The sequence below is a fragment of the Rhinopithecus roxellana genome, chromosome 3, assembly GCF_007565055.1.
Source record: "Rhinopithecus roxellana isolate Shanxi Qingling chromosome 3, ASM756505v1, whole genome shotgun sequence".
Classification (NCBI taxonomy): Eukaryota; Metazoa; Chordata; class Mammalia; order Primates; family Cercopithecidae; genus Rhinopithecus; species Rhinopithecus roxellana.
Genome location: NC_044551.1, coordinates 128,434,784 through 128,506,872, shown reverse-complemented (window position 1 = coordinate 128,506,872; position 72,089 = coordinate 128,434,784).

Here is a 72,089-nt window from a genome sequence, read left to right as displayed (position 1 = left end):
CTGTTTACACCATAGTCGTCAATGCGCTCTGAAATATCACTTTGCAGATTCCACAAAAACACTGTTACCAAACTGCTAGAAAAAGGGAAAGGTGAATGTCATTGTGACGAATTCACAAATCACAAAGAAGTTTTGCAGAAAGCTTCTTTCTAGATTTTATCAGAGGATATTTTCGTTTTCACCATGTGCCTCCATCTGCTCCCAAATATCACTTTGCAGATTCCACGACAACAGTGTTAGCAAACTGCTTCATGTAGACAAAGTTGTAACTTGGTGAGATGAATTCACATATCACAAAGAAGTTTTTCAGATAGCGACTTTCTAGTTTTTATTTGAGGATATTTCCTTTGTCCCCGTATGTTTCATTGCGCTAAGAAATATCCCAATGCAGATTTCTAGAAAAGAGTGTTAGCAAACGGATCAATGAAAAGGAAAGTTTAACTATGTGAGTTGTACTCACAGGTCACAACGCAGTTTCTCAGAACGCTTCTTCCAGTTTTTATTCGAGGAGATTTCCTTTTTCACCATAACCCTCACTGGGCTCCAAAATATCGCTTTGCAAATTCCATGAGAATAATCTCAGCGAATGGCTTCATGAGGAGAAAGGTGTAACTCTGTGAGATGAATTCACAGATCACAGTGAAGTTTCTCAGAAATCTTCTTTCTTATTTTTAATGGAGGATATTTCCTTTGGCCCTATAGTTTTCAAAGGGATCCGAAATATCAGTTCTCAGATTCCACAAAAACTGGGCGAGCCAAAGGCTCCACGAAATACAGGAGTAACTCAGTGAGTTGAATTCACACATCACAGAGCAGTTTCTCAGAAAGCTTCTTTCTTGTTTGAGATGAGGTTATTTGTGGTTTTGGGGCGCCACCGTGTGTCTTATTGCAGTTTCTTTGAAAACACTGTTAGGAAGCTCCTGAAAGAAAACAGTCATCTAACCCTGTGAGCTGAATTCACCCACAGCAGAGAATTTTCTGAGAAGGCTTCTCTGCAGATTTGTCTGAAGATATTTCATTATTCACCATGGGATTGAACGACATCCAAGACATCACTTCTGAGCTTCCACAAAGTCAGTATTAGCAGACTCCTCCGTGAAACAGTGGCGTAACACTTTGAAATGAATTCACACATCACAAAGCAGTTTCTCAGAAAGCTTCATTCTGGTTTTTCTCCGAGGATATTTTCTTTTTCACCATAGCCCTCAATGAGCTCCCAAATATCACCTTGCAGATTCCACGACAACAGTGTTAGCAAACTGTTTCCTGAAGTCAAAGTTGTAACTCGGTGACAGGAATTCACATGTCACAAAAAAGTTTCTCAGAAAGCTACTTTTTAGTTTTTCATTGAGGATATTTCCTTTCTCACCGTCACCTTCATTGTGCTAAGAGATATCCCAATGCAGATTGCAAGAAAACAATCTTAGCAACGGATAATGAAAAGGAAAGTGTAACTCCGTGAGTTGCATCCACATGTCACGATGCAGTTTCTCAGAATGCTTCTTTCCAGTTTTTATCTGAGGATATTTCCTTTTTCACCATAGTGCTCAAGGAGCTCCCAAATATCACTTTGCAGATTCCATGACAGCAGTGTTAGCAAACTACTTCGTGAAGACAAAGTTGTAACTCAGTGACATGAATTCACATGTCACAAAGAAGTTTCTCAGAAAGCTACTCTCTAGTTTTTCTTTGAGGATATTTCCTTTGTCACCATCAGCTTCATTGTGCTAAGAGATATCCCAATGGAGATTGTAAGAAAAGAGTCTTAGCAGCGGATCAATGAAAAGGAAAGTGTAACTCTGTGAGTTGCATCCACATGTCACAAAGCAGTTTCTAAGAACGCTTCTTTTCAGTTTTTGTCTGAGGATATTTCCTTTTTCACCATAGCCCTCAATGATCTCCCAAATATCACTTGGCAGAATCCACTATAACAGTGTTAGGAACCCAATGCAAGAAGGGAAAAGTGAATCTCTGTGTTATGAATTCACATATTAGAAAGCATCTTCTGAGAAAACTTCTTTCTAGTTATTATCTGAGGATATTTTCGTTTTCACCATAGGACTCAATGTGCTCCCAAATATCACTTTGCAGATTCCACAAAAACACTGTTAGCAAACTGCTTCATGAAGACTAAGTTGTTACGCTATGAGATGAATTCACATATCTTAAAGAAGTTTGTCACAAACCTTCTTTCACGTTTTTAATTGAGGATATTTCCTATAACAGCGTAGGCCTCAATGCAATCCAAGGTAGCACTTCTCAGGTTCCACAAAGACAGTGTTAATCGACTGCTCCATGAAACGTAAGTGTAACTCTGTGAGATGAATTGACACATCACAAAGAAGTTTCTAGGAAAGCTTCTTTGTAGTTTTTGTCTGAAGATATTTCCTTTGTCACCGTAAGCCTCTTTGCTCTCAGAAGTATCCAATTGCAGATTTCAAGAAAACTGTGTTAGCAAACTGATCTCTGAAGAGAAAATTGTTACTCTGAGTTGCATTCACACATCATAATGCACTTTCTCAGAATGCTTCTTTCCAGTTTTTATCTGAGTATATTTCCTCTTTCACCATGGCCCTCAAGGAGTTCCCAAATATCATTTTGCAGATTCCACGACAACAGTGTTAGCAAACTGCTTCGTGAAGAGAAAGTTGTAACTCGGTGAGATGAATTCACATGTCACAAAGAAGTTTCTCAGAAAGCGACTTTCTAGTTTTTAATCTGAGGATATTTCCTTTCTCACCGTCAGCTTCATTGCACTAAGAAATATCCCAATGCAGATACCAAGAAAAGAGTGTTAGCAAACGGGTCAATGAAAAGTAAAGTGTAACTCTGTGAGTTGTATTCACAGGTCACAGGGTAGTTTCCCTGAATGCTTCCTTCCAGTTTTTATCTGAGGCGATTTCCTTTTTCACCATAAACCTCACTGGGCTCCCAAATATCACTTTGAAAATTCCACGAGAACAGTCTCGGCAAATGACTTTATGAGGAGAAAGGTGCAACTCTATGAGAGGAATTCACAGATCACGTTGAAGTTTCTCAGAATGCATCTTTCTCATTTTTAACGGAGGATATTTCCTATGGCCCTATAGTCTTCAAAGGGATCCGAAATATCTGTTCTCAGATTCCACAAAAACCGGGCTAGCCAACGGCTCCACGAAATACAGGAGTAACTCAGTGAGTTGAATTCACACATCACAGAGCAGTTTCTCAGAAAGCTTCTTTCTTGTTTCAGCTAAGGTTATTTGTGGTCTCCGAGCGCCACCGTGTGTCTTATTGCAGTTTCTGCGAAAACACTGTTAGCAAGCTCCTGAATGAAAAGAGTCATCTAACCCTGTGAGCTGAATTCACCCACATCAGAGAATTTTCTGAGAAGGCTTCTCTGCAGATTTCTCTGAAGATATTTCATTATTCACCATGGGATTCAACGATATCCAAGGCATCACTTCTGACCTTCCACAAAGTCAGTATTAGCAGACTCCTCCGTGAAACAGTGGTGTAACACTTGAAATGAATTCACACATCACAAAGCAGTTTCTCAGAAAGATTCATTCCGGTTTTTCTAGGAGGATATTTCCTTTTTCACCATAGCCCTCAATGAGCTCCCAAATATCACTTTGCAGATTCCACGACAACAGTGTTAGCAAACTGCTTCCTGAAGAGAAAGTTGTAACTCGGTGAGATGAATTCACATGTCACAAAAAAAGTTTCTCAGAAAGCTACTTTCTAGTTTTTCTTTGAGGATATTTCCGTTCTCACCGTCAGCTTCATTGCACTTAGAGATATCCCAATGCAGATTGTAAGAAAAGAATCTTAGCAACAAATCAATGAAAAGGAAAGTGTAACTCTGTGAGTTGCATCCACATGTCAAGAGGTAGTTTCTAATAACGCATATTTCGGTTTTTATCTGAGGATATTTCCTTTTTCACCATAGCCCTCAATGATCTCCCAAATATCACTTGGCAGAATCCACGACAACAGTGTTAGGAACCTGCTGCAAGAAGGGAATAGTGAATCTCTGTGTTATGAATTCACACATCAGAAAGGAACTTCTGAGAAACTTCTTTCTAGTTATTATCTGAGGATATTTCTGTTTTCACCACAGGCCTCAAAGCGCTCCCAAATATCACTTTGCAGATTCCACGAAAACACTGTTAGCAAACTGCTTCATGAAGACTAAGTTGTTATTCTGTGAGATGAATTCACATATCACAAAGAAGTTTGTCACAAAGCTTCTTTCACGTTTTTAATTGAGGATATTTCCTGTAACAGCGTAGGCCTCAATGCGATCCAAGGTAGCACTTCTCAGGATCCTCAAAGACAGTGTTAATCGACTGCTCCATGAAACGTAAGTGTAACTCTGTGAGATGAATTGACACATCACAAAGAAATTTCTAAGAAAGCTTCTTTCTAGTTATTATCTGAGGATATTTCTGTTTTCACCATAGGCCTCAATGCACTCCCAAATATCACTTTGCAGATTCCACGAAAACACTGGTAGCAAACTGCTTCATGAAGACTAAGTTGTTACTCTGTGAGATGAATTCACATATCACAAAGAAGTTTGTCACAAAGCTTCTTTCACGTTTTTAATTGAGGATATTTCCTGTAACAGCTTAGGCCTCAATGCGATCTAAGGTAGCACTTCTCAGGATCCTCAAAGACAGTGTTAATCGACTGCTCCATGAAACGTAAGTGTAACTCTGTGAGATGAATTGACACATCAAAAAGAAATTTCTAAGAAAGCTTCTTTCTAGTTATTATCTGAGGATATTTCCATTTTCACGATAGGCCTCAATGTGCTCCCAAATATCACTTTGCAATTTCCACGAAAACACTGTTAGCACACTGCTACAAGAAGGGAAAGGTGAATGTCTTTGTGATGAATTCACAAATCACAAAGCAATATCTCAGAAACCTTCTTTCTAGATTGTATCTGAGGATATTTCCGTTTTCACCATGGGCCTCCATGCGCTCCCAAATATCACATTGAAGTTTCCACGACAACAGTGTTAGCAAACTGCTTTGTGAAGACAAAGTTGTAACTCGGTGAGATGAATTCACATGTCACAAAGAAGTTTCTCAGAAAACGACTTTCTAGTTTTTATTTGAGGATATTTCCTTTGTCTCTGTCAGCTTCATTGCGCTAAGAAATATCCCAATGCATATTTCAAGAAAAGAGTGTTAGCAAATGGATCAACGAAAAGGAAAGTGTAACTCTGTGAGTTGTATTCACATGTCACAATGCAGTTTCTCAGAATGCTTCCTTCCAGTTTTTATCTGAGGAGATTTCCTTTGTCACCATAAACCTCACTGGGCTCCCAAATATCACTTGGCAGAATCCACGACAACAGTGTTAGGAACCTGCTGCAAGAAAGGAAAAGTGAATCTCTGTGTTATGAATTCACACATCAGAAAGCAACTTCTGAGAAAGCTTCTTTCTGGTTTTTATCTCAGGATATTTCTGTTTTCACCATAGGCCTCAATGCCAAATATCACTTTGCAGATTCCACGAAAACACTGGGAGCAAACTGCTTCATGATGACTAAGTTGTTACTCTGTGAGTTGAATTCACATATCACAAAGAAGTTTGTCACAAACCTTCTTTCACGTTTTTAATTGAGGATATTTCCTGTAACAGCACAGGCCTCAATGCGATCCAATGTAGCACTTCTCAGGTTCCTCAAAGACAGGGTTAATTGATTGCTCCATGAAACGTAAGTGTAACTCTGTGAGATGAATTGACACATCACAAAGAAGTTTCTAAGAAAGCTTCTTTGTAGTTTTTGTCTGAGGATATTTCCTTTGTCACCATAAGCCTCAGTGTGCTCAGAAGTATCCAAATGCAGATTTCAAGAAAACTGTGTTAGCAAACTGATCTCTGAAGAGAAAAGTGTAACTCTGTGAGTTTCATTCACACATCATAATGCAGTTTCTCAGAACGCTTCTTTCCAGTTTTAATGTGAGGATATTTCCTTTTTCACCATAACCCTCTTTGAGCTCCCAAATATCAGATTGCAGATTCCACGACAACAGGTGGCAAACTGTTTCATGAAGACAAAGGTGTAACTCGGTGTGATGAATTCACATGTCACAAAGAAGTTTCTCAGAAAGCTATTTTCTAGTTTTTATCTCAGGATATCTCCTTTGTCACCGTCAGCTTCTTTGTGCTAAGAAATATCCAAAAGCAGATTTCAAGAAAAGACTTTTATCAAAGGTATGAATGAAAAGGAAAGTGTAACTCTGTGAGTTGCATCCACATGTCACGATGCAGTTTCTCAGAACGCTTCTTTCCAGTTTTTATCTGAGGATATTTCCTTTTTCACCACAGCTCTCAATGAGCTCCCAAATATCAGTTGGCAGGATCCACGACAACAGTGTTAGGAAACTGCTGGAAGAAGGGAAAGTGAATCCCTGTGTTATATGTTCACACAGCCGAAAGCAACTTCTGTGAAAGCTTCTTTCTAGTTATTATCTGAGGATATTTCCGTTTTCACCATAGGCCTCCATTCACTCCCATATATCACTTTGCATATTCCACGAAAACACTGTTAGCAAACTGCTACAAGAAGGGAAAGGTGAATGTCATTGTGATGAATTCACAAATCACAAAGCAATTTATCGGAAAGCTTCTCTCTAGATTTTATCTGAGGGTATTTCCGTATTCACCCTGGACCTCCATACGATCCCAAATATCTCTTTGCAGATTCCACGACAACAGTGTTAGCAAACTGCTTCATGAAGAGAAAGTTGTAACTCGGTAAGATGAATTCACATGTCACAAAGAAGTTTCTCAGAAAGCTACTTTCTAGTTTTTTTTTTTTTTTTGAGGATATTTCCTTTGTCTCTGTCAGCTTCATTGTGCTAAGAAATATCCCAAAGCAGATTTCAAGAAAAGAGTGTTAGCAAACGGATCAATGAAACGGAAAGTGTAACTCTGTGAGTTGTATTCACAGGTCACAACGCAGTTTCTCAGAATGCTTCCTTCCAGTTTTTATGTGAGGAGATTTCCTTTTTCAACATAACCCTCACTGGGCTCCCAAATATCATCTTGTAAATTCCACAAGAACATTCTCAGCGAACGGCTTCATGAGGAGAAAGGTATAACTCTGTGAGGTGAGTTCACAGATCACACTGAAGTGTCTCAGAAAGCTTCTTTCTCATTTTTAATGGAGGATATTTCCTTTGGCCCTATAGTCTTCAAAGGGATTCGAAATATCTGTTCTCAGATTCCACAAAAACAGGGCTAGGCAACGGCTCCACGAAACACAGGAGTAACTCAGTGAGTTGAATTCACACATCACAGAGCAGTTTCTCAGAAAGCTTCTTTCTTGTTTGAGCTGAGGTTATTTGTGGTCTCGAAGAGCCACTGTGTGTCTTATTGCAGTTTCTGCGATAACTCTGTTAACAAGCTTTTGAATGAAAACAATCATCTAACACTGTGAGCTGAATTCACCCACAACAGAGAAGTTTCTGAGAAGGCTTCTCTGCAGATTTGTCTAAAGATATTTCATTATTCACCATGGGATTCAACGATATCCAAGACATCACTTCTGAGCTTCCACAAAGTCAGTGCTAGCAGACTCCTCCATGAAAGAGTGGTGTAACACTTTGAAATGAATTCACACATCAGAAAGCAGTTTCTCAGAAAGCTTTATTCCGGTTCTCTGAGGATATTTCCCTTTTCACCATAGCCCTCAATGAGCTCCCAAATATCACTTTACAGAATCCATGAAAACAGTGTTAGCACACAGCTACAAGAAGAGAAAGGTGAATCTCCATGTGATGAATTCACATATCAGAAGGCAATTTCTCAGGAAACTTCTTTCTAGTTTTCACCTGAGGATATTTCCGTTTTCACCATGGTCCTCACTGCGTTCCCAAATATTACTTTAGATTCCACCACAATAGTGTTAGCAAACTACTTCTTGAAGACTAAGTTGTAACTCGGTGAGATGAATTCCCAGGTCACAAAGAAGTTTCTCAGAAAGCTACTTTCTAGTTTTGATTTGTGGAAATTTCCTTTGTCACCGTCAGCTTCATTGTGCTAAGAAATATCCCAACGCAGATTTCAAGAAAAGAGTGTCAGCAAACGGATCAATGAAAAGGAAAGTGTAACTCTGTGAGTTGCATCCACATGTCACAATGCAGTTTCTCAGAACGCTTCATTCCAGTTTTTATCTGAGGATATTTCCTTTTTCACCATAACCCTTAATGAGATCCCAAATATCACTTTGCACATTCCACAAGAAGAGTTTCAGCAAACTGCTGCAAGAAGGCAACGGTGAATCTTTTTGTGATTAACTCACACATCAGAAAGCAATTTCTCAGAAAGATTTTTTCTTGTTTTTATCTGAGAATACTTCCGTTTTCACCATGGGCCTCAATGCACCCCTAAATATCACTTTGCAGATTCCACGACAACAGTGTTAGCAAACTGCTTCGTGAAGACAAAGTTGTAACTCAGTGAGATGAATTCACATAACACAAAGAAGTTTCTCAGAAAGATACTTTCTAGTTTTTATTCGATGAAATTTCCTATGTCCCATCAGCTTCATTGCGCTAAGAAATATGCCAATGCAGATTTCAAGAAAAGAGTGCTAGCAAACGGATCAATGAAAAGGGAAGTGTAACTCTGTGAGTTGCATACACAGGTCACAGTGCAGTTTCACCATAGGCCCGAATGTGATCCCTTATATCCCTTCCCGGATCCAGCCACAAGGGACTTTCAAACCACGTAATGTAAAGGAAGCTTCCAATATGTGAGTTGAATGAATATAGGAAAATGCAGATTCACAGAAAGCTTGTTTCGAGTGTTTATCTGAAGATATTTCCTTTTTCACCATAGTCCTGAATGTGCTCCTGAAGGTGCCTTCGTGGATCCGTCCATCACAGAAAACTGCTGAATGAAAAGGGAGACATAACTGAGGGAGAAGAATTAAGATGACACAGAGCAGTTTCACAGAAAGCTTCCTTCTGGATTTTACCTGAAAATATTTCTTTCTCCATATTCTAAGTATCGTTCCCAAATTTTCTTCCTCAGATTCCACAAAAACAGTGATTTCAAGCTGCTCAATCCAAAGGTTTAACTCTATGAGACGAATACACACATCGCAAAGCAGTTGCTCAGAAAGTTTCTCTGCAGGTTTCATCGGAAGACGTTTCCTTGCTCACCACAACCCTCTGGCTGTCACTAAATATCCCTTCACAGATTCTTCAAACACAGATTTTCGAAACTGGGCTACATAGAGTCACCATTAACGCTGTGAAGTGAATGCACATATCAGAGAGCAGATTTTTGAAACGCTTCTTAGTCGATTTCATTTCAGTATATTTCACTATTCGCCATAGTCCTCAATGCACCCTGAAATATCACATTTTTGGTTTCACAGGAACAGTGTTCAAAAACTGCCTTGTGAGAAAAGAGCTATAACTCCCTGAGTGGAATGCATACATCACAGAGTAGTTTCTCAGAAAGCTTCTATCCAGTTTTTATCTGAAGATATCTCCTCTTTCACCATAGGCCTGAATGTGCTCCCGAATGTCGCGTCATGGATCCGTGCATGATGGAGTTTCCAAACTGTGTAATATATAGAAAGTTTTAACTATACGAGATGAATAAATATATTTAACACAAAGTAGTTTCACAAAAATCTCTTTCCAAGTTTTGTCTGAGAATATTTCCTCTTTCACCATAGCCGTCCCTATACTCCCGAATGTCTCTTGGTACCTTTTTCTCCAAAAGGGATTCAGGAATCCCCTTTGAGTAAAAAGCTATATTTCTGTGTGTGGAATGCAGACTTCACAAAGCAGCTCCTCAGAAAGCTACGCTCCAGTTTCTATCTGAAGACATTTCCTTTTTCACCGTAAGCCTCAAAGCATTGCTGAAAATCTCTTCGCAGACTAAGCAAAAACATTCTTATGATACTGATCAATGAAAAGAGAAGTTTAACTTTGTGAGCGGAATTCGCGTGACAAAGAGCAGTTTCACAGAAAGCTTCCTTCTGGTTTCTCTCTGAGGTTATTTCTTTTTCAGGATATTCTAAAGAGCGTTTCCAAATGTCCTGTCTCAGATTCCACAGTAACAGTGATTTCAAACTGCTCAATCCAAAGAATGATTTAACTCTATGAGATGAATACTAACATCACAAAAGAGTTGCGCAGAATGCTTCTCTCCAATTTTCGATGAAAGACATTTCCTTTTTTGACACAGACCTTCGGTTGCCACTTATTATCCCTTCGCAGGACCCTCAAAGATGGACTTTCAACCTGGGAAATTTAGAGTAAGCTTTAACCCCGTCAAAAGAATGGACATGTCAGAGAGCAGTTTCTTTGAGTGCGTCCTTCTGTTTTTTATTGGACGACAATTCACTTTATGCCATAGTCTTCAATGTACTCCGAATATCACTCTTTTGGTTTTACAGAAACAGTGTTCAAACTGTGCCTTATGAGAAGAATGTTACAACTCCCTGTGTGGAATGTACACATCACCATGTAGTTTCTCAGAAAGCTTCTCTCCAGTTTTTATCTGACTATATTTCCTATTTCACCATAGGCCCGAATGTGATCCCAAATATCCCTTCACAGATCCATCCACGAGGGACTGTCCAAGCTGCGTAATGTAAAGGAAGCTTCATCTATGTGAGATGAACAAACATAGCAAAAAGCAGATTCACAGAAAGCTTCTTTCCAGTTTTTATCTGAAGATATTTCCTTTTTCACCATAGTCCTGAATGTGCTCCCAAAGGTCCCTTCTTGGATCCGTCCTTGACAGTTTCCAAGTTGTGCAATGTAAGGAAAGCTTTATCTATGTGAGATGATTACACATATCACAGAGTAGTTTAAAAGAAAGCTTCTTTTCAGTTTTTGTCTGAGGCTCTTTCCCTTTTCACCATTGGCATCAACATGCTCCTGCATATCATTTAGTAACTCTTTCTCCAAAAAGGTTTCCACGACGCTGTATGAAAAGAGAGTTATAGCACTGTGAGTGGAATGCACACGTCACATAGCAGTTCCTCAGAAAGGTTCTCCCCAGTTTCGGTCTGAACATATTTCCTTTTTCACCGTAAGCCTCAAAGTGCTCCCGAATATCCCATCACACGCTAAACATACACAGGGTTAGAAAACTGCTCAATGAAAAGAAAGGCTTAACTGAGGGAGAGGAATTAAACGACACAGAGCAGTTTCACAGAAAGTTCTTTCTGGATTTTACCTGAGGATATTTCTTTGACCATATTCTAAGGATCGTTTCCAAATGTCCTTCCTCAGATTTCACAAAAACAGTGATTTCAATCTGCAGAATCCAAAGATCGGTTTTACTCTATGAGACAAATACACACATCACAAAGCAGTTGCTCAGAACGTTTCTCTGCAAATTTCATCGGAAGACATTTCCCTGCTCTCCACAAGCCTCCAGGGATCACTAAATATCCCTTCACAGATTCTTCAATGACAGAAACTGGGCAACAAAGACTAAGCATTAACTCTGTGAAGTGAATGCACATACCAGAGAGCAGTTCTTGGAACCCTTCTTCCTCTATTTTATTTCAGTATATTTCACTATTTGCCATAGTCCTCAATGCGTTCCGAAATATCACTTTTTCGTTTTCACAGGAACAGTGTTCAAACACTGGTTGTGGGAAAAGAGGTATAACTCCCTGAGTGGAATACATACATCACAAAGTAGTTTCTCAGAAAGCTTCTATCCAGTTTTTATGTGAAGATATCTCCTCTTTCACCATAGGCCTGAATATGTTTCAGAATGTCCCTTCGCAGATCCGTGTATGACGGAGTTTCCAAACTGCGTAATATAAGAAAAGTTTTAACTATGTGAGATGAATAAATATACCTAAAGCAAAGCAGTTTGCCAGAAAGCTTCTTTCCAGTTTTTTTCTAAGGATATTTCCTTTTTCACCATAGCTGTCCCTATACTCCTGAATGATTCATGGTAGCTTTTTCTCCAGAAGGGATCCTGGAATCCTCTATAAGAATAAAGGTATATTTCTGTGGGTGGAATGCGCACGTCAAGAAGCAGCTCCTCAGAAAGCTTCTATCCAGTTTCTGTCTAAACACGTTTCCTTTCTCTCCGTAAGCCTCAAACTACTTCAGAATATCCCTTCGTAGACTAAACAAAAACAGTGTTATGATACTCCTCTATGAAAAGAGAAGCTTACCTGTGTGAGTGGAATTCACGTGACACAGAGCAGTTTCACAGAAAGCTTCCTTCTGGTTTCTCTCTGCAGTTATTTCTTTTCCAGGATATTCAAAAGAGCGTTTCCAAATGTCCTTTCTCAGATTCCACAGAAACAGTGATGTAAAACTTCTCAATCCAAAGAATGTTTTAACTCTATGAGATGAATACAAATATCACAAAAGAATTGCAGAGAAAGATTCTCTCCAGTATTCGATGGAAGACATTTCCTTGCTCGACACAGGCCTCACTCAGGTCGCCACTAACTACCCCTTCACAGAACCCTCAAAGACCGACTTTCAAACTGGGAAATGTAAAGGAAGCTTTAACACTGTGAAAAGAATGGGCATGTCAGAGAGCAGTTTCTTCCAGTGCTTCTTTCTGTTTTTTAATGGATGACATTTCACTTTTTTCCATAGTCTTCAATGTGCTCCGAATATCACTCTTTTGGATTTACAGAAATACTGTTCTAACTGTGTCTTATGAGAAGAAACTTATACCTCCCTGAGTGGAATGCACACGTCACCAAGCAGTTGCTCAGAAAGCTTCTCTCCATTTTTTATCTGACTATATTTCCTTTCTCCATAGGCCTGAATGTGATCCCAAATATTCCTTCGCAGATCCTTGCAGGAGGGAGTTTCCAAACTCTGTAATGTAAAGTAAGCTTCATCTAAGTGGGATGAATAAACATAGCAAAAAGCAGATTCACAGAAGGCTTCTTTCCAGTTTTTATCTGAAGATATTTCCTTTTTGATCATAGTTCTCAATGTGCTCCCAAAGCTCCCTTCTTGGATCCATCTGTGACAGTGTCAAGCTGCATAATGTAAACAAAGCTTTATCTATGTGAGATGATGACACATATCACAGAGTAGTTTCGTAGAAAACTTCTTTCCAGTTTTTGTCTGAGGCTGTTTCCGTTTTCACCATCGGCATCAACATGCTCCTGAATATCACTTGGTACATGTTTCTCCAAAAGGGTTTCCCTGACCATGTATGAGAAGAGAGCTTTAACACTGAGTGGAATGCACACATCACAAAGCCATTCCTCGGAAACCTTCTCTACATTTTCGGTCTGAATACATTTCGTTTTTCAACGGAAGCCTCAAAGTGCTCTCGAATATCCCATCACACGCTAAACATACACAGGGTTAGAAAACTGCTAAATGAAAAGAGAGGCTTAACTGAGCCAGAGGAATTACGAAGACACAGAGCAGTTTCACAGAAAGCTTCCTACTGGATTTTATCTGAGGACATTTCTTTCTCCGTATTCTAATGATTGTTCCCAAATGTCCTTCCTCAGATTCCACAAAAACAGTAATTTCAAGCTGCTCAATCCAAAGAATTGTTTAACACTATGAGACAAATACACACATCGCAAATCAGTTGCTCAGAACGTTTCTCTGCCGCTTTCATCGGAAGACGTTTCCTTGCTCACCACAACCCTCCGGGCGTCACTAAATATCCCTTCACAGATCCTCCAATGTCAGATTTTCAAAACTGGGCAACATGGAGTAAGCATTAACTCTTTGAAGTGAATGCACGTGTCAGAGAGCAGATTCTTGGAACGCTTGTTCCTCGATTTTATTTCAGTATATTTCACTATTCAAAATAGTCCTCAATGCATACCAAACTATCACTTTTTCTTTTTCACAGTAACAGTGTTCAAATGCTGCCATGTGAGAAAAGAGGTATAACTCCCTGAGTGGAATGCACACATCACAAAGTAGTTTCTCAGAAGCTTCTATCCAGTTTTAATCTGATGATATCTGCCCTTTCTCCATAGGCGTGAATGTGCTCCCTTACGTCTCTTCATGGATACATGCATGACGGAGTTTCCAAACTGTGTAATATGAGAAAAGTTTTAACTATGCGAGATGAAAAAATATATTTAATACAAAGCAGTTTCACAGAAATCTTCTTTCCAGTTATTGTCTGAGGATATCTCCTTTTTCATCATATCCGTCCCTATACTCCCGAATGTCTCTTCGTAGCTTTTTCTCCAAAAGGGATTCCAGAATACTCTATGAGAAGAAAGGTATATTTCTGTGAGTGAAAAGCAACGCCAAAAGCAGCTTCTCATAAAGCTTCTCTCCAGCTTCTATCTGAAGACGTTTCCTTTCTCACTGTAAGCCTCAAAGCGATCCTGAATATCCCTTCGTAGAGTAAACAAAAACATTGTTATGATACTGCTCAATGAAAAGAGAAGCTAAGCTGTGTGAGCCAAATCCAAGTGACACATAGCAGTTTCACAGAAAGCTTCCTTTTGGTTTCTCTCTGAGGTTATTTCTTTCTCAGGATATTATAAAGAGCATTTCCAAATGTCCTTTCTCAGATTCCACAGAAACAGTGATTTCAAACTACTCGAATCAAAGAATGGTTTAACTCTCTGAGATGCATACAAACATCACTAAAGAGTTGTGCAGAAAACTTCTCCCAATTTTCGATGAAAGACATTTCCTTGCCTCACACAGGCCTCCGGTCGCCACTTGCGATGCCTTCGCAGAAGCCTCAAAGACCGACTTTCACACTGGAAAATGTAGAGTAAGCTTTAACCCTGTGAAAAGAATGGACGTGTCAGAGAGCCGTTTCTTCAAGTGCTTCTTTCTTTTTTTTATTGGACAACATTTCACTATTTGCCATAATCATCAAAGTGCTCCAAATATCACTCTTATGGTTTAACAGGACAGCGTTGAAACTGTGACTTATGAGAAGAAAGTTATAACTCCCTGAGTGGAATGCACACATTACCAAGCGGTTTCTCAGAAAGCTTCTCTCCAGTTTTTATCTGACTCTATTTCCTATTTCACCATAGGACCGAATGTGATTCCAACTATCCCTTCGTGGATCCATCCACGAGGGAGTTTCCAAGCTGCATATTGTGAAGAAAGCTTCATCTATGCGAGATGAATAAACATAGCAAAATGAAGTTTCGTATAAAGTTTCTTTCCAGTGTTTATCTGAAGATATTTCCTTTTTCACCAGCATCCAGAATGTGCTCCCGAAGGTCCCTTCATGGATCCTTCCATGAAAGTTTCTGAGCTGCGTAATTTAAATACAGTTTTATCTATGTAAGATGATTACAGATATCACTGAGTAGTTTCCTAGAAAGCTTCTTTCCAGTTTTTGTCTGAGGCTCTTTCCCTTTTCACCAATGGCATCAACACGCTCCTGAATGTCACTTCGTATCTGTTTCTCCAAAGGGATTCCCTGACGCTGTATGAGAAGAGAGGTGTAACACGGTGACTGGAATGCACACGTCACAAAGCAGTTCCTTGGAAAGCTTCTCTCCAGTTTCGGTCTGAACATATTTCCTTTTTCACCGTTAGCCTCAAAGTACTCCCGAATATCCATTACATGCATAACATACACAGGGTTAGAAAACTGCTCAATGAAAAGAGAGGCTAATTTGATTGAGAGGAATTAAGATGACACAGAGCAGTTTCATAAAAAGCTTCCTTCTGGATTTTACCTGAGGATATTTAATTCTCCATATTCCTAGGATCGTTCCCAAATGTCCTTTATCCTATTCCAGAAAAACAGTGATATCAAGCTGCTCAATCTAAAGAATGGTTTAACTCTATGAGACAAAAACACACATTGCAAAGCAGTAGCTCAGTACTTTTCTCTGCAGGTTTCATCGGAAGACGTTGCTTCGCTCATCACAAACCTCTGGGCGTCACTAAATATCCCTTCACAGATTCTTCAAAGACAGAGTTCCGAAACTGGGCAACATAGAGTAAGCATTAACTCTGTGAAGAGAATGCACATATCAGAGAGCAGTTTCTTGGAACGCTTCTTCCTTGATTTTATTTCAGTATATTTCACTACTTGCCATAGTTTTCAAGGCGTTCCAAAATATCACTTTTTCAGTTTCACAGGAACAGTGTTCAAACACTGCCTTGTGAGAAAAGAGGTATAACTCTCTGAGTGGAATGCATACATCACAAAGTAGTTTCTGAGAAAGCTTCTATCCAGTTTTTATCTGAAGATATCTCTTCTTTCACCATAGGCCTGAATGTGGTCCCGAATGTCCCTTCATGGATCTGTGCATTACGGAGTTTCCAAACTGCTAAATATAATTAAAGTTTCAAGTATGTGAGATGAATAAACATGTCTAACACAAAGCAGTTTCACAGAAATCTACTTTCCAGTTTTTGTCTGAGGATATTTTCTTTTTCACCATAGTCATCGCTATACTCCTGAATATCTTTTGGTAGCTTTTTCTCCAAAAGGGATTCCAGAATCCTCTAGGAGAAGAAAGGTATATTTCTGTGAGTGGAATGCACACGTCACAAAGCAGCTCCTCAGAAAGCTTCTCTCCAGTTTCTATCTGAAGACGTTTCCTTTCTCACCATAAGCCTAAAGCCCTCCAGAATATTCCTTCGTGGACTAAGCAAAAACAGTTTTATGATATAGCTCAATGAAAAGAGAAGCTTAAAGGCATGAGTGGAATTCACGTGACACAAAGCAGTTTCACACAAAGCTTCTTTCTGGTTTCTCTGTCAGGTTATTTTTTTTTTTCAGGATATTCTAAAGAACGTTTCCAAATGTCCTTTCTCATATTCCAGAGAAATAGTGATTTGAAACTGCTCAATCCAAACAATGATTTGACTCTATGAGATGAATACAAACATCACAAAAGAGTTGCGAAGAAAGCTTCTACCCAATTTTCGATTTAAGACATTTCCTCGCCTCACACAGGTGTCCGGTCAACACTTGCTATCCCTTCGCAGAACCCTCAAAGACCGACTTTCAAACTGGGAAATGTAGAGTAAGCTTTAACCCTGTGAAAGGAATCGACATGTCAGAGAGAAGTTTCTTTGAGTGCTTCTTTCTGTTTTTTATTGGGCAACATTTCACTTTCTGCCATAGTCTTCAATGAGCTCCGAATATCACTCTTTTGGTTTTACAGGAACAGTGGTGAAACTGTGCCTTATGAGAAGAAAGTTATAACTCCCTGAATCGAAAGCACACATCACCAAGGAGTTTCTCAGAAAGCTTCTCTCCAGTTTTTATCTGACTATATTTCCTCTTTCACCATAGGCCCAAATGTGATCCCAAATATCCCTTCGCGGATTCATCTACGAGGGAGTTTCCAAGCTGCATAATGTGAAGAAAGCTTCATCTATGTGAGAAGAATAAACATAGCAAAAAGCAGATTCACGAAATCTTCTTTCGAGTTTTTATCTGAAGATATTTCCTTCTTCACCATAGTCCTGAACGGTTTAAATCTATGAGACAAATACACACATCGCAAAGCAGTTTCTCAGAATGTTACTCTGCAGGTTTCATCGGAAGATGTTTCCTTGCTCGCCACAAGCCTCCTGGCATCACTAAATATCCCTTCACAGATTCTTCAAAGACAGAAATTGGAAACTGGGCAACATAGAGTAAGCATAAATGCTGTGAAGTGAATGCACATATCAGAGAGCAGATTCTTGGAACGCCTCTTTCTCAATATTATTTTAGTATATCTCACTATTTGCCATAGTCCTCAATGCACTCTGAAATATCACTTTTTCAGTTACTCAGGAACAGTGTTTAAACACTGCCTTGTGAGAAAAGAGGAATAACTCATTGAGCGGAATGCATACATCACAAGTAGTTTCTCAGAAAGCTTCTATCCGGTTTTTATCTGAAGATATCTCATCTTTCACCGTAGGCCTGAATGTGCTCCCGAATGTCCCTTCACGGATTCGTGCATGACGAAGTTTCCAAACTGCATAATATAAGAAAGCTTTCAACTATGTGAGATGAATAGATATATCTAACACGAAGCAGTTTCACAGAAATATTCTTTCCAGTTTTTCACCATAGCCGTCCCTATACTCCCGAATGTCTCTTGGTAGCTTTTTCTCCACAAGGGAAGAAAGATATATTTCTGTGAGTGGAATGCACACGTCACAAAGCAGTTCCTTGGAAAGCTTCTCTCCAGTTTCGGTCTGTACATATTTCCTTTTTCACCATAACCCTCAAAGTGCTCCCGAATGTCCCATTACATGCTAAACATACACAGGGTTATAAAACTACTCAACATAAAGAGAAGCTTAGCTAAGCGAGAGGAATTAAGACGACACAGAGTAGTTTCACAGAAAGCTTCCTCTGGGTTTTACCTGAGGATATTTTTCTCTCCATGTTTGAGGATCGTTCCCAAATGTCCTTCCTCAGATTCCACAAAAACAGTGATTTCCATCTGCTCAATCCAAAGAACAGTTTAAATCACTGAGACGAATAAATACATCTTAAAGCAGTTGCTCAGAAAGTTACTCTGCAGGTTTCATTGGAAGATGTTTTCTTGCTCACCACAAGCCTCCGGGCGTCACTAAATATCCCTTCACAGACTCTTCAAAGACAGAATTTCGAAACTGGGCAACATGGAGTAAGCATAAATTCTGTGAAATGAATGCAAATATCAGAGAGGAGATTCTTGGAACGCTTCTTTCTTGATTTTATTTCAGTATATTTCACTATTTTCCACTGACTTGTGAGAAAAGAGGTATAACTCCCTGAGTGGAATGCATACATCACAAAGTAGTTTCTCAGAAAGCTTCTGTCCAGTTTTTACCTGAAGATATCTCCTCTTTCACCGTAGGACTGAATGTGCTCCCATACATCCCTTCACGGATCTGTGCATGATGGAGTTTCCAAACTGGGTAATATAATTAAAGTTTTAACTATGCGAGATGAATAAATGTATCTAACACAAAGCATCTTCACAGAAATCTTCTTTTCAGTTTTTGTCTGAGGATATTTCCTTTTTCACCATAGTCATCGCTGTACTCCCGAATATCTCTTGGTAGCTTTTTCTCCAAAAAGGATTCCGGAATCCTCTAGGAGAAGAAAGGATATTTCTGTGAGTGGAATGCACATGTCAGAAAGCAGCTGCTCAGAAAGCTTCTCTCTAGTTTCCATCTGAAGACGTGTCATTTCTCACCATTAGCATCAAAGCCCTCCAGAATATCCCTACGCAGACTAAACAAATCAGTGTTACGATACAGCGCAATGAAAAGAGAAGCTTAAATGCATGAGCAAAATTCACGTGACACAGGGCAGTTTCACACAAAGCTTCCTTCTGGTTTCTCTCCGAGGTTATTTCTTTTCAGGCTATTCTAAAGAGCGTTTCCAAGTGTCCTTTCTCAGATTCCACAGGAACAGTGATATCAAAATGCTCAATCCAAACAATGATTTAACTCTATGAGATGTATACAAACATCACAAAAGAGTTTCGCAGAAAGCTTCTCCCCGATTTTTGGTTTAAGACCTTTCCTTGCTTCACACAGGCCATCCGATCACCACATATTATCCCTTCACAGAAACCTCAAAGACAGAATTTCAAACTGGGAAATGCAGAGTAAGCTTTAACTCTGTGAAAAGAATGGACATGTCAGAGAACAGTTTCTTTGTGTGCTTCTTTCTGTTTTTCATTGGACGACATTTCACTTTTTGCCCTAGTCTTCAATGTGCTCCAAATATCACTCTTTTGGTTTTACAGGAAAAGTGTTCAAACTGTGCCTTATGAGAAGAAAGTTATAACTCCCTGAGTGGAATGCACAGATCACCAAGCAGTTTCTCAGAAAGCTTCTCTCCACTCTTTACCAGACTATATTTCCTATTTCACCATAGGCCCGAATGTGATCCAAAATATCCCTTTGCGGATCCAACCACGAAGGAGTTTCCAAGCTGCATAATGTAATGAAAGCTTCATCTATGTGGGATGAATAAAAATAGCAAAAAGCAGATTCACAGAAAGCTTCTTTCCAGTTTTTATCTGAAGATATTTCCTTTTCCACGAGAGTCCAGAATGTGCTCCCAAAGGTCCCTTCCTGGAACTGTCCATGACAGTTTCCAATCTGTGTAACATAAAGAAAGCTTTATCTATTTGAGATGATTACAGATATCACAGAGTAGTTTTCAAGAAAGCTTCTTTCCAGATTTTGTCTCAGGTTATTTCCTTTTTCACCATCGGCATCATCATGCTCCCGAATATCACTTGGTATCTGTTTCTCCAAAAGGGTTGCCCTGATGCTGTATGAGAAGAGAGGTATAACACGGTGACTGCAATGCACACGTCACAAAGCAGTTCCTCGGAAACCTTCTCTCCAGTTTCGGTCTGAACATACTTCCTTTTTCACCATTAGCCTCAATGTGCTCCCGAATATCCCATCACATCTTAAACATACACAGGACTAGAAAACTGCTCAATGAAAAGAGAGGCTTATCTGAGTGAAAGGAATTAAGACGACACAGAGCAGTTTCACAGAAAGCTTCCTTCTGGGTTTTACCTGAGGATATTTCTTTCTCCATATTCTAAGGATCGTTTTCAAATGTCCTTCCTCAGATTCCACAAACACAGTGATTTCATGCTGCTCAGTCGAAAGAATGGTTTAACTCTAGGAGATGAATACAGACATCGCAAAACAATTGCTCAGAACGTTTCTCTGCGGGTTTCATTGGAAGACGTTTCCTCACTCACCACAAGCCTCCAGGCATCACTAAGTATCCCTTCACAGATTCTTCAAAGACAGAGTTTTGAAACTGGGCAAGATAGAGTAAGCATTAATTCTGTGACGTGAATGCACTTATCAGAGAGCAGATTCTTGGAACGCTTCTTCCTCGATTTTATTTCAGTATACCTGACTATTCACCATAGACCTCAATGTGTTCCAAAATATCACTTTTTCGGTTTCACAGGAACAGTGTTCAAACACTGCCTTTTGAGAAGCGACGTATAACTCCCTGAGTGCAATGCATCCATCACAAAGTAGTTTCTCAGAAAGCTTCTATCCAGTTTTTATCTGAAGATATCTCCTCTTTCACCATAGGCCTGAATGTGCTCCCGAATGTCCCTTCACGGGTCTGTGGGTGACGGATTTCCAAACTGCGTTATATAATTAACGTTTTAACTATGCGAGATGAAAAAGGATGTCTAACACAAAGCAGTTTCACAGAAATCTTCTTTTCAGTTTTTGTCTGAGGATATTTCCTTTTTCACCATAGTAGTCGCTATACTCCCGAATATCTCTTGGTAGCTTTTTCTCCAAAAGGGATATCAGAATACTTTAGAAGAAGAAAGGTATATTTCTTTTTTTTATATTTTTTATTTTTATACATTAAGTTCTAGGGTACATGTGCACAATGTACAGGTTTGTTACATATGTATACCTGTGCCACGTTGTTGTGCTTCACACATCAACTCGTCAGCACCCATGAATTTGTCATTTATATCAGGCATAACACCCAATGCAATCCCTCCCCCCAACCCCTCCCCATGATAGGCCCCGATATGTGATGTTCCCCTTCCCGAGTCCAGGTGATCTCATTGTTCAGTTCCCACCTAAGAGTGAGAACATGTGGTGTTTGGTTTTCTGTTCTTGTGATAGTTTGTTAAGAATGATGGTACACAGCTGCATTCCAGTTCCCTACAAAGGACGCAAACTCATCCTTTTTATGGCTGCATAGTATTCCATGGTGTACATGTGCCACATTTTCCTAATCCAGTCTGTCACTGACGGACATTTGAGTTGATTCCAAGTCTTTGCTATTGTGAATAGTGCCGCAATAAACATACGAGTGCATGTGTTTTTATAGCAGCATGATTTAGAACAAGGCCAGAGGCATCACGCTACCTGACTTCAAACTATACTACAAGGCTACAGTAACCAAAACAGCATGGTACTGGTACCAAAACAGAGATATAGTCCAATGGAACAGAACAGATACTCAGAAACAATAGCACACATCTACAGCCATCTGATCTTTGATAAACCTGACAGAAACAAGAAATGGGGAAAGGATTCCCTATTTAATAAATGGTGCTGGGAAAATTGGCTAGCCATAAGTAGAAAGCTGAAAATGGATCCTTCCCTTACTCCTTATACGAAAATTAATTCATGATGGATTAGACACTTAAATGGTAGACCTAATACCATAAAAAGCTTAGAGAAAAATCTAGGTAGTATCATTCAGGACATAGGCATGGGCAACGACTTCGTGTCTAAAACACGAGAAGAAAGGTATATTTCTGTGAGTGGAATGCACTCATCACAAAGCAGCTTCTCAGAAAGCTTCTCTCCAGTTTCTATATGAAGACGTTTCCTTTCTCACCGTAAGCCTCAAAGCCCTCAAAAGTATTCCTTCACAGACTAAGCAAAAACCGTGTTATGATACAGCTCAATGAAAAGAGAAGCTTAACTGTGTGAGCGGAATTCACGTGACACAGAGCAGGTTCACAGAAAGCTTCCTTCTGGTTCTCTCTGAGATTATTTCTTTTTCAGGATATTCTAAAGAGCGTTTCCAAATGTCCTTTCTCAGATTCCACAGAAAGAGTGATTTCAAACTGCTCAATCCAAAGAATGATTTAAAGCTATGAGATGAATACAAAAATCACAAGAGGGTTGTGCAGAAAGCTTGTCTCCGATTTTCGATGGAAGAGATTTCCGTGCTTCACACAGGCCTCCAGTCGGCACTTACTATCCCTTCGCAGAACCCTCAAAGACCGACTTTAAAACTGGGAAATGTAGAGTAAGCTTTCGAACTGTGAAAAGTATGGACCTGCCAGAGAGCAGTTTTTTCGAGTGCTTCTCTCTGTTTTTTATTGTACCAAATTTCACTTTTTGCCCTAGTCTTCAATGTGCTCCGAATATTACTCTTTTGGCTGTACAGGAAGAGTGTTCAAACTGTGCCTTATGAGAAGAAAGTTATAACTCCCTGAGTGGAATACACACATCACGGAGCAGTTTCTCAGAAAGCTTCTCTCCAGTTTTTATCTGACTATATTTCCTATTTCACCATAGGCCCGAATGTGTTCTCAAATATCCTTTACTGGATCCATCCACGAGGGAGTTTCCAAGCTGCGTAATGTAAAGAAAGCTTCAACTATGTGAGATGAAAAAACATAGCAAATAGCAGATTCACAGAAAGCTTCTTTCCAATTTTTATCTGAAGATATTTCCTTTCCCACCATAGTCCAGAAAGTGCTCAAGAAGGTCCCTTCGTGGATCTGTCCAAGACAGTTTCCAAGCTGCGTCATGTAAGGAAAGCTTTTTCTATGTGAGGTGATTACACATATCACAGAGAAGTTTCCTGGAAAGCCTCTTTCCAGTTTTTGTCTGAGGCTATTTCCTTTTTCACCATCGGCATCAACATGCTCCCGAATATCACTTGGTACCTGTTCCTCCAAAAGGGTTTCCCCGATGCTGTATGAGAAGAGAGGTATAACACTATGACTGGAATTCACACATCACAAACAGTTCCTCAGAAACCTTGTCTCCAGTTTCGGTCTGAACATATTTCCTTTTTCACTGTTAGCTTCAACGTGCTTCAGAATATCCCATCACATGCTAAACACACACAGGGAGAAAACTGCTCAATGAAAAGAGAGAGTTACCTGAGTGAGAGGAATTAAGACAACACAGAACAGTTTCACAGAAAGCTTCCTTCTGGATTTTACCTGAGGATATTTCTTTCTACATATTCCAAGGATCTTTCCCAAATGTCCTGCCTCAGATTCCACAAAAACAGTGATTTCAAGCTGCTCAATCCAAAGAATGGTTTAATTCTATGAGATGAATACACACATCGCAAAGCAGTTGCTCAGAACGTTTCTCTGCATGTTTTATCGGAAGACGTTACCTTGCTCACCACAACCTTCCGGGCATCACTAAATATCCTTTCACAGATTCTTCAAAGACAGAGTTTCGAAACTCGGCAACATAGAGTAAGTATTAACACTGTGAAGTGAATGCACATATCATAGAGTAGATTCTTGGAACACTTCTTCCTCGATTTTATTTCAGTATATTTCACTACTCGCCATAGTCATCAATGTGAACCGAAATATCACTTTTTCGGCTTCACAAGTACAGTGTTCAAACAGTTCCTTGTGAGAAAAGAGGTATCACTCCTTGAGTGGAATGCATACTCACAAAGTAGTTTCTCAGAAAGCTTCTATGCAGTTTTTATCTGAAGATATCTCTTCTTTCACCATAGCTCTGAATGTGCTCCTGAATGTCCCTTCAAAGATCTGTGCCTTAAGGAGTTTCCAAAATGCGTAATATAAGAAAAGTTGTAACTATGCAAGATGAATACATATATCTAACACAAAGCAGTTCACGGAAATTTTCTCTATAGTTTTTCTCTGAGGATATTTTCTTTTCCACCATAGCCCTCCCTATACTCCCGAATGTCTCTTGGTAGCTTTTTCTCCAAAAGGGATTCCGGAATCCTATACGAGAAGAAGGGTATATATCTGTGATTGGAACGCACCTGTCACAAAGCCGTTCCTCAGAAAGCTTCTCTCCAGTTTCCATTTAAAGACGTTTTCTTTCTCACCATAACCCTTTGCAGTCTAAACAAAAACAGCGTTATGATACTGCTCTATGAAAAGAGAAGGTTAACTGTGTGAGCAGAATTCACGTGACACAGAGGAGTTTCACAGAAAGCTTCCTGTTGGTTTTCTCTGTGGTTACTTCTTTTCCAGGATATTCTAAAGAGCGTTTCCAGATGTCCTTTCTCAGATTCCACAGAAACAGTGATTTCAAACTGCTCAATCCAAAGAATCATATAATGCTATGAGATGAATACAAACATCACAAAAGAGTTGCATGGAAAGATTCTCTCCGATTTTCGATGGAACACATTTCCTTGCTCGACACAGGATTCCGGTAGCCACTTACTATCCCTTCATAGGAACCTCAAAGACGGTATTTCAAACTGGGTAATGTAGAGAAAGCTTTAACCCTGTGAAAAGAATGGACATGTCAGAGAGCAGCTTTTTCGAGTGCTTCTTTCTGTTTTTTATTGGGGGACATTTGACATGTTGACGTAGTCTACAATGTGCTCCAAATATCACTTTTTTGGTTTTACAGGAATAGAGTTCAAACTGTGCCTTTTGAGAAGAAAGTTATAGCTGCCTGAGTGGAATGCACAAATCACCAAGCAGTTTCTCAGAACACTTCTCTCCAGTTTTTATCTGACTATATTTCCTATTTCACCATAGGCCATAATGTGATCCCAAATATCCCATCATGGATACATCCACGAGGGAATTTCCAAGCTGTGCGATGTAAAGAAAGCTTCATGTATGTGAGAAGATTAAACATAGCAAAAAGCATATTTACAGAAAGCTTCTTTTCAGTTTTTTTCTGAAGATATTTCTATTTCCACCATAGTCTGCAATGTGCTCTCGAAGGTCCCTTTGTGGATCCGTCCATGACAGTTTCCAAGCTGCGTAATATAAAGAAAGCTTTATCTATGTGAGACGATTAGACATATCACAGAGTAGTTTCCTGGAAATCTTCTTTCCAGTTTTTGTCAGAGGCTATCTCCCTTTTCACCATTGGCATCAACATGCTCCCGAATATCACTTGCTACCTGTTTTTCCAAAAGGGTTTCCCCGACGCTGTAGGAGAAGAGAGGTATAACACTGTGAGTGGAATGCACACGTCAAAAAGCAGTTCCTCGGAAAGCTTCTCTCCAGTTACAGTCTGAACATATTTCCTTTTTCACCGTTAGACTCAAAGTGCTCCCGAATATCCCATTACACGTGAAACATACACAGGGCTAGAAAACTGCTCAATGAAAAGAGAGGCTTATCTGACTGAGAGGAATTAAGATGGCACAGAGTAGTTTCACAGAAAGCTTCCTGCTGGATTTTACCTGAGGATATTTCTTTCTCCATATTCTAAGGATCGTTCCCAAATGTCCTTCAGATTCCACAAAAACAGTGATTTCAAGCTGCTCAATCCAAAGAATGGTTTAACTCTTTGAGATGAATACACACATCGCAAAGCAGTTCCTCAGAACGTTTTCTGCAGCTTACATTTGAAAGCATTTCCTCGCTCACCACAGGCCTCTGGACATCACTAAATATCCCTTCACAGATTCTTCAAAGACAGAGTTTCGAAACTGGGCAACATAGAGTAAGCATTAACTCTGTGAAGTGAATGCACATATCAGAGAGCAGATTCTTCAAATACTTCTTCCTCGATTTTGTTTCAGTATATTTCACTATTCACCATAGTCCTCAATGCGTTCCAAAATATCACTTTTTCAGTTTCAGAGGAGCAGTGTTCAAACACTGAATTGTGAGAAAGGAGGTATAATTCCCTGAGTGGAATGCATATATCACTAAGTAGTTTCTCAGAAAGCTTCTATCCAGTTTTTAACTGAAGATATCTCCTCTTTCACTGTAGGCCTGAATGTGCTCCCAAACGTCCCTTCGTGGATCTGTGAAGGACGGAGTTTCCAAACTGCGTAATATAATTAAAGTTTAACTATGCAAGACGAATAAATATATCTAACACAAAGCAGTTTCAAAGAAATGTTCTTTCCAGTTTTTGTCTGAGGATAGCTCCTTTTTCACCATAGTCAGCGCTATAATCCCGAATATCTCTTGGTAGCTTTTTCGCCAAAAGGGATTCCGGAATCCTCTCGGAGAAGAAATGTATATTTCTGTGAGCGAAATGCACACGTCACAAAGCAGCTCCTCAGAAAGCTTTTCTCCAGTTTTTATCTGAAGGCGTTTCCTTTCTCACCATAAGGTTCAAGGCCCTCCAGCATATCCCTTCGCAGAATAAACAATAACAGTGTTATGTTACCGCTCAATGAAAAGAGAAGCTTAACTGTGTGAGCGGAATTCACATGACACAGAGCAGTTTCACAGAAAGCTTCCTTCTGGTTTCTCTCTGAGGTTATTTCTTTTTCAGGATGTTCAAAAGAGTGTTTCCAAACGTCCTTTCTCAGATTCCACAGAAACAGTGATTTCAAACTGCACAATCCAAAGAATGATGTAACTCTATGAGATGAATACAAAAATCACAAAAGAGGTGCGCAGAAAGCGTCTCTCTGATTTTCGATGGTAGACATTTCCTTGACTCACACAGGCCTCTGGTCACCACTTACTATCGCTTTGCAGAACCCTCAATGACCGACTTTCAAACTGGGAAATATGGAGTAAGGTTTAACCCTGTGAAAAGAATGGACATGTCAGAGAGCAGTTTCTTCGAGTGCTTCTTTCTGTTTTTTATTGGACGACATTTCACTTTCTGCCATAGTCTTCAATGAGCTCCGAATATCACTCTTTTGGTTTTACAGGAACAGTGGTCAAACTGTGCCTTATGAGAAGAAAGTTATAGTCGAATGCACACATCACCAAGGAGTTTCTCAGAAAGCCTCTCTCTAGGTTTCATCTGACTATATTTCCTATTTCAGCATTGGCCCGAATGTGATCCAAAATATCCCTTCTCAGATACATCCACGAGGGAGTTTCCAAGCTGGGTAATGTAAAGAAAGCTTAATCTATGTGAGATGAATAAAAGTAGCAAAAATCAGATTCACAGAAAGCTTCTTTCCAGTTTTAATCTGAAGATATTTCCTTTTTCAGCACAGTCCAGAATGTGCTCATGAAAGTCCCCTCGTGGATCCGTCCATGACAGTTTCCAAGCTGCGTAATGTAAAGAAAGCTTTATCTATGTGAGATGATTACAAATATCACAGAGTAGTTTCCTAGAAATCTTCTTTCCAGTTTTGGTCTGAAGCTCTTTCCCTTTTCACCATCGGCATCAACATGCTCCCAAACATCACTTGGTATCTGTTCCTCCAAAAGGGTTTCCCCGACGCTGTATGAGAAGAGAGGTATAGCACTGTGACTGGAATGCTCACGTCACAAAGCAGTTCCTCGGAAAGCTTCTCTCCGGTTTCGGCCTGAACACATTTCTTTTTTCACTGTTAGCCTGAAAGTGCTCCTGAATATCCCATCACACACTAAACATACACAGGGCTAAGAAACTGCTCAATGAAAAGAGAGGCTTATCTGAGTGAGAGGAATTAAGACAACACAGAGCAGTTTCACAGAAAGCTCCCTTCTGGATTTTACCTGAGGATATTTCTTCCTCCATATTCTAAGGATCGTTCCCAAATGTCCTTCTTCAGATTCCACAAAAACAGTGATTCAAGCTGCTCAATCCAAAGAATGATTTAACCCTATGAGACAAATACACACATCGCAAAGCAGTTGCTCAGAACCTTTCACTGCAGGTTTCATCAGAAGTTTCCTCGCTCACCACAAGCCTCTGGGTGTCTCTAAATATCCTTCGCAGATTCTTCAAAGACAGAGTTTCGAAATTGGACAACATAGAGTAAGCATTAACTCTGTGAAGTGAATGCACTTAGCTGAGAGCAGATTCTTGGAACGCTGCATCCTCGATTTTATTTCACTAATAGCAAAGTTCTGCAGCATGTGGATGATCTCCTAATCTGTAGCCCTACCAAACAAGACTCTCTTCTAGACACTGCAACTCTCCTAAAACATTTAGGCTCATTAGGTTATAGAGGATCTAAACGCAAGGTCCAAATTTATTGCCAAACCGTCATATACTTAGGAATTGAAATCACCCCAACAACCCGGTCACTAACTACCGATCGCATGGCCCTAACACGTAACCTTCTTCCCCCTCAAAATGCAAAAGAAATTCAATCCTTCCTAGGTCTAATAGGCTTCTTCAGACATTGGATCCCCAATTTTGGAATCTTAGCCAAACCTTTATACGCCACAGTTAAAGAAACCCCACATGGGTCCTTTGTCCAACCCCAAGTTAATCTCGACTCATTTCACCCGCTTAAAAGCTTGCCTTCTCTCACAACCCACTCTCTCACTGCCTGATTTCCAGCGTCCCTTCCAACACTTTACAGATGAAAGGCAGAAAGTGGCAGTTGGTCTTTTAGCCCAGCCTGTCGGCAGCACCCACCACCCTGTGGCCTATCTATCCAAACAACTAGACCCAACTGTACAAGGCTGGCAACCCTGTCTGCGTGTGTTAGCAGAGGCAGCCTGCCTGACCCAGGAAGCAAAACAGCTCATTAGAGGCAGTAACCTAACAGTCCTCTCCACGCACCGTCTTCAGGATCTCATCTCTCATAAAACTATTAGCCGCTTAACTCCATCCCGGCTCCAACTTTTCCATCTCTTATTCATAGAAGACCCCACTATTACTTTAGAAGTTTGCTCCTCTCTAAATCCAGCCACTTTACTGCCACGACATTCTTGTCGTGAGGTCCTGGAGGCTCAACCCCCCAGCCACCAACACTTGCATGACCGGCCCCTTCAGAATGCACAACTAACCCTATTTGTGGATGGCAGCTCCTTTATCAACCCTCAAGGAAACAGACAGGCAGGATATGCAGTAGTTACCTCCTCCACAGTTTTAGAGGCAAAACCCCTACCACAAGGGACCACATCACAGTAGGCAGAACTCACTGCACTAACCAAGGCACTCCTCCTATCAAAAGGAAAAACAGTAAACATATACACATATTCTAAATAGGCTTTTCTCATCGCACACCCCCATTCAGTCATCTGGAAAGAGAGAGGGTTTTTAACCATCGGCGCTACCCCTATTATTAACAAAAACCAAACACTCAAACTACTAGATGCACTGTCGGCACCTTCCAAGGTAGCCATTATACACTGTAAAGTTCACCAAACTTCATCTAACCCGGTAGCAGCTGACAACAATTTCGCTGATTTCACTGCCAAGTCAACCGCTGGATTTTCCACCCCTAAGCCTCCTTCTGTCTATTTTCCCTCCCCCCAGTATACCAAGTATACATAAAAGATATCCAAGCCAAAGACTTACAGCCCAGGTGGAAAGGCTCATACACTGTCCTCCTGTCTACACATATAGCAGCAAAACTCCTAGAACACACGCATTGGATTCATATTTCCCAGCTAAAAAGTGCCCCCACCGAGAACAATCAGTGGACATCAGTTCAACTTTCCCCCACTCGCCTCAAACTTACAAAACTTCCTTGACTATCTCATGCTCCCCATCCCCTGGCACTTAGGTAACTTTCTCACCATCCTCTACATAAACCTATCAGACTTTCAATACATAACCCCAGACCCATATCTACCTCCAGACAATAGTCCAGAACAGTGGTTCTCCTGTCTCCTAACCTTCATCGAACATCTTCAGTGGCAAGGGACACTGTGCGACTACACTGAAAACTAAGTCTCTTTTTATACTTATATTGCTGTCTCACTCATACACTCAGACCTTTGCTAGTCCGCCTACTGTAAGGCAATTTTTTTTTTCATCACTGAAACTTGGTCACAAGACAGCCGAACACACTCAGTAGTACATAGTTCTGCCAGTTGTCTTCCTTAAGGCTGTCAAACTTCTCTCCGGACAATAGACACCCCTTCTCATTGCTCACATTTATCTGCCAAGGGCTAAACTTAACCTACACTGTGAATATAACCAATCTCTCCCATTGCTTCCTCTGTGAGGCTTTAGAAGCCCCCCCACCCCCAGTGGCAGCCCCCTGCCCATGGCCTTCAACACAACTGGTCAAACATCCCACAATTTACTCACACTCCAGGCGCCACTATACCAAAATCCAAATAGCCCAATCCTTCCTTTTTGTTATTCAACCCCAAATTCATCCTGGGGTAATCATACTCAGGTGCCCAATGGAGGCCAAACAGCCCCCATTGCAGGCTATTTCTGGTGCAAGGGGTCCCTTTCTAAAACCTTTAACCAAACTGTCACAACTCAATCTCCATCTCTCTGTGTCCCAGTATCCTTAGTGCCCAGCCTCACCCTGTATTGCAAGGCTGAACTAGTCGAACTGACACTGCAGCTACACCCTCCTGCCAATCGCTTACAAAAACGGGCTGTTTTCCTCCCTCTAGTTATTGGAATCAGCTGAAAGTCTGGCCTCCCTGCAGCACTGAACTACCTCAATAGCCCAAGTAGCTGCCCAAAACAGGCAAGCCCTAGACTTGCTTACAGCAGAAAAAAGAGGCACTTGTCTCTTCCTTGGAGAAGAGTGCTGCTATTATGTTAGCAAGTCAGGCCTAGTAGACACTAACATTCAAACCCTCAATAAAATAAAAAACTGAAATACAGAACCTTAATACCCCAACCTTGCCAGGACCTTCCTTCTGTGTTTTGCTCATATTCCAACAAATGCTTCCATTCCTCATTCCTATACTAATACTGTGCCTTATTTTATTCTTCATCCGTACGTCCAAATACCAACCATAAGCCCCGACCCTAATGACGCCCCTTAACAGCAGGAAGTAGCCATACAGACCTCGGCGCCCCTTATCACTATTATCAATAAAATGTTGGACTGTTTGGATAAACGGAGGCAAGATGGCTCACTTCCGGGTTCTTCATCACCCACTTCTCCCGCACGCGCGAAAATGCAGCTGGCACCCGGGAAGGTGCAGACCAACCGAGCATGCGCCAGGTGACGTCAATCCTAGGAGACCAAGATTTACCTGGTCGAACCTACGGAACGCCCCAACACACCCGTACCCCGCCTATTGCCCTCCCACTCCTAGAAAAGCCGCTCCCGGTGAGAATCTCGTGCGGACTTCCCAGCCCACCACTCCTGTCGGGACTGCATTAGGAACTCCGTCTGAGAGCTCCACGGGGCGACTCTCTTGGCCTCCTTTACCGGAGGCCGACAGACCTCTCCCTACCCACCTTCTTCCCTGAAGCTAGGTGACCAAAAATAAATTTGCAGTTTTGCTCCTACCCTTGCCTACTCGCTGGTTCTTTTGTGCTCACTCTGGTGGTCTCAGAAAAACAAATCAGTAAGGAGAGGCTTAACTAAGCAAGAGAAATTAATATGACACAGAGTAGTTTCACAGAAAGCTTCCTGCTGGATTTTACCTGAGGGTATTTCTTTCTCCATGTCCTAAGGATCATTCCCAAATGCTCTTCCTCAGATTCCACAAAAACAGTGATTTCAATCTGCTCTATCTAAATAACATTTAAATCTATGAGATGAATACACACATCATGAAACAGCTGCTCAGAATGTTACTCTGCAGGTTTCATCAGAAGATGTTTCCTTGCTCACCACAAGCCTCCAGGCGTCACTAAATATCCCTTCAAAGATACTTCAAAGACAGAATTTCGAAACTGGGCAACATAGAGTAAGCATAAATTATGTGAAGTGAATGCACATATTAGAGAGGAGATTCTTGGAAAGCTTCTTTCTTTATTTTATTGCAGTATATTTCACTATCTGCCATAGTCCTCAGTGCTCTCCGATATATCACTTTTTCGGTTACACAGGGACAGTGTTTAAACACTGCCTTGTAAAAAAGAGGTATAACTCCCTAAGCAGAATGCATACATCACAAGTAGTTTCTCAGAAAGCTTCTATCCAGTTTTTATCTGAAGACGTTTCCTTTCTCACCATAACCCTCAAATCTCTCCTGAATATCCCTTCGCAGTCTAAACAAAAACAGTGTTATGACAGTGCTCAATGAAAAGAGAAGCTTAATTGTGTGAGCAGAATTCACGTGACACAGAGCAGGTTCACAGAAAGGTTCCTTCTGGTTTCTTTCTGAGGTTATTTCTTTTTCAGCATATTCTGAAGAGCATCTCCAAATGTCCTTTCTCGAATTCCACAGAAACAGTGATTTCAAACTGCTCATTCCAAAGAATGATTTAACTCTTTGAGATGAATACAAACATCACATACAGTTGGACAGAAAGCTTCTCTCCAATTTTCGATGGGAGACATTTCCTTGCTCGACACAGGCTTACGGTTGCCAATTACTATCCCTTCACAGAACCCTCAGAGGCTGACTTTCAAACTGGGAAATGTAGAGTAAGCTTTAACCCTCTGAAAAGAATGGGCATGTCAGAGAGCAGTTTCTTCGAGTGCTTCTTTCCGATTTTTATTGGACGACATTTTCCTTTTTGCCATAGTCTTCAATATGCTCCGAATTTCACTCTTTGGGTCATACAGGAACAGTGTTCAAACTGTACCTTATGACAAGAAAATTAAAACTCCTTGAGAGGAATGCACACATCACCAAGCAATTTCTCAGAAAGTTTCTCTCCAATTTTTATCTGACTATATTTCCTATTTGACCATACGCCTGAATGTGATCCCAAATATCCCTTCGCGGATCCATCCACGAGGGAGTTTCCGAGCTACGTAATGTAAAGAAAGCTTCATCTATGTGAGAAGAATAAACATAGAAAAAAGCAGATTCACAGGAAGCTTCTTACCAGTTTTTATCTGAAGATATTTCCTTTTTCACCATAGTCCTGAGTGTGGTCCCGAAAGTCCCTTCATAGATCCGTCCATGACAGATCCGTCCATTACATTCAAGCTGTGTAATGTAAGGAAACCTTTATCTCAGTGAGATGATTACACATATCACAGAGTAGTTTCCTAGAAAGCTTCTTTCCAGGTTTTGTCTGAGGCTATTTCCCTTTTCATCATCGGCATCAACATGCTCCCAAATATCACTTGGTACCTGTTTCTCCAAAAGGGTTTCCCCGACGCTGTATGAGAACAGAGGTATAACACTGTGAGGGGAATGCAGAAGTCACAGAGAAGTTCCTCGGAAAGCTTCTCTCCAGTTTCGGTCTGAACATATTTCCTTTTCCACTGTAAGCCTCAAAGTGCTCCTGAAATCCCATCACACGCTAAACATACACAGGGTTATAAAACTACTCAACATAAGAAGAGGCTTAACTAAGTGAGAGGAATTAAGACGACATAGAGTAGTTTCACAGAAAGCTTCCTTCTGGATTTTACTTGAGGATATTTCTTTCTCCATGTTCTAAGGATCATTCACATGTGTCCTTCCTCAGATTCCACAAAAACAGTGATTTCAACCTGCTCAATCCAAAGAACGGTTTAAATCTAGGAGACGAATACACACATCGCAAAGCAGTTGCTCAGAAAGTTACTCTGCAGGTTTCATCAAAAGATGTTTCCTTGCTCACCACAAGACTGCGGGCATCACTAAATATCCCTTCACAGATTCTTCAAAGACAGAATTTCCAAACTGGGCGACATCAGGTAAGCATAAATTCTGTGAAGTGAATGCACATATCAGAGATTCCATTGTTGGAACGGTTCTTTCTCGATTTTATTTCAGTATATTTCACTATTCGTCATAGTCCTCACTGTGCTCCGAAATATCGCTGTTTCAGTTACACAGGAACAGTGTTCAAACCCTGCCTTGTGAGAAAAGATGTATAACTCCCTGAGCGAAATGCATACATCACAAGTAGTTTCTCAGAAAGCTTCTATCCACTTTCTATCTGAAGATATCTCCTCTTTCACCATAGGCCTGAATGTGCTCCCAAATGTCCCTTCGCGGATTCGTGCACATTGGAGTTTCCAAACTGCGTAATATAAGGAAGCTTTGAAGTATGCGAGATGAATAGATATATCTAACATGAAGCAGTTTCACAGAAATCTTCTTTCCAGTTTTCTCTGAGGATATTTCCTTTTTCACCAAAGCCGTCCCGATACTCCCGAATGTCTCTTGGTAGCTTTTCCTGCAGAAGGGATTCCGGTATCCTCTAGGAGAAGAAACGTATATTTCTGTGAGTGGAATGCATACTTCACAAAGCAACTCCTCAGAAAGCTTCTCTCCAGTTTCTATGTGAAGACGTTTCCTTTCTCACCGTAACCCTCCAATCACTCCTTAATATCCCTTCACAGTAAAACAAAGACAGTTTTTTGATACTGCCAGTGAAAAGAGAAGCTTAACTGTGTGAGCAGAATTCCCGTGAGAGAGAGCAGTTTCACAGAAAGCTTCCTTCTGGTTGCTCTCTGAGGTTATGTCTTTTTCAGGATATTCTAAAGAGCGTCTCCAAATGTCCTTTCTCAGATTCCACAGAAACAGTGATTTCAAACTGCTCAATCCAAAGAATGATTCAACTCTTTGACATGAATACAAACATCACAAAGGAGTTGCGCAGAAAGCTTCTCTCCAATTTTCGATGAGAGACATTTCCTTGCTCCACACAGGCCTCTGGTTGCCCCTTACTATCCCTTCGCAGAAAACTCAGAGGCCGACTTTCAAACTGGGAAATATAGAGTAAGCTTTACCCCTGTGATAAGAATGGGCATGTCAGAGACCAGTTTTTTGAGTGCTTCTTTCTGTTTTTTATTGGACGACATTTCACTTTTTTCCATTGTCTTCAATGTGCTCCGAATATCACTCTTTTGGTTTTACAGGAACAGTGTTCAAACTATGCCTTATGAGAAGAACATTAAAACTCCCTGAATGGAATGCACAAATCACCAAGCAGTTTCTCGGAAAGCTACTCTCTAGTTTTAATCTGACTGTATTTCCTATTTGACCATAGGCACGAATGTGAATCCAAATATCCCTTTGCGGATCCATCCACGTGAGAGTTTCCAAGATCCATAATGTAAAGAAAGCTTCATTTATGGGACAAGAATAAACATAGACAGAAGCAGATTCACAGAAAGCTTCTTTCCAGTTTTTATCTGAAGATATTTCCTTTTTCACCATAGTCCAGAATGTGCTCCTGAAAGTCCCTTGGTGGATCAGTCCATGACGGTTTTCAAGCTTTGTAATGTAAGGAAACCTTTATCTATGTGAGATGATTACACATATCACAGAGTAGTTTCCTAGAAAGCTTCTTTCCATATTTTGTCTGAGGCTATTTCCCTTTTCATCATCGGCATCAACATGCTCCCTATCACTTGGTACCTGTTTTTCCAAAAGAGTTTCCCCGACGCTGTATGAGAAGAGAGGTATAACACTGTGAGTGGAATGCACACGTCACAAAGCAGTTACTTGTAAAGCTTCTCTCCGGTTTCGATCTGAATGTATTTCCTTTTTCACCGTAAGCCTCAAAGTGCTCCCGAATGTTCCATCACACACTAAACATACACACGGTTATAAAACTACTCAACGTAAGGAGAGGCTTAACTAAATGAGAGGAATTAAGATGACATAGTGTAGTGTCACAGAAAAATTCCTTTGGATTATACCTGAGGATATTTTTTCTCCATGTTCTAAGGTTCATTCCCAAATGTCCTTCCTCAGATTCCACAAACACAGTGATTTCAATCTGCTCAATCCACAGAAGGGTTTAAATCTAGGAGACGAATACACACATCGCAAAGCAGTTGCTCAGAAAGTCACTATGCAGGTTTCATCGCAAGATGTTCACTTGCTCACCACAAGCCTCCGGGCGTCACTAAATATCCCTTCACTGATTCTTCAAACACAGAATTTCAAAACTCGGCAACATAGAGTAAGCATAAATTCTGTGAAGTGAATGCACATATCAGAGAGCAGATTCTTGGAACGCTTCTTTCTCGATTTTAATGCATTATATTTCACTATTTGCCATAGTCCTCAGTGCGCTCCGAAATATCACTTTTTCCGTTACACAGGAACAGTGTTTAAACACTGCCTTGTGAGAAAAGAGGTATAACTCCCTGAACGGAATGCAAACATCACAAGTAGTTTCTCAGAAAGATTCTATCCAGTTTTTATCTGAAGATATCTCCTCTTTCACCGTGGGCCTGAATGTGCTCCCGTATGTCCCTTTGCAGTTTCGTGCATGACGGAGTTTCCAAACTGTGTAATATGAGAAAGGTTGGAACTATGTGAGATGAATAGATATATCTTTTTTTTTTTTTTTTTTGAGATGGAGTCTTGCTCTGTCGCCCAGGCTGGAGTGCAGTGGCCGGATCTCAGCTCACGGCAAGCTCCACCTGCCGGGTTTATGCCATTTTCCTGCCTCAGCCTCCCGAGTAGCTGGCACTACAGGCGCCAGCCACCTCGCCCGGCTAGCTTTTTTTGTATTCCAGAATACTGCTTTGTGGACTAAACAAAAACAGTATTATGATACTGCTCTATGAAAAGTGAAGCTTATCTGTGTGAGTGGAATTCACATGAAATAGAGCAGTTTCACAGAAAGCTTCCTTCTTGTTTTCTCCGAGGTTACTCCTTTTTCAGGGTATTCTAAAGTGCGTTTCCAGATGTCCTTTCTCAGATTCCACAGAAACAGTGATTTCAAACTGCTCAATCCAAAAAATCTTATAACACTAATAGATGAATGCAAACATCACAAAAGAGTTGCACAGAAATATCCCCTCCGATTTTCAATGGAAGACATTTCCTTGCTCGACACAGGATTCTGGTTGCCACTTACTATCCCTTCGCAGGAACCTCAAAGGCCGACTTTCAAACTGGGGAAAGTAGAGGAAGCTTTAACCCCGTGAAAAGAAAGGACATGTCAGAGAGCAGCTTCTTCGAGTGCTTCTTTCTGTTTTTTACTGGGTGAAATTTGACTTTTTGCATAGTCTTCATAGTGCTCCGATGATCACTCTTTGGTTTTACAGGAACAGAGTTCAAACTGTGCCTTATGAGAAGAAAGTTATAGCTGCCTGAGTGGAGTGCACACATCACCAAGCAGTTTCTCAGAAAGCTTCTCTCCATTTTTTATCTGACTCTATTTCCTATTTCACCATAGGACCTGAATGTGATCCCAAATATCCCAACGCGGATCCATCCATGAGGGAGTTTCCAAGCTGTGTAATGTAAAGAAAGCTTCAGCAATTTGAGGTGATTAAGCATAGCAAAAAGAAGATTTACAGAAAGCTTCTTTCCAGTATTTTTCTGAACATATTTTCATTTTCAGCATAATCCTGAATGTGCTATCGATGGTCCCTTCATGGATCCGTCCATGACAGTTTCCAAGCTGCATAATGTAAAGAAAGCTTTATCTACGTGAGATGAATACACATATCACAGAGTAGTTTCCTAGAAAGCGTCTTTCCAATTTTTGTCTGAGGCTATTTCCCTTTTCACCATTGGCATCAACATGCTCTCGAATATCACTTGGTACCTGTTCCTCCAAAAGGGTTTCATCGACACTATATGACTAGGGAGGTATAACACCGTGAGTGAAATGCACCTGTCACAAAGCAGTTCCTCGGAAAGCTTCTCTCCAGTTTCATTCTGAACATATTTCCCATGTCACCATAAGCTTCAAAGTGCTACCGAATATGCCATCACACGCTAAACATACACAGGGTTAGAAAACTGATCAATGGAAAGAGAGGCTGAACTGACTGAGAGGAATGAAGACGACACAAAGCAGTTTCACAGAAAGCTTCCTTCTGGATTTTACCTGAGGATATTTCTTTCTCCATGTTCTAAGGATCATTCACAAATGTCCTTTCGTGGATTCCACAAAAACAGTGACTCCAAGCTGCTCAATCCAAATAATGGTTTAACACATTGAGACGAATACACATTTCGAAAGCAGTTGTTCAAAAAGATTCTCTGCAGGTTTCATCGGAAGACATTTCCTCGCTCACCACCAGCCTCCGGGCATCACTAAATATCCCTTCACAGATTCCTCAAAGACAGAGTTTCGAAACTGGGCAACATAGAGTAAGCATTAACTCTGTGAAGTGAATGCACATATCAGAGAGCAGATTCCTGGAATGCTTTTTCCTTGATTTTATTTCAGTATATTGCACTATTCGCCATAGTCCACAAGGCGTTCTGAAATACCACTTTTTCGGTTTCACAAGAACTCTTCAGACACTGCCTTGTGACAACAGAGGTATAACACCCTGAGTGGAATGCATACATCACAAAGTAGTTTCTCAGAAAACTTCTATCCAGTTTTTATCTGAAGATATCTCCTCTTTCACTGTAGGCCTGAATGTGCTCCTGATTTTCCCTTCGCGGATCTGTTCCTGACAGAGTTTCCAAACTGCGTACTATAGTTAAAATTTTTACTATGTGAGATGAATAAATATATCTAACGGAAAGTAGTTTCACAGAATTGTTCTTTCCAGTTTTACTCTGCGGATATTTCCTTTTTGACCATAGTCGTCGATATACTCCCAAATATGTCTTGGTAGCTTTTTCTCCAAAAGGGATTCTGGAATCCTCTAGGGGAAGAAAGGTATATTTCTTTCTTTCTTTTTCTTTTTTTTTTTGAGGAGGAGTCTCTGTCGCCCGGACTGGAGTGCAGTGGCCAGATCTCAGCTCACTGCAAGCTCCGCCTCCCGGGTTCACGCTATTCTCCTGCCTCAGCCTCCCGAGTAGCTGGGACTACAGGCGCCCGCCACCTCGCCTGGCTAGTTTTTGTATTTTTTTAGTAGAGACGGGGTTTCACCGTGTTAGCCAGGATGGTCTCGATCTCCTGACCTCGTGATCCGCCCGTCTCAGCCTCCCAAAGTTCTGGGATTACAGGCTTGAGCCACCGCGCCCGGCCACAGAAAGGTATATTTGTGTGAGTGGAATGCACACGTCACAAAGCAGCTCCTCAGAAATTTTCTCTCCAGTGTCTCTCTGAAGTCGTTTCCTATCTCACCTTAAGCCTCAATGCACTCCTGAATATACCATCACAGACAAAACAAAAACAGTGTTATGATACAGCTCAATGAAAAGAGAAGCTTAACTGTGTGAGCAGAATTCACGTGACACAGAGCAGTTTCACAGAAAGCTTCCTTCTGCTTTCTCTCTGAGGTTATTTCTTTTTCAGGATATTCTGAAAAGCGTTTCCAAATGTCCATTCTCAGATTCCACACAAACAGTGATTTCTAACTGCTCAAGCCAAGGAATTATTTAACTCTATGAGATTAGTACAAACATCTCAAAAGAGTTGCACAGAAAGCTTCTCTCTGATTTTCGATGGAAGACATTTCCTTGCCTCACACAGGCCTCCGGTCAGCATTTACTATCTCTTCGCAGAACCCTCAAAGACTGACTTTCAAACTGGCAAGTGTAGAGTAAGCTTTAACCCTGTGAAAAGAATGGACATGTCAGAGCGCAGTCTCTTCGAGTACTTCTTTCTGTTTTTATTGGATGACATTTCACTTCTTACCATAGTCTTCAATATGCTCAGATATCACGCTTTTGGGTTTGCAGGAACAGTGTTCAAACTGTGCCTTATAAGAAGAGAGTTACAACTCCCTGAGTGGAATGCACAGATCACCAAGCGGTTTCTCAGAAACCTTCTCTCCACTCTTTACCAGACTATATTTCATATTTCACCATAGGCCCGAATGTGATCCGAAATAACCCTTCGTGGATCCCACCACGAGGGAGTTTCCAAGCTGCATAATGTAAAGAAAGCTTCATTTATGTGAGATGAATAAACATAGCAAAAAGCAGATTCACAGAAAGCTTCTTTACAGTTTTTATCTGAAGATATTTCCTTTTTCTCCATAGTCCAGAATGTGCTCCCGAAGGTCCCTTCATGGATCCGTCCATGACAGCTTCCAAGCTGCATAATATAAAGAATGCTTTATCTATGTGAGATGTTTACAGATATCACAGAGTAGTTTTCTAGAAAGCTTCTTTCCAGTTTTTGTCTCAGGCTATTTCCCTTTTCACCATCAGCATCAACATGCTCCCGAATATCACTTGGAACCTCTTTCTCCAAAGGGGTTTCCCCGACGCTTCATGAGAAGAGAGGTACAACACAGTGACTGGAATGCACACGTCACAAAGCAGTTCCTCGGTAAACTTCTCTCCAGTTTCGCTCTGTACATATTTGCTTTTTCACCGTTAGCCTCAAAGTGCTCCCGAATATCCCATCACACGCTAAACATACACAGGGCTAGAAAACTGCTCAATGAATAGAGAGGCTTATCTGAGTGAGAGGAATTAAGACGACACAGAGCAGTTTCACAGAAAGGTTCCTTCTGGATTTTACCTGAGAATATTTCTTTCTCCATATTCTAAGGATCGTTCCCAAATGTCATTCCTCAGATTCCAAAAAAACAGTGATTTCATGCTGCTCAATCCAAGGAATGTTTTAACCCTATGAGACAAATCCACACATCGCAAAGCAGTTGCTCAGAACATTTCTCTACAGGTTTCATCGGAAGACATTTCCTCGCTCACCACAAGCCCCAGGGCGTCACTAAATATCCCTTCACAGATCCTTCAAAGACACAACTTCGAAACTGGGCAAGATAGAGTAAGCATTAACTCTGTGATGAGAATGCACATATCAGAGAGCAGATTGTTGGAACGCTTCTTCCTCGATTTTTTTTTCAGTATATTTCACTATTCGCCATAGTCCTCAATGAGCTCCGAAATATCACTTTTTCAGTTTCACTGGAAGAGTGTTCAAATACTGCCTTGTGAGAAAAGAGGTATAACTCCCTGAGTGGAATGCATACATCACAAAATAATTTCTCAGAAACCTTCTATCCAGTTTTTATCTGAAGACACCTCCTCTTTCACCGTAGGCCTGAATGTGCTCCCGAATGTCCCTTCGCGGATCTGTGCTTCACGGAGTTTCCACACTGCATAATATAATTAAAGTTTTAACTATGCGAGACGAATAAATATATCTAACACAAAGCAGATTCACAGAAATCTTCTTTCCAGTGTTTGTCTTACGATATTTCCTTTTTCAACATACTTGTCACTGTACTCCCGAATATCTCTTGGTAGCTTTTCCTCCAAAAGGGATTCTGGAATTTTCTAGGAGAAGAAAGGTATATTTCTGTTAGTGGAATACACACGTCACAAAGCAGCTCCTCATAAAGCTTCCCTCCAGTTTCTATCTGAAGACGTTTCCTTTCTCACCATAAGCCTCAAAGCCCTCCAGAATATCCCTTCAGAGACTCAACAAAAACAGTGTTATGATACTGCTCTCTGAAAAGACAAGGGTAACTGTGTGAGTGGAATTCACGTGACATAGAGCAGTTTCACAGAAAGCTTCCTTCTGGTTTCTCTCTGAGGTTATTTGTTTTTCAGGATATTCTAAAGAACGTCCATTCTCAGATTGCACAGAAACAGTGAATTCAAACTGCTCGATCCAAAGAATGATTTAACTCTATGAGAGGAGCACAAATATCACAAAAGAGTTGCGCAGAATGCTTCTCCCCGATTTTCTATTTAAGACAATTCCTTGCCTCACACTTGCCTCCAGTTGCCATATACTATCTTTTCGCAGAAACCTCAAAGACCGACTTTCAAACCGGGAAATGTAGAGTAAGCTTTAACCGTGTGAAAAGAATGGACATGTCAGAGAGCAGTTTATTCAAGTGGTTCTTTCTGTTTTTTATTGGACGACATTTCACTTTTTGCCATAGTCTTCAATGTGCTCCAAATATCACTCTTTAGTTTTACAGGAACAGTGTTCAAACTGTGCCTTATGAGAAGAATGTTGTAACTCCCTGTGTGGAATGCAGACATCATCAAGCAGTTTCTGAGAAAGCTTCTCTCCAGTTTTTATCTGACTATATTTCCACCTTCACCATAGGCCCGAATGTGATCCCAAATATCCCTTCACAGATCCATCCACGAGGGAGTTTCCAAGCTGCGTAATGTAAGGAAAGCTTCAACTATGTGAGATGAATAAACTTAGCAAAAACCAGATTTACTGAAAGCTTCTTTCCAGTTTTTATTTGAAGATATTTCCTTTTTCACCAGAGTCCAGAATGTGCTCCCGAAGGTCCCTTTGTGGATCCGTCCATGACAATTTCCAAGCTGTGTAATGTAAAGAAAGCTTTATCTAGGTGAGATGATTACAGATATCACAGAGTAGTTTCCTAGAAAGCTTCTTTCCAGGTTTTGTCGGAGGCTATGTCCCTTTTCACCATCAGCATCAACATGCTCGTGAATATCATTTGGTACCTCTTTCTCCAAAAGGATTTCCCTGACGTTGTCTGAGAAAAGAGATATAACACTGTGACTAGAATGCACACATCACAAAGAATTCCTATGAAAGCTTCTCTCCAGTTTCAGTCTGAGCATATATCCTTTTTCACCATTAGCCTCAAAGTTCTCCCAAATATTCCATCACACGCTAAACATACAAAGGACTAGAAAATGGCTCAATGAAAAGAGAGGCTTACCTGAGTGAGAGGAATTAAGACGACACAGAGCAGTTTAACAGAAATCTTCCTTCTGGATTTTACCTGAGCATATTTTTTTCGCCATATTCTAAGGATCGTTCCCAAATGTCCTTCCTCAGATGCCAAAAAAACAGTGATTTAACTCTATGAGATGAATACACACATCGCAAAGCAGTTGCTCAGAACGTTTCTCTGTGGGTTTCATTGGAAGAAATTTCCTCGCTCATCAAAATCCTCTGAGCGTCACTAAATATCCCTTCACAGAATTTTCAAAGACAGAGTTTCGAAACTGGGCAAAATAGAGTAGGCATTAACTCTGTGTAGTGAATGCACATATCAGAGAGTAGATTCTTGGAACACTTCTTCTTCGATTTTATTACAGTATATTTCACTATTCACCATAGTCCTCAATGCGTTCTGAAATATCACTTTTTGATTCACAGGAACAGTGTTCACACATTGCCTTGTGAGAAAATAGGTATAACTCCCTGAGTGGAATGCATACATCACAAAGTAGTTTCTCAGAAGGCGTCTATCCAGTTTTTATCTGAAGATATCTCCTCTTTCTCCATAGGCCTGAGCGTGCTCCCGAATGTCCCTTCACGGAGCTGTGCATAACTGAGTTTCCAAACTGTGTAATAAAATTAAAGTTTTAACTATGTGAGACGAATAAATACATCTAACACAAAGCAGTTTCACAGAAATCTTCTTTCCACTTTTTGTCTGAGGATATTTCCCTTTTCACCCTAGTCATAGCTATACTCCCGAATATCTCTTTGTAGCTTTTTCTCCAAAAGGGATTCTGGAATCCTCCAGGGGAGTAAATGTATATTTCTCTGAGTGGAATGCATATGTCACAAAGCAGCTCCTCAGAAATCTTCTCTCTAGTTTCTTTCTGAAGACGTTTCCTTTCTCACCATAAGCCTCAAAGCCCTCCAGAATATTCCTTCACAGACTAAAGAAAAACAGTGTTATGATACAGCTCAACGAAAAGAGAAGCTTAACTGTGTGAGCGAAATTCACGTGGCACAGAGCAGTTTCACAGAAAGCATCTTTCTGGTTTCTCTCTGAGGTTATTTATCTTTCAGGATATTCTACAGAGCATTTCCAAATGTCCTTTCACAGACTCCACAGAAACAGTGATTTCAGACTGCTCAATCCAAAGAATGATTTAACTCTATGTGATGACCACACACATCATATAAGAGTTGTGCAGAAATCTCCTCTCCGATTTTCGATGAAGACATTTTTTTGACTCACAGAGGCCTCCAGTGGCCACTTACTATCCCTTCGCAGAACCCTCAGAGACCGACGTGCAAACTGGGAAATGTAGAGTAAGCTTTAATCCTGTGAAATGAATGGACATGTCCGAGAGCAATTTCTTCAAGTGCTTCTTTCTGTTTTTATTGGACGACATTTCAGTTTTTGCCATAGTTTTCAATGTGCTCCGAATATCACTCTTTTGATTTTACAGGAACAGTGTTCAAACTGTGCCTTATGAGAAGAAAGTTATAACTCCCTGAGTGGAATGCACACATCACCAAGCAGTTTCTCAGAAAGCTTCTCTCCAGTTTTTATCTGAAGACGTTTCCTTTCTCACCATAAGCCTCAAAGCGCTCCTGAATATCCCTTCACAGAGTAAACAAAAACAGTGTTATAATACTGCTCAACGAAAAGAGTAGCTTAACTGTGTGAGCAGAATTCATGTGACACAGAGCAGTTTCACAGAAAGCTTCCTTCTGGTTTCACTCTGAGGTTATTTCTTTTTCAGGATATTCTAAAGAGCGTTTCCAAATGTCCTTTCTCAGATTCCACAGAAGCAGTGATTTGAAACTCCTCATTCCAAAGAATCATTATCTCTATGAGATGAATACAAACATCACAAAATAATTGTGCAGAAAGCTTCTCTCCAATTTTCGATGGAAGAAATTTCCTTGCTCGACACAGGCCTCCGGTTGCCACTTAGTATCTCTTTGCAGAACCCTCAAAGACCGACTTTCAAACTGGGAAATGAAGAGGAAGCTTTAACCCTGTGAAAAGAATGGATATGTCAGAGAGCAGTTTCTTAGAGTGCTGCTTTCTCTTTTTTATTGGACGACATTTCACTTTTTGCCATAGTCTTCAATGTGCTCTGAATATCACTGTTTTGGCTTTACAGGAACAGTGTTCAAACTGTGCCTTATGAGAAGAAAGTTTCAACTCCCTGAGTGGAATGCTCACATCATGAAGCAGTTTCTCAGAAAGTTTCTCTCCAATTTTTATCTCACTATATTTCGTATTTCACCATAGGCCCGAATGTGATTGCAAATATCCTTTCACGGATCCATTCACAAGGGAGTTTCCAATCTGCATAATGTAAAGAAAGCTTCATCTCTGTGAGATCAATAAACATAGCAAAAAACAGAATCACAGTAAGCTACTTTCCAGGTTTATCTGAAGATACTACTTGGTACCTGTTTCTCCAAAAGGGTTTCATAATGCTGTATGAGAAGAGAGTTATAACACTGTGAGTGGAATCCACACGTCACAAAGCAGTTCCTCCGAAAGCTTCTCTCCAGTTTCGGTCTGAACATATTTCCTTTTTCACCGTTAGCCTCAAAGTGCTCCCGAATATCCCATCACACGCTAAGCATACACAGTGTTAGAAAACTGCTCAATGAAAAGAGAGGCTTAACTGAGCGTGAGGAATTAAGATGACACGGGGCAGTTTCACAGAAAGCTTCGTACTGGATTTTTCTGGAGGATATTTCTTTCTCCATATTTAAGGATCGTTCCCAAATGTCCTTCCTCAGATGCCACAATAAGAGTGATTTCAAGCTGCTCCATCCAAAGAATGGTTTAACTCTTTGAGACGAATACACACATCGCAAAGCAGTTGCTCAGAACGTTTCTCTGCAAGTTTCATTGGAAGACGTTACCTTGTTCACCACAAGCCTCCCGGCGTCACTAAATATCCTTTCACAGATTCTTCAAAGACAGAGTTTCGAAACTGGGCAACATAGAGGAAGCATTAACACTGTGAAGTGAATGCACATATCATAGAGCAGATTCTTGGAACGCTTCTTCCTCGATTTTATTTCAGTATATTTCACTATTCGCCATAGTCCTCAATGTGAACTGAAATATCACTTTTTCAGTTTCACAGGTACAGTGTTCAAACACTGCCTTGTGAGAAAAGAGGTATCACTCCCCGAGTGGAATGCATACATCACCATGTAGTTTCTCAAAAGCTTCTATCCAGTTTTTATCTGAAAATATCTCCTCTTTCACCATAGGACTGAATGTGCTCCCGAATGTCCCTTTGCGGATCCGTGCCTAAAGGAGTTTCCAAACTGCATAATATGAGAAAAGTTTTAACTATGCAAGATGAATAAATATATCTAACACAAAGCAGTTTCACAGAAATCTTCTTTCCAGTTTTTCTCTGAGGAGATTTCCTTTTTCACCATAGCCTTCCCTATACTCCCGAATGGCTCATGGTAGCTTTTTCACCAAAAGGGGTTCCGGAATCCTATATGACAAGAAGGGTATATTTCTGTGAGTGGAACGCTCATGTCACAAAGCAGCTCCTCAGAAAACTTCTCTCCAGTTTGTATTTAAAGCCATTTCCTTTCTCACCATAAGCCTCAAAGTGTTCCAGAATAACACTTTGCAGACTAAACAAAAGCAGTGTTATGATACTGCTCTATGAAAAGATAAGGTAAACTGTGTGAGAAGAATTCACGTGACACAGAGGAGTTTCTAGAGCGCTTCCTTCTGGTATTCTCTGAGGTTACTTCTTTTTCAGGATATTCTAAAGTGTGTTTCCAGATGTCCTTTCTCATATTCCACAGAAACAGTGATTTCAAACTGCTCAATCCAAAGAATCATGTAACGCTATGGGATGAACACAAACATCACAAAACAGTTGCATGGAAAGATTCTCTCTGATTTTCGGTGGAACACATTTCCCTACACGACACAGGATTCCGGTTGCCACTTACTATCCCTTTGCCGGAACCTCAAAGACCAACTTTCAAACTGGGGAATGTAGAGGAAGCATTAACCCTGTGAAAAGAATGGACATGTAAGAGAGCAGCTTTTTGGAGTGCTTCTTTCTGTTTCTTATTGGGCGACATTTGACTTTTTGCCGTAGTCTTCAATGTGCTCTGAATATCACTCTTTTTGTTTTACAGGAACAGAGTTCAAACAGTGCCTAATGAGGAGAATGTTATAGCTGCCAGAGTGGAATGCACACATCACCAAGCGGTTTCTCAGAAAACTTCTCTCCATTTTTTATCTGACTATATTTCCTATTTCACCGTAGGCCCGAATGTGATCCCAAATATCCCATCGCGGATACATCCACGAGGGAGTTTCCAAGCTGTGCAATGTAAAGAAAGTTTCAGCTATGTGAGATGATTAAACATAGCAAAAAGCAGATTTACAGAATGCTTCTTTCCAGTTTTTTTCTGAAGAGATTTCCTTTTTCACGGTAGTCCAGAATGTGCTCCCGAAGGTCCCTTTGTGGATCCGTCGATGACAGTTTCAAAGCTGCGTAATGTAAGGAAACCTTTATCTAGGTGAGATGATTTCAGATATCACGAATATTTTCCTTGAAAGCTTCTTTCCAGTTTTTGCCTGAGGCTATTTCCCCTTTCACCATTGGCATCAACATGCTCCCGAATATCACCTGGTACCTGTTTCTCCAAAAGGGTTTCCCTGACGCTGTATGATAAGAGAGTTATAAAACTGTGACTGGAATGCACACATCACAAAGGAGTTCCTTGGAAAGCTGCTGTCCATTTTCGGTCTGAACATATTTCCTTTTTCACCGTTAGCCTCAAAGTGCTCCCGAATCTCCCATCACACCCTAAGCATGCACAGGGTTAGAAAACTGCTCAATGAAAAGAGAGGCTCAATGAAAAGAGAGGAAAAGAAGACACAGTGCAGTTTCACAGAAAGCTTCCTTCTGGATTTTACCTGAGGATATTTCTTTCTCCATATTCTAAGGATCGTTCCCAAATGTCCTTCCTCAGATTCCTCTAAAACAGTGATATCAAGCTGCTCAATACAAAGAATAGTTTAACTCTAGGAGACGAATACAAACATCGTAAAGCAGTTGCTCAGAACGTTTCTCTGCAGGTTTCATTGGAAGGCATTTCCTAGCTCATGGGAAGCCTCCGGGCATCACTAAATATCCCTTCACAGATTCTCCAAGACAGAGTTTCTAAACTCAGCAACATAGAGTGAGTATTAACTCTGTGAAGTGAATGCACATATCAAAGAGTAGATTCTTGGAAAGCTTCTTCCTCGATTTTATTTTAGTATATTTCACTATTCGCCATAGTCCTCAATGCGTTCTGAAATATCACATTTTCAGTTTCACAGGAACAGTTTTCAAACACTACCTTGTGAGAAAAGAGGTATAACTCCCTGAATGGAATGCATACATCACAAAGTAGTTTCTCAGAAAGCTTCTATCCAGTTTTTATCTGAAGATATCTCCTATTTCACCGTAGGCCTGAAAGTGCTCCCGAATGTCCCTTCACGGATCTATGCATGACAGAGTTTCCAAACTGCGTAATGTAATTCATGTTTTAACTAAGCAAGATGATTAAATATATGTAACACAAAGCAGTTTCACAGAAATGTTCTTTCCAGTTTTTGTCTGAGGATATTTCCTTTTTCACCATAGTCGTTCCTATACTACCGAATATCTCTTGGTAGCCTTCTCTCCAAAAGAGATTCCGGAATCCTCTAGGAGAAGAAAGGTATATTTCTGTGAGTGGAATGCACACGTCACAAAGCAGCTCCTCAGAAAGCTTCTCTCCAATTTCTATCTGAAGACGTTTCCTTTTCACCGTAAGCCTCAAAGCTCTCCAGAATACCCCTTGCAGAATAAACAAAAACGGTGATATGATACAGCTCAATGAAAAGAGAAGTTTAGCTGTGTGAGAGGAATTCACGTGATACAGAGCAGTTTCACAGAAAGCTTCCTACTGCTTTGTGTCTGAGGTTGTTTCTTTTTCAGGATATTCTAATGAGCGTTTCCAATGTCCTTTCTCAGATTTTACAGAAACAGTGATTTCAAACTGCTCAATCCAAAGAATGATTTAACTCTATGAGATGGATACAATCATTGCAAAAGAATTGCGCAGAGAACTTCCCTCCGATTTTCGATGGAAGACATTTCCTTGCCTCACACAGGCCCCTGGTGTCCACTTACTATCACTTCGGAGAACCCTCAAAGACCGACTTTCAAACTGGGAAATGTAGAGTAAGCTTTAACACTGTGAAACGAATGGACATGTCAGAGAGCATTTTTTCGAGTGCTTCTTTCTGTTTTTTATTGGACGACATTTCACTTTTTGCCATAGTCTTCAATGTGCTCCGAATATCACTCTTTTGGTTTTACAGGAACAGTGTCCAAACTGTGGCTTATGAGAAGAAAGTTATAAATCCCTGAGTGGAATGCACACATCACCAAGCAGTTCCTCAGAAAGATTCTCTCCATTTTTTATCGGAGTATATTTCCTATTTCACCATAGGCTCGAAGGTGATCCCAAATATCCCTTTGTGGATCCATCCACGAGGGAGTTTCTAACCTGCGTATTGTAAAGAAAGCTTCATCTATGTGAGATGAAAAAACATAGCAAAAAGCAGATTCACAGAAAGCCTCTTTCCAGTTTTTATCTGAAGATATTTCCTTTTTCACCAGAGTCCAGAATGTGCTCCCAAAGGTCCCTTCGTGGGTCCGTCCATGACAGTTTTCAAGCTGCGTAATGTAAAGGAAGCTTTATCTATGTGAGATGACTACATATATCACAGAGTAGTTTCCTAGAAAGCTTCTTTCCAGTTTATGTCTGAGGCTATTTCCCTTTACACCATCAGCATCAACATGCTCCCGAATATCACTTGGTACCTGTTTCTCCAAAAGGGTTTCCCGACGCTGTATGAGAAGAGAGGTAAAACACTGTGACTGGAATGCACACGTAACAAAGCAGTTCCTCAGAAAGCTTCTCACCAGTTTCGGTCTGAACATATTTCCTTTTTCACTGTTAGCCTCAAAGTGCTCCAGAATATCTCATCACACGCTAAACACACACAGGGCTAGAAAACTGTTCAATGAAAAGATAGGCTTATCTGAGTGAGAAGAAATAAGACGACACAGAGCAGTTTCACAGAAAGCTTCCTTCTGGATTTTACCTGAGGATATTTCTTTCTCCATATTCCAAGGATCGTTCCCATATGTCCTTCCTCAGATTCCACAAAAACAGTGATTTCAAGCTGCTCAATCCAAAGAATGCTTTAACTCCTTGAGACGAATACACACATCGCAGAGCAGTTGCTCAGAACGTTTCTCTGCAGGTTTCATCGGAAGGCATTTCCTCGCTCACTACAAGCCTCCGGGCGTCACTAAATATCCCTTCACAGATTCTTCAAAGACAGAGTTTTAAAACTGAACAACATCGAGTAAACATTAACTCTGTGAAGTCAGTGCACATATCAGAGAGTAGATTCTTGGAGCGCTTCTTCCTCGATTTTATTTCAGTATATTTCACTACTTGCCATAGTTTTCAAGGCATTCCGAAATATCACTTTTTCACTTTCACAGGAACAGTGTTCAAACACTGCCTTGTGAGAAAATAGGTATAACTCCCTGAGTGGAATGCATACATCACAAAGTAGTTTGTCAGAAAGCTTCTATCCATTTTTTATCTGAAGATATCTCCTCTTTCACCATAGGCCTGAATGTGGTCCCGAATGTCCCTTCATGGATCTGTGCAAGACGGAGTTTCCAAACTGCGTAATATAATTAAAGTATTAACTATGTGAGACGAATAAATATGTCTAACACCAAGCAGTTTCACAGAAATCTTCTTTCCAGTTTTTGTCTGAGGATATTTCCTTTTTCACCATAGTCATCGCTATACTCTCCAATATCTCTTGGTAGCTTCTTCTGCAAAAGGAATTCTGGAATCCTCTAGGAGAACAAAGGTAGATTTCTGTGAGTGGAATGCACACGTCACAAAGCAGCTGCTCAGAAACTTCTCTCCAGTTTCTATCTGAAGACGTTTCCTTTCTCACCATAAGCCTCAAAGCCCTCCAGAGTGTCCCTTCGCAGACTAAGCAAAAACAGTGTTATGATACAGCTCAATGAAAAGAGAAGCTTAACTCTGTGAGCGGAATTCACGTGACACAGAGCAGGTTCACAGAAAGCTTCCTTCTGGTTCTTTCTGAGGTTATTTCTTTTTCAGGATATTCTAAAGAGCATTTCCAAATGTTGTTTCTCAGATTCCACAGAAACAGTGATTTCAAACTTCTCAATGCAAAGAATGATTTAACGCTATGAGATGAATACAAAAATCACAAGACAGTTGCACAGAAAGCTTCTCTCCGATTTTCGATGGAAGACATTTCCTTGCCTCACACAGGCCTCCGGTCGCCACTTACTGTCCCTTTACAAAACCCTCAAAGACCGACTTTCAAACTAGGAAATATAGAGTAAGCTTTAATCCTGTGAAAAGTATCGACCTGCCAGAGAGCAATTTTTTCGAGTACTTCTCTCTGTTTTTCATTGGGTGACATTTCACTTTTTGCCCTACATATTCAATATGCTCCAAGCATTACTCTTTTGGTTTTACAGGAAGAGTGTACAAACTGTGCCTTATGAGTAGAAAGTTATAACTCCCTGTGTGGAATACACACATCATGGAGCAGTTTCTCAGAAAGCTTCTCTCCAGTTTTTATCTGACTATATTTCCTATTTCACCATAGGCCCGAATGTGTTCTCAAATATCCTTTCGTGGATGCATACACAAGGGAGTATCCAAGCTGCATAATGTAAAGAAAGCTTCATCTATGTGAATGAATAAACATAGCAAATACCAGATTCACAGAAAACTTCTTTCCAGTTTTTATCTGAAGATATTTCCTTTCTCACCATAGTCCAGAAGGTCCCTTCATGGAGCCATCCATGACAGTTTCCAAGCTGCGTAATGGAAGGAAAGCTTTATCTATGTGAGATGATTACACATATTACAGAGTAGTTTCCTGGGAAGCTTCTTTCCAGTTTTTGTCTGAGGCCATTTCCCTTTTCACCATCGGCATCAACATGCTCCCGAATATCACTTGGTACCTGTTTCTCCAAAAGGGTTTCCCTGGTGCTGTATGAGAAGAGAGGTATAGCACTGTGACTGGAATTCACACGTCACAAAGCAGTTCCTCGGAAAGCTTCTCTCCAGTTTTGGTCTGAACATATTTCCTTTTTCACCATTAGCCTCAAAGTGCTTCCGAATTTCCCATTACATGCTAAACACTCATAGGGCTAGAAAACTGCTCAATGAAAAGGGAGGCTGATCTGGGTGAGAAGAAATAAGACGACACAGAGCAGTTTCACAGAAAGCTAACTTCTAGATTTTACCTGAGGATATTCTTTCTCCATATTCCAAAGATCGTTCCCAAATGTCCTTCCTCAGATTCCACAAAAACAGTGATTTCAAGGTGCTCAATCCAAAGAATGATTTAGCGCTATGAGACAAATACACACATTGCAAAGCAGTTGCTCAGAACGTTTCTCTGCAAGTTTTATCGGAAGACGTTACCTTGCTCACCAGAAGCTTCTGGCCGTCACTAAATATCCTTTCACAGATTCTTCAAAGACAGAGTTTAGAAACTCGGCAACATAGAGTAAGCATTAACACTGTGAAGTGAATGCACATATCATAGAGTAGATTCTTGGAACGCTTCTTCCTCGATTTTATTGCAGTATATTTCACTATTCGCCATAGTCATCAATGTGAACCGAAATATCACTTTTTCGGTTTCACAAGTACAGTGTTCAAACACTGCCTTGTGAGAAAAGAGGTATCACTCCCTGAGTGGAATGCATGCATCACAAAGTAGTTTCTCAGAAAGCTTCAATCCATTTTTTATCTGAAGATATCTCCTCTTTCACCATAGGCCTGAATGTGCTCCCGAATGTCCCTTCGCAGATCTGTGCCTTAAGGATTTTCCAAAATGTGTAAGATAAGAAAAGTTTTAACTATGCAAGATGAATAAATATATCTAACACAAAGCAGTTTCACAGAAATCTTCTTCCCAGTTTTTCTCTGAGGATATTTCCTTTTTCGCCATAGCCCTCCCTATGCTCCCAAATGTCTCTTGGTAGCTTTTCCTCCAAAAGGGATTCTGGAATCCTATATGAGAAGAAGGGTATAGTTCTGTGAGTGGAACGCACATGTCACAAAGCAGTTCCTCAGAAAGCTTCTCTCCAGGTTATATTTAAAGACGTTTCTTTTCTCACTGTAAACCTCAAAGGGTTCCAGAATAACCATTTGCAGTCTAAACAAAAACAGTGTTGATACTGCTCTATGAAAAGAGAAGGTTAACTGTGTGAGCAGAATTCACGTGACACAGAGGAGTTTCACAGAAAGATTCCTTCTGGTATTCTCTGAGGTTACTTCTTTTTCAGGATATTCTAAAGAGCGTTTCCAGATGTCCTTTCTCAGATTCCACAGAAACAGTGATTTCAAACTGCTCAATCCAAAGAATCACATAACGCTATGAGATGAATACAAACATCACAAAAGAGTTGCACGGAAAGATTCCCTCTAATTTTCGATGGAACACACTTCCTTGCTTGACACAGGATTCCGGTTGCCACTTACTATCCCTTCGTAGGAACCTCAAAGTCCGCCTTTCACACTGGGGAATGTAGAGGAAGCTTTAACCCTGTGAAAGGAATGGACATGTCAGAGAGCGGCTTTTACGAGTGCTTCTTTCTGTTTTTTATTGGGTGACATATGACTTTTTGCAGAAATCTTCAAAGTGCTCCGAATATCACTCTTTCGGTTTTACAGGAATAGAGTTCAAACTCTGCCTTATGAGAAGAAAGTTACAGCTGCCTGAGTGGAATGCACATCTCGACTCATTTCACCCGCTTAAAAGCTTGCCTTCTCTCACAACCCACTCTCTCACTGCCTGATTTCCAGCGTCCCTTCCAACACTTTACAGATGAAAGGCAGAAAGTGGCAGTTGGTCTTTTAGCCCAGCCTGTCGGCAGCACCCACCACCCTGTGGCCTATCTATCCAAACAACTAGACCCAACTGTACAAGGCTGGCAACCCTGTCTGCGTGTGTTAGCAGAGGCAGCCTGCCTGACCCAGGAAGCAAAACAGCTCATTAGAGGCAGTAACCTAACAGTCCTCTCCACGCACCGTCTTCAGGATCTCATCTCTCATAAAACTATTAGCCGCTTAACTCCATCCCGGCTCCAACTTTTCCATCTCTTATTCATAGAAGACCCCACTGTTACTTTAGAAGTTTGCTCCTCTCTAAATCCAGCCACTTTACTGCCACGACATTCTTGTCGTGAGGTCCTGGAGGCTCAACCCCCCAGCCACCAACACTTGCATGACCGGCCCCTTCAGAATGCACAACTAACCCTATTTGTGGATGGCAGCTCCTTTATCAACCCTCAAGGAAACAGACAGGCAGGATATGCAGTAGTTACCTCCTCCACAGTTTTAGAGGCAAAACCCCTACCACAAGGGACCACATCACAGTAGGCAGAACTCACTGCACTAACCAAGGCACTCCTCCTATCAAAAGGAAAAACAGTAAACATATACACATATTCTAAATAGGCTTTTCTCATCGCACACCCCCATTCAGTCATCTGGAAAGAGAGAGGGTTTTTAACCACCGGCGCTACCCCTATTATTAACAAAAACCAAATACTCAAACTACTAGATGCACTGTCGGCACCTTCCAAGGTAGCCATTATACATTGTAAAAGTCACCAAACTTCATCTAACCCAGTAGCAGCTGGCAACAATTTCGCTGACGTCACTGCAAAGTCAGCCGCTGGATTTTCCACCCCTAAGCCTCCTTCTGTCTGTTTTCTCTCCCCCCAGTATGCCCCTAGTTATGCTCAGGAAGAAAAGGCTAAGCTATTACAAAATCCAACAGCCAAAATAACTACAGGTGACTGGATATATATTAATAACAAATTAGTCATTCCTGAAACACAACTCCATACCATTCTAACAGGCATACATGATTCTTTACATATAGGACCCAAAGCCTTATACAATTTTCTAAATCCCCTCCTCCACTGTCTAACACTACAAAAACACTTACATACAATCAATCAGCAGTGCTCTATCTGCCTAAAGGCAAATCCTCAAGGCGCATTGCGTAATCCCCATCCCAGCCATCAACTCAGAGGACACCAACCAGGTGAAAATTGGCAAATTGATTTCACACATATGCCAAGACATAAAAAACTCAAGTACCTCTTAACCCTCGTGGACATCTTTTCAGGGTGGGTAGAGGCCTAACCTACCACAGGAGAAACTGCTAACATTGTTGCCTCTATACTCACTGAACATATGATCCCTAGATTTGGCCTCCCGGTCACTCTTCAATCCAACAACGGTCCAGCATTCATTTCTAAGGTAGTCCAACAAGTGGCAGCCCTCCTACACATCACCTGGAAACTCCAATCCCTTATAGGCCTCAGTCTTCTGGTAAGGTGGAAAAGGCTAATGGGCTCATCAAACAACAGCTCACCAAACTCTCAATCGAAACCCGGCAGTCGTGGATAACTCTCCTTCCCTTAGCCCTGACCCAGCTGTGGGCAACAACTCGAAGCCCAACAGGCCTCAGTCCATTCGAATTAGTCTACGGACGGCCCCTAACCCTCCAGCAAATACCTTCCCTGTCCACCCCTTTGGCGAACTACCTCCCATATCTCACTCTTCTCAGACAACTCCTAAGACAACACGCTGAGTTAACACACCCTCCTCCAACAGACGCCTACAACCCACATCTCTCCCTCAGTCACAGAGACCAAGTATACATAACAGATATCCAAGCCAAAGACTTACAGCCCAGGTGGAAAGGCCCATACACTGTCCTCCTGTTTACACATAAAGCAGCAAAACTCCTAGGACACACGCGTTGGATTCGTATTTCCCAGCTAAAAATGGCCCCCACCGAGAACAATCAGTGGACATCAGTTCAACTTTCCCCCACTCGCCTCAAACTTACAAAACTTCCTTGACTATCTCATGCTCCCCGACCCCTGGCGCTTAGCTCGCATTCTCACCATCCTCTACATAAACCTATCAGACTTTCAATACATAACCCCAGACCCATATCTACCTCCAGACAATAGTCCAGAGCAGTGGTTCTCCTGTCTCCTAACCTTCATCGAACATCTTCAGTGGCAAGGGACACTGTGCGACTACACTGAAAACTAAGTCTCTTTTTATACTTATATTGCTGTCTCACTCATACACTCAGACCTTTGCTAGTCCGCCTACTGTGTGGCAATTTTTTTTTTCATCACTGAAACTTGGTCACAAGACAGCCGAACACATTCAGTAGTACATAGTTCTGCCAGTTGTCTTCCTTAAGGCTGTCAAACTTCTCTTCGGACAATAGAGACACCTTCTCATGGCTCACACTTATCCGCCAAGGGCTAAACTTAACCTACACTGTGAATATAACCAATCTCTCCCATTGCTTCCTCTGTGAGGCTTTAGAAGCCCCCCCACCCCCAGTGGCAGCCCCCTGCCCATGGCCTTCAACACAACTGGTCAAACATCCCACAATTTACTCACACTCCAGGAGCCACTATACCAAAATCCAAATAGCCCAATCCTTCCTTTTTGTTATTCAACCCCAAATTCATCCTGGGGTAATCATACTCAGGTGCCCAATGGAGGTCAAACAGCCCCCATTGGAGACTATTTCTGGTGCAAGGGGTCCTTTTCTAAAACCTTTAACCAAACTCTCACAACTCAATCTCCATCTCTCTGTGTCCCAGTATCCCTAGTGCCCAGCCTCACCCTGTATAGCAAGGCTGAACTAGTCGAACTGACACTGCAGCTACACCCTCCTGCCAATCGCTTACAAAAACAGGCTGTTTTCCTCCCTCTAGTTATTGGAATCAGCTGAAAGCCTGGCCTCCCTGCAGCACCGAGCTACCTCAATAGCCCAAGTAGCTGCCCAAAACAGGCGAGCCCTAGACTTGCTCACAGCTGAAAAAGGAGGCACTCGTCTCTTCCTTGGAGAATAGTGCTGCTATTATGTTAGCGAGTCAGGCCTAGTAGACACTAACATTCAAACCCTCAATAAAATAAAAAACTGAAATACAAAACCTGAATACCCCAACCTTCCCGGGACCTTCCTTCTGGGTTTTGCCCATATTCCAACAAATGCTTCAATTCCTCATTCCTAATCTAATACTGTGCCTTATTTTGTTCTTCATCCGTATGTCCGAATACCAACCATAGGCCCTGACCTTAATGACGCCCCTTAACAGCAGGAGGTAGCCAGACAGACCATGGCGCCCCTTATCACTATTATCAATAAAAGTTTGGACTGTTTGGATAAACGGAGGTAAGATGGTGCACTTCCGGGTTTTTCATCACCAACTTGTCCCAAGCACGCAAAAATGCAGCCAGGGCCCGGGAAGGTGCAGACCATCTGGGCATGCGCCAGGTGATGTCAATCCAAAGAGACCGAGATTTACCTGGTCACACCTACGGAATGCCCCTGACACGCCCGTGCCCCGCCTATTGCCCTCCCACTCCTAGAGAAGCCTTTCCGGTGAGCATCTCGGGCAGACTTCCCAGCCCCCCACTCCTGTCGAGACTGCCTTAGGAATTGTGTCTGAGAGCTCCATGGGGCGACTCTTGGCCTCCTTTGCTGGAAGCCCACAGACCTCTCCCTACCCACATTCTTCCCTGAAGCTAGGTGACCAAAAATAAATTTTCAGTTTTGTTCCTACCCTTGCCTACTCCCTGGTTCTTTTGTGCTCGCTCTGGTGGTCTTAGAAAAACAAATCAGTAAGGAGAGGCTTAACTAAGTGAGAGAAATTAAACAGACACATAGCAGTTTCACAGAAAGCTTCTTCTGGGTTTTACCTGAGGATGTTTCTTTCTCCATGTTCTAAGGATCATTCCCAAATGTTCTTCCTCAGATTCCACAAAAACAGTGACTTCAAACTGCTCAATCTAAAGAACGGTTTAAATCTATGAGACGAATACACACATCGCAAAGTAGTTGCTCAGAAAGTTACTTGGCAGGTTTCATTGGAACATGTTTCCTTGCTCACCAGAAGCCTCCGGGCGTCACTAAATACCCCTTCACAGATTCTTCAAAGACAGAATTTCAAAACTGGGCAACATACAGTAAGCATAAATTCTGTGAAGTGAATGCACATATCAGAGAGCAGATTCTTGGAATGCTTCTTTCTCGATTTTATTTCAGGATATTTCACTATTCACCATAGTCCTCAATGCACTCTGAAATATCACTTTTTCGGTTTCGCAGGAAGGGTGTTCAAACACTACCTTGTGATAAAAGAGGTATAACTCCCTGAGTGGAATGCATGCATCACAAAATAGTTTCCAGAAAGCTTCTATCCAGTTTTTATCTGAAGATATCTCCTCTTTCACCGTAGGCCTGAATGTGCTCCCAAATGTCCCTTCGCAGATTTGTGAATGATGGAATTTCCAAACCAAACTGCATAAGATAAGAAAGGTTTGAACTATGTGAGATGAATAGATATATCTAACATGAAGCAGTTTCACAAAAATCTCTCCAGTTTTGTCTGAGGATATTTCCTTTTTCACCATAGCTGTCCCTGTACTCCCGAATGTCTCTTAGTAGCTTTTTCACCAAAAGGGATTCCAGAATCCTCTATGAGAAGAAAGGAATATTTCTGTGAGTGGAATGCACACGTCACAAAGCAGCTCCTCAGAAAGCTTCTCCCCAGTTTGAATCTGAAGACGTTTCCTTTCTCACTGTGAGTACAAAAGCGCTCCTGAATATCCCTTTCACAGACTAAACAAAAACAGTGTTATGATACTGCTCAATGCAAAGAGAAGCTTAAGTGTGTGAGCCGAATTCACTTGACACAGAGCAGTTTCACAGAAAGCTTCCTTCTCGTTTCTGTCTGAGGTTATTTCTTTTTCAGTATGTTCTAAAGAGCGTTTCCAAATGTCCTTTGTCAGATTCCACAGAGACAGTGATTTCAAACTGCTCAATCCAAAGAATGATTTGTCTCTACGAGACGAATACAAACATCACAAAAGAGTTGGAGATGCTCTTTAGAATATCCTGAAAAAGAAATAACCCCAGAGAGAAAGAAAAAGGAAGCTTTCGGTGAAACTGCTCTGTGTCACATGAAGGCCGCTCACACAATTAAACTTCTGTTTTCATTGAGCAGTATCATAAACTGTTTTTGTTTAGTCTGTGAAAGGATATTCAGGAGTGCTTTGAGGCTTACGTTGAGAAAGGAATCGTCTTCAGATAGAAACTGGAGAGAAGCTTTCTGAGGAGCTGCTTTGTGACGTGTGCATTCCACTCAAGGAAATATATCTTTCTTCTCCTATAGGATTCTGGAATCCCTTTTGGAGAAAAAGCTACCAAGAGATACTTGTGAGTATAGGGATGGCTATGGTGAAAATGAAATGCCCTCAGAGAAAAACTGGAAAGAAGATTTCTGTGAAACTGCTTTGTGTTAGATATATTTATTTATCTCGCATAGTTAAAACTTTTCTTATACTTCGCAGTTAGGAAACTCCATCATGAGCAGATCTGCGAAGAGACTTTCTAGAGCACATACAAACCTACTTTGAAAGATTAGATATCTTCAGATGAAAACTGGATAGAATCTTCCTGAGAAACTACTTTGTGATGTATGCATTCAGCTCAGGGAGTTATACCTTTTTTCTCACAAGGAAGCGTTTGAACACTGTTCCTGTGAAACCAAAAAACTGATATTTCGGAGCACGTTGAGGACTCTGCGAATAGTGAAATACACTGAAATAAATCGAGGATGAAACGTTCCAAGAATCTGCTCTGTGATATGTGCATTCACTTCACAGAGTTATGCTTACCCTATGTTAATGAGTATGCTAAGTTAACGCTTACTCTATGAAGCCCAGTTTCGAAACCCTGTCTTTGAAGAATCTGTGAAGGGATATTTAGTGACGGCCAGAATCTTTTGATGAGCAAGGAAAACGATAAAAACTGCAAGGATAAAAGATATCCGGATAAAAGATATGAAAGATATCTCCTCTTTCACCGTAGGCCTGAATGTGCTCCCGAAGGTCCCTTCGTGGATTCGTACATGATGGAGATTCCAAACTGCGTAATATAAGAAAGGTTTGAACTATGCGAGATGAATGGATATATCTAACACGAAGCGGTTTCACAGATATCTTCTTTCCACTTTTGTCTGCAGATATTCCCTTTTTCACCATAGCCGTCCCTATACTCCCAAATGTCTCCTGCTGGCTTTTACTCCAAAAGGGATTCCGGAATTCTCTAGGCGAAGAAAGGTATGTTTCTGTGAGTGGAATGCACACGTCACAAAGCAGCTCCTCAGAAATCTTCTCTCCAGTTTTTATCTGAAGACGTTTCCTTTCTCACCGTAACCCTCAAATCGCTCCTGAATATCCCTTCACAGTCTAATGAAAAACAGTGTTATGATACTGCTCAATGAAACGAGAAGCTGAACTGTATGGGCGTATTCACGTGACACAAAGCAGGTTCAGGGAAAGCTTCCTTCTGGTTTCTCTCTGAGGTTATGTTTTTTTTGGGATATTCTAAAGAGCCTCTCCAAATGTCCTCTGTCAGATTCCACAGAAACAGTGATTTCAAACTGCTCAATCCAAAACATGATTAAACTCTTTGAGATGAACGCAAACATCACAAAAGTGTTGCGCAGAAAGGTTTTCTCCAATTTTCGATGGGAGACATTTCCTTGCTCGACACAGGCCTCCAGTTGCCACTTACTATCCCTTCGCAGAACCCTCAGAGGCCGACTTTCAAAACTGGGAAATGTGGAGTAAGCTTTAACCCTGTGAAAAGAATGGACATGTCAGAGAGCAGTTTCTTTGAGTAATTCTCTCTGTTTTATATTGCACGAGATTTCATTTTCTGCCATAGTCTTCAATGTGCTCCGAATATCACTCTTTTGGTTTTACTGGAACAGTGTTCAAACTGTGCCTCATGAGAAGAAATTGATAACACCCTGAGTGGAATGCTCACACACCAAGCAGTTTCTCTGAAAGCTTCTCTCCAGTTTTCATCTGACTATATTTCCTATTTGACCATAGACCCAGATGTGATCTCAAATATCCCTTCTTGGATCCATCCACGAGGTTGTTTCCAAGCTGCGTAATGGAAAGAAAGCTTCATCTATGTGAGAAGAATCAACATAGAAAAAAGCGGATTCACAGAAAGCTTCTTTCCATTTTTTATCTGAATATATTTCCTTTTTCACCATAGTCTTGAGTGTGCTCCCGAAAGTCCCTTCGTGGATCAGTCCATGACAGTTTTCAAGCTGTGTAATGTAAGGAAACCTTTATCTCTGTGAGATGATTACACATATCACAGAGTAGTTTCCTAGAAAACCTCTTTCCAGTTTTTGTCTGGGGCTATTTCCCTTTTCATCATCGGCATCAACATGCTCCCGAATATCACTTGGTACCTGTTTCTCCAAAAGGGTTTCCCCAACACTGTATGAGAAGGGAGGTACAACACTGTGAGTAGAATGCACACGTCACAAAGCAGGTCCTCGGAAAACTTCTCTCCGGTTTTGGTCTGAACATATTTCCTTTTTTACCATAAACCTCAAAGTGCTCCCGAATGTCCCATCACATGCTAAACACACACAGGGTTAAAAAACTGCTCAATGAAAAGAGAGGCTTAACTGAGTGAGAGGAATGAAGACGACACAGAGCAGTTTCACATAAAGCTTCCTTCTGGATCTTCCCTGTGGATATTTCTTTCTCCGTATTCTAAGGACTGTTCCCAAATGTCATTCCTCTGATGCCACAAAAACCGTTATTTTAAGCTGCTCAATCCAAAGAATGGTTTAAGCCTATGAGTCAAATACACACATCACAAAGCAGGTGCTCAGAATGTTTCTCTGCAAGTTTCATTGGAAGACGTTTCCTTGCTCAACACAAGCCTCCTGGGGTCACAAAATATCCCTTCACAGACTCTTCAAAGACAGAGTTTCGAAACTGGGCAACATAGAGTAAGCATTAACTCCGTGAAGTGAAAGCACATAACGGAGAAGAGATCCTTGGAGTGCTTCTTCCTCGATTTTATTTCAGTATATTTCACTATTCGCCATAGTCCTCAATGCGCTCCAAAATATCAATTTTTCGGTTTCACAGGAACAGTGTTCAAACACTGCATTGTGAGAAAAGAGGTATAACTCCCTGAGTGGAAAGCATACATCACAAAGTAGTTTCTCAGAAAGCTTCTATCCAGTTTTATAGGAAGATATCTCTTCTTTCACCGTAGGCCTGAATGTGCTCCTGAATGTACATTCGCGGATCCAGTGCATGATGGAGTTTGCAAACTGCGTAATATAAGAAAAGTTTTAACTATGCGAGATGAATAAATATATCTAACACAAAGCAGTTTCACAGAAATCTTCTTTCTAGTTTTTGTCTGAGGATATTTCCTTTTTCTTCATAACCTTCCATATACTCCCGAATAACTCTTGGTAGCTCTTTCTCCAAAAGGGATTCAGGAATCCTCTAGGAGAAGAAAGGTATATTTCTGTGAGTGGAATGCACACGTCACAAAGCAGCTCCTCAGAAAGCTCCTCTCCAGTTTCTATCTGAAGACGTTTCCTTTTTCACTTTCAGCCTGTAAGGGCTCCAGAATATCCCTTTCACAGACTAACAAAAACAGTGTTATGATAGTGCTCAATGCAAAGAGGAGCTTAACAGTGTGAGCGGAATTTACGTGACACAGTGCAGTTTTATAGAAAGCTTCCTTCTGGTTTCTCTCTGAGGTTAATTCTTTTTCAGGATATTCTAAAGAGCGTTTCCAAATGTCCTTTCTCAGATTCCAGAAGCAGTGATTTCAAACTGATCAATCCAAAGAATGATTTAACTCTATGAGATGAATACAAACATCACAACAGAGTTGCACAGAAAGCTTCTCTCCAGTTTTCGAAGGAAGACATTTCATTGCTTGACACACTCCTTCAGTTGCCACTGACTGTCCCTTCCCAGAACCCTCAAAGACCGACTTTCAAACTGGAAAATGCAGAGTAAGCTCCAACCCTGTGAAAAGAATGGACATGTCAGAGAGCAGTTTCTTTGAGTGCTTATTTCTTTTTTTTATTGGACGGCATTTAACTTTTTGCAATAGTCTTCAATGTGCTCCGAATATCACTCTTTTGGTTTTACAGGAACAGTGTTCATAATGTGCCTTATGAGAAGAAAGTTATAACCCCCTGAGTGGAATGCAACATCATCAAGCAGATTCTCAGAAACCTTCTCTGCAGTTTTTATCTGACTATATTTCCTATTTGACCATAGGCCTGAATGTGATCCCAAATATCCCTTCGCAGATCCATCTGGGAGGGAGTTTCCAAGCTGCGTAATGTAAAGAAATCTTCACCTTGTGAGATGACTACACATATCACAGAGTAGTTTCCTAGAAAGCTTCTTTCCAGTATTTGTCTGAGGCTATTTCCCTTTTCATCATTGGCATCAACTCCCGAATGTCTCCTGGTAGCTTTTTCTCCAAAATGTATTCCGGAATCCTCTAGGAGAAGAAAGGTATATTTCTGTGAGTGGAATGCACACATCACAAAGCAGCTCCTCGAAAAGCTTCTTTCCAGTTTCAATCTGAAGACGTTTCCTTTCTCACTGTAAGCCTCAAAGTGCTCCTGAATATCCCTTCGCAGACTAAACAAAAACAGTGTTTTGATACTAGTCAATGAAAAGAGAAGCTTAACTGTGTGAGTGGAATTCACGTGACACAGAGCAGTTTCACAGAAAGCTTCCTTTTGATTTCTCTCTGAGGTTATTTCTTTTTCAGGATATTCTAAACAGTGTTTCCAAATGTCCTTTCTCAGATTCCATAGACAGTGATTTCAAACTGTTGAATCCAAAGAATGATTTAACTCTATGAGATGAATACAAAATTCACAAAAGAGTTGCGCAGAAAGCTTTTCTCCAATTTTCGATGGAAGACATTTCCTTGCTTGGCATAGGACTCCGGTTGCCACTTACTATCCCTTTGCAGTATCCTCAAACACCAACATTCAAACTGGGAAATATAGTGTAAGCTTTAACCCTCTGAAAAGAATGGACAGGTAATTGAGTAGTTTCATCAGGTGCTTCTTTCTGCTTTTTATTGGATGACGTTTCACTTTTTGCCATAGTCTTCAATGTGCTCTAAATATCACTCTTTTGGTTTTAGAGGAACAGTGTTCAAACTCTGCCTTATGAGAAGAAAGTTATAACTCCCTGAGTGGAAGGCACCAATCACCAAGCAGTTTCTCAGAAAGCTTCTCTCCAGTTTTTATCTGACTATATTTTCTATTTCACCATAGGCCCGAATGTGATCCCAAATATCCCTTTGCAGATCCATCCACGAGGGAGTTTCCAAGCTGTGTAATGTAAAGAAAGCTTCATCTATGTGAGATGAATAATCACAGCAAAAGGGAGAATCACATAAAGCTTCTTTCCAGTTTTTATCTGAAGTTATTTCCTTTTTCACCATAGTCATCAATGTGCTCCCAAAGGTCCTTTCGTGGATCCGTGCATGACACTTTCCAAGCTGCGTAGTGAAAAGAAAGCTTTATCTATGTGGGATGAGTACACATATTACAGAGTAGTTTCTCAGAAAGCTACATACACAGGGTTACAAAACTACTCTACGTAAGGAGAGGCTTAACTAAGCGAGAGGAATTAAGACGACACAGAGGAGTTTCACAGAAAGTTCACTTCTGGATTTTACCTGAGGATATTTCTTTCTCCATGTTCTAAGGATGCTTCCCAAATGTCCTTCCTCACATTCCACAAAAACAGTGATTTCAATCTGCTCAATCCAAAGAATGGTTTAAATCTATGAGACAAGTAAACACATCTCGGAGGGGCGGAGCAAGATGGCCGAATAGGAACAGCTCCAGTCTCCAACTCCCAGCGCGAGAGACACAGAAGACCAGTGATTTCTGCATTTTCAACTGAGGTACTGGGGTCATCTCACTATGGAGTGGCGGACAATCGGTGCTGGTCAGCTGCTGCAGCCTGACCAGCGAGAGCTGAAGCAGGGCGAGGCATCGCCTCACCTGGAAGCGCAAGGGGAAAGGGGATCCGTTTTCCTAGCCAGGGGAACTGAGACACACAACACCTGGAAAATCGGGTAACTCCCACCCCAATACTGCACTGTAAGCATACAGGCACACCAGGAGAACATATCCCACACCTGGCCGGGAGGGTCCCACGCCCACGAAGCCTCCCTCACTGCTAACACAGCAGTCTGCCGCGATCTATCCGCAAGGCAGCAGCGAGGCTGGGGGAGGGGCACCCGCCATTGCTGAGGCTTAAGTAGGTAAACAAAGCCGCTGGGAAGCTCGAACTGGGTGGAGCTCACAGCAGCTCAAGGAAGCCTGCCTGTCTCTGTAGTCTCCACCTCTGGGGACAGCGCACAGCTGAAGACCAACAGGGAAAGTAGCGGGAGCCGGGGCAGACGCGAACGACTCTGCCCGACAGCTTTGGGGAGAGCCGTGGATCTCCCAACGCGGAGGTGGAGATCTGAGAACAGACAGACTGCCTGCTCAGGTGTGTCCCTGACCCCTGAGTAACCTAGCTGGGAGAAATCCCCCACTAGGGGCAGTCTGACACCCCACATTTCACAGGGTGGAGTACACACCTGAGAGGAAACTTCCAAAGGAAGAATCAGACAGGTACACTCGCTGTTCAGCAATATTCTATCTTCGGCAAACTCTGCTGCTGATACCCAGGCAAACAGGGTCTGGAGTGGACCTCAAGCAATCTCCAACAGACCAACAGACAGTCCTTCTGACTGTCAGAAGGAAAACTATCAAACAGGAAGGACACCTATACCAAAACCCCATCAGTACGTCACCACCATCAAAGACCAGAGACAGATAAAACCACAAAGATGGGGAAGAAGCAGGGCAGAAAAGCTGGAAATTCAAAAAATAAGAGCGCATCTCCCCCTGCAAAGGAGCGCAGCCCATCGCCAGCAACGGATCAAAGCTGGTCAGAGAATGACTTGGACGAGAGGAGAGAAGAAGGCTTCAGTCCATCAAACTTATCAGAGCTAAAGGAGGAATTACGTACCCAGCGCAAAGAAACTAAAAATCTTGAAAAAAGAGTGGAAGAATTCACAGCTAGACTAATTAATGCAGAGAAGATCATAAACGAAATGACAGAGATGAAAACCATGACACGAGAAATACATGACAAATGCACAAGCTTCAGTAACCGACTCGATCAACTGGAAGAAAGAGTATCAGCGATTGAAGATCAAATGAATGAAATGAAGCGAGAAGAGAAACCAAAAGAAAAAAGAAGAAAAAGAAATGAGCAAAGCCTGCAAGAAGTAGGGGATTATGTAAAAAGACCAAATCTACGTCTGATTGGGGTGCCTGAAAGTGAGGGGGAAAACGGAACCAAGTTGGAAAACACTCTTCAGGATATCATCCAGGAGAACTTCCCCAACCTAGTAGGGCAGGCCAACATTCAAATTCAGGAAATACAGAGAACGCCACAAAGATACTCCTCCAGAAGAGCAACTCCAAGACACATAATTGCCAGATTCACCAAAGTTGAAATGAAGGAAAAAATCTTAAGGGCAGCCAGAGAGAAAGGTCGGGTTACCCACAAAGGGAAGCCCATCAGACTAACAGCAGATCTCTCGGCAGAAACTCTACAAGCCAGAAGAGAGTGGGGGCCAATATTCAACGTTCTTAAAGAAAAGAATTTTCAACCCAGAATTTCATATCCAGCCAAACTAAGTTTCATAAGTGAAGGAGAAATAAAATCCTTTACAGATAAGCAAATGCTTAGAGATTTTGTCACCACCAGGCCTGCCTTACAAGAGACCCTGAAGGAAGCCCTAAACATGGAAAGGAACAACCGGTACCAGCCATCGCAAAAACATGCCAAAATGTAAAGACCATCGAGGCTAGGAAGAAACTGCATCAACTAACGAGCAAAATAACCAGTTAATATCATAATGGCAGGATCAAGTTCACACATAACAATATTAACCTTAAATGTTAATGGACTAAATGCTCCAATTAAAAGACACAGACTGGCAAACTGGATAAAGAGTCAAGACCCATCAGTCTGCTGTATTCAGGAGACCCATCTCACATGCAGAGACATACATAGGCTCAAAATAAAGGGATGGAGGAAGATCTACCAAGCAAACGGAGAACAAAAAAAAGCAGGGGTTGCAATCTTTGTCTCTGATAAAACAGACTTTAAACCATCAAAGATCAAAAGAGACAAAGAAGGCCATTACATAATGGTAAAGGGATCAATTCAACAGGAAGAGCTAACTCTCCTAAATATATATGCACCCAATACAGGAGCACCCAGATTCATAAAGCAAGTCCTTAGAGACTTACAAAGAGACTTAGACACCCATACAATAATAATGGGAGACTTCAACACTCCGCTGTCAACATTAGACAGATCAACGAGACAGAAAGTTAACAAGGATATCCAGGAATTGAACTCATCTCTGTACCAAGCGGACCTAATAGACATCTATAGAACTCTCCACCCCAAATCAACAGAATATACATTCTTCTCAGCACCACATCGCCCTTATTCCAAAATTGACCACATAATTGGAAGTAAAGTACTCCTCAGCAAATGTAAAAGAACAGAAATTATAACAAACTGTCTCTCAGACCACAGTGCAATCAAACTAGAACTCAGGACTAAGAAACTCAATCAAAACCGCTCAACTACATGGAAACTGAACAACCTGCTCCTGAATAACTACTGGGTATATAACGAAATGAAAGCGGAAATAAAGATGTTCTTTGAAACCAATGAGAACAAAGATACAACATACCAGAATCTCTGGGACACATTTAAAGCAGTGTGTAGAGGGAAATTTATAGCACTAAACGCCCACAAAAGAAAGCAGGAAAGATCTAAAATTGACACTCTAACATCACAATTAAAGAATTAGAGAGGCAAGAGCAAACACAATCAAAAGCTAGCAGAAGGCAAGAAATAACTAAGATCAGAGCCGAACTGAAGGAGATAGAGAAACAAAAAACCCTCTAAAAAATCAATGAATCCAGAAGTTGGTTTTTTGAAAAGATCAACAAAATTGACAGACCGCTAGCAAGGCTAATAAAGAAGAAAAGAGAGAGGAATCAAATAGATGCAATAAAAAATGATAAAGGGGATATCACCACTGACCCCACAGAAATACAAACTACCATCAGAGAATACTATAAACGTCTCTACGCAAATCAACTAGAAAATCTAGAAGAAATGGATAATTTCCTGGACACTTACACTCTCCCAAGGCTAAACCAGGAAGAAGTTGAATCCCTGAATAGACCAATAGCAGGCTCTGAAATTGAGGCAACAATTAATAGCCTACCCACCAAAAAAAGTCCAGGACCAGATGGATTGACAGCTGAATTCTACCAGAGTTACAAGGAGGAGCTGGTACCATTCCTTCTGAAACTATTCCAATCAATAGAAAAAGAGGGAATCCTCCCGAACTCATTTTATGAGGCCAACATCATCCTGATACCAAAGCCTGGCAGAGACACAACAAAAAAAGAGAATTTTAGACCAATATCCCTGATGAACATTGATGCAAAAATTCTCAATAAAATACTGGCAAACCGGATTCAGCAGCACATCAGAAAGCTTATCCACCATGATCAAGTGGGCTTCATCCCTGGGATGCAAGACTGGTTCAACATTCGCAAATCAATAAACGTAATCCAGCATATAAACAGAACCAAAGACAAGAACCACATGATTGTCTCAATAGATGCAGAAAAGGCTTTTGACAAAATTCAACAGCCCATCATGCTAAAAACGCTCAATAAATTCGGTATTGATGGAACGTACCTCAAAATAATAAGAGCTATTTATGACAAACCCACAGCTAATATCATACTGAATGGGTAAAAACAGGAAAAATTTCCTTTGAAAACTGGCACAAGACAGGGATGCCCTCTCTCACCACTCCTATTCAACATAGTCTTGGAAGTTCTGGCTAGGGCAATCAGGCAAGAGAAAGAAATCAAGGGTATCCAGTTAGGAAAAGAAGAAGTCAGATTGTCCCTGTTTGCAGATGACATGATTGTATATTTAGAAAACCCCATCGTCTCAGCCCAAAATCTCCTTAAGCTGATAAGCAACTTCAGCAAAGTCTCAGGATACAAAATTAATGTGCAAAAATCACAAGCATTCTTATACACCAGTAACAGACAAGCAGAGAGCCAAATCAGGAATGAACTTCCATTCACAATTGCTTCAAAGAGAATAAAATACCTAGGAATCCAGCTTACAAGGGATGTAAAGGACCTCTTCAAGGAGAACTACAAACCACTGCTCAGTGAAATCAAAGAGGACACAAACAAATGGAAGAACATACCATGCTCATGGATAGGAAGAATCAATATCGTGAAAATGGCCATACTCCCCAAGGTTATTTATAGATTCAATGCCATCCCCATCAAGCTACCAATGAGTTTCTTCACAGAATTGGAAAAAACTGCTTTAAAGTTCATATGGAACCAAAAAAGAGCCCGCATTGCCAAGACAATCCTAAGTCAAAAGGACAAAGCTGGAGGCGTCACGCTACCTGACTTCAAACTATACTACAAGGCTACAGTAACCAAAACAGCATGGTACTGGTACCAAAACAGAGCTATAGACCAATGGAACAGAACAGAGTCCTCAGAAATAATACCGCACATCTACAGCCATCTGATCTTTGACAAACCTGAGAGAAAGAAGAAATGGGGAAAGGATTCCCTATTTAATAAATGGTGCTGGGAAAATTGGCTAGCCATAAGTAGAAAGCTGAAACTGGATCCTTTCCTTACCCCTTATACGAAGATTAATTCAAGATGGATTAGAGACTTAAATGTTAGACCTAATACCATAAAAACCCTAGAAGAAAACCTAGGTAGTACCATTCAGGACATAGGCATGGGCAAGGACTTCATGTCTAAAACACCAAAAGCAACGGCAGCAAAAGCCAAAATTAACAAATGGGATCTAATTAAACTAAAGAGCTTTTGCACAGCAAAGGAAACTACCATCAGAGTGAACAGGCAACCTACAGAATGGGAGAAAATTTTTGCAACCTACTCATCTGACAAAGGGCTAATATCCAGAATCTACAAAGAACTCAAACAAATATACAAGAAAAAAACAAACAACCCCATCAAAAAGTGGGGAAAGGATATGAACAGACATTTCTCAAAAGAAGATATTCATACAGCCAACAGACACATGAAAAAATGCTCATCATCACTCGCCATCAGAGAAATGCAAATCAAAACCACAATGAGATACCATCTCACACCAGTTAGAATGGCAATCATTAAGAAGTCAGGAAACAACAGGTGCTGGAGAGGATGTGGAGAAACAGGAACAGTTTTACACTGTTGGTGGGATTGTAAACTAGTTCAACCATTATGGAAAACAGTATGGCAATTCCTCAAGGATCTAGAACTAGATGTACCATATGACCCAGCCATCCCACTACTGGGTATATACCCAAAGGATTATAAATTATTCTACTACAAAGACACATGTACACGTATGTTTATTGCGGCACTATTCACAATAGCAAAGACTTGGAATCAACCCAAATGTCCATCTGTGACAGACTGGATTAAGAAAATGTGGCACATATACACCATGGAATACTATGCAGCCATAAAAAAGGATGAGTTTGCGTCCTTTGTAGGGACATGGATGCAGCTGGAAACCATCATTCTTAGCAAACTATCACCAGAAGAGAAAACCAAACACCGCATGTTCTCACTCATAGGTGGGAACTGAACAATGAGATCACCTGGACTCGGGAAGGGGAACATCACGCACTGGGGCCTATCATGGGGAGGGGGGAGGGGGGAGGAAGGAGGGATTGCATTGGGGAGTTATACATGATATAAATGATGAATTGATGGGTGCTGACGAGTTGATGGGTGCAGCACACCAACATGGCATAAGTATACATATGTAACAAACCTGCACGTTATGCACATGTACCCTAGAACTTAAAGTATAATAAAAAAAGAAAAAAGAAGAAGCAGGCTGAGAAATAAAAGATGAACATTAAAAAAAAAAAAACACATCTCAAAGCAGTTGCTCAGAAAGTTACTCTCTAGGTTTCATTGGTAGATATTTCCTTGCTCACCATAAGGCTCCGGGTGTCACTAAATATCGCTTCACAGATTCTTCAAAGAAAGAATTTCGAAACTGGGCAACATAGAGTAAGCATAAATTCTTTGAAGTGAATGCACATATGAGAGAGCAGATTCTTGGAACCCTTCTTTCGCGATTTTATTTCAGTATATTTCTCTATTTGCTATCGTCCTCAGGGTGCTCCGAAATATCACTTTCTCGGTTACACAGGAACAGTGTTTAAACACTGCCTTGTGAGAAAAGAGGTATAACTCCCTGAGCGGAATGCATACATCACAAGTAGTTTCTCAAAAAGCTTTTATCCAGTTTTTATCTGAAGATACCTCCTCTTTCACCATAGGCCTGAATGTGCTCCCGAATGTCCCTTCGCGGATTCGTACGTGACAGAGTTTCCAAACTGCGTAATATAAGAAAGGTTTGAACTATGCGAGATGAATGGATATATCTAACATGAAGCAGTTTCACAGAAATCTTCTTTCCACTTTTGTCTACAGATATTTCCTATTTCACCATATCCATCCCTATACTCCTGAATGTCTCCTGGTGGCTTTTACTCTTAAAGGGATTCCGGAATTCTCTAGGAGAAGAAAGGTATGTTTCTGTGAGCGGAATGCACACGTCACAAAGCAGCTCCTCAGAAAGCTTCTCTCCAGTTTCTATCTGAAGACGTTTCCTTTCTTACTGTAACCCTCAAAATGCTCCTGAATATCCCTTCACAGTCTAATGAGAAACAGTATTATGATACTGCTCAATGAAACGAGAAGCTTAACTGTATGGGCGTATTCACGTGACACAAAGCAGTTTCAGGGAAAGCTTCCTTTTGGTTTTTCACTGAGGTTATGTCTTTTTCAGGATATTCTAAAGAGCCTCTCCAAGTGTCCTTTCTCAGATTCCACAGAAACAGTGATTTCAAACTGCTCAATCCAAAGCATGATTTAACTCTTTGAGATGAACGCAAACATCACAAAAGTGTTGCGCAGAAAGCTTCTCTCCAGTTTTCAATGGGAGACATTTCCTTGCTCGAC